This window comes from Vicia villosa, unplaced genomic scaffold (assembly GCF_029867415.1).
Source record: "Vicia villosa cultivar HV-30 ecotype Madison, WI unplaced genomic scaffold, Vvil1.0 ctg.000673F_1_1, whole genome shotgun sequence".
NCBI lineage: Eukaryota > Viridiplantae > Streptophyta > Magnoliopsida > Fabales > Fabaceae > Vicia > Vicia villosa.
In genome coordinates, this window is record NW_026705299.1 from 728839 (window position 1) to 800927 (window position 72089).

Sequence of the window (72089 nt, forward strand, 5' to 3'; positions counted from 1 at the left end):
ATGTTTTACTATGTCATTGAATAACATCAAAATTAACGTTATATGAAAGCTCATTTTGACGTTAATCTTTGGATATCTTGATGATATAGTAAATCATTATAGATTAAGCTCAAACTTTATAGGTATGATCTATATGATATTATGTTTCAATCCAACGGTTGAATTTAAAAAATATTATTTCGAAATGTAATTATTGAACGAGTGTAACTCGTGGTGTAACTCTTCGGGTGTAATTTGATCCCTCCTCATATATATATATATATATATATATATATATATATATATATATATATATATATATATATATATATATATATATATATATATATATATATATATATATATATATATATATATATATATATATATATATATATATATATATATATATATATATATATATATATATATATATATATATATATATATATATATATATATATATATATATATATATATATATATATATATATATATATGAGGAATATTCTTACTCCAAGAGTAAGTTTAAAAGAGTTACTCCAAATTTTAACCATTAATTTTCATTAATCTAACTGTTTTAATTGAATTTTTTTATAATATTAATTAATATAAAAAAGAGTTAAAAGATAGTGCACTGACAGTGTAAAACTATTTTACACTGTCATCCCATAGGGAGTCATGAATGTGGCATGTCATTAAAGTTTTTTTTAAATAAAATAATGTTTTAATTGGATGCATGGTGATGATTGATTGACAGTGTAAAAATATTTTACACTGTGCATAACCGCTTTTCTCTATAAAAAATAAAATTTAATCTATTTAACGTTTCAATTTTTTTAACTTTCTCAATACAACTACATAACACCATCTTAGACCTTAGTCGACATAAAAAAAGTTATCAATATTATTATAACAAGTAGAAAATTGATGAAAATATTGCATTGGACTTGTATTTTAAAAGTCATTGAGAAATTTTTAGACTTATTATTTTCACTATTTTCTTATGTAAAATAATTTTAACTAAATTTTAAAATCATAAATTAAATTTTTACTGCTGAACTAACACTTTAATATACCAAATTAATTAATCTGATCTTAAATTCAAAATTCTTATAAAATTAAACATGAATTTTAACTTTCTCAAATCTCAACACGACTAATTAATAACACCATCTTAATCAACATAAATAAAGTTATTAATTCACACAAAAAATAGTGTTATTAATATTCTTATAACAGTCAAAACAGTTTAGTGAAAATATTGCATTAGACATTTAGAGAATTTCTTCACCCACCTCCTAACCTTCTTGCTCACCCCTGTGAATTTACAACAGTACTCCTTGTTTTGGAAGTTCATTTACGAAAAGGTACTTTTTTTTAGAAAAAAAGGTGTTTTCGGAAATGAACTTCCGAAAACATGTTTTTTTTAATATAAAATATTGATTTCGGAGATGCATCTCCGAAATAAAGTTACATTTTCAGAAAATGTGGTGTTTCGGAAGTTCATCTCCGAACTCACCCCCCTTGGAGGAATTCGGAAATGCACTTCCGAAAAAAGGTCTGGACAGAAGAAAAATAACAAACAAGAACGATTCGCTTTATTTAATCGGATGAAGACGATGGAGGAGACGCTGCAACAGGTTAGAAAATCCTGATCCTCTAGAAATCCATACCACATTGTAACTTACCAACATAATAAACAACAACAAAAAACTTATGAGCAAACTATACTTACATCATAGTGGTGTAGATCCTTATCAGCCACTCGCAACTGAAAATGATTAGCACGAACTTGAATTTTCCTTCCCAATTTTCATTCTGAGACGACGGAGCCGACTCTAGAGTAGCCTTCTGTTTAACTTCGGCAGTCAGGCTCTCGATGGAGATCAGAGCCGAACTCAAGGAAGCAACCGGCGCTGCGACAGATGGAACAAACGGCGCTGAAACAGATGGACGAACAACCGGAGCTGCAACAACAGACGGAGGAGAGGTAACCGGGGCCGGAGCATATGACGAAGGAGGTGGATGTCCGGAGGAAGAAGGATTGGAGGTACGTCCACCGCGAGAGCCACGGCCACCACCACCACGGCCTGATCCTGCAGCATTGATGGATGATTGTTGAGAATGTGCAGGAGATGGTTAACTCCGGCGATTTTCGGGATGATTTCCTCCACCGCGGCGAGACATTGTGATGAAAGCAGTAACAAGAGATAGAAAACGTTAAAGCAAAGAAGAAGACTTAGGATCGAAAATGATTTGGGATATTTTGAAAGAAAAATGGGTGAGAAGCTTTTAAATAGGAAAGTGTTTTAGAAGTTAACCGTCTGAGAGTGGTGGGGAGAAGGAAAAGGGAACTTCGAAATTTCAAAAGGTTTTTTATTCTTTTAAATAGGGCGTGGCTGTGGAGCTTCCCAATTTTTGTTACGTAGGCTTTTAAGTAGGAAAGTGTTACCACATTTCTTAGAAGGTAACCGTCTTAGAAGGCTTACGTAGGCACATGTGTCCACATTTCTTACCTGATTGTAAAAAATAAATGAATTTTGATGCATTTCGGAAATGCATTTCCGAAACATAAAAAAATTTAAAAAAAAAAAACTTCGGAGATGAATCTCCGAAGCAGGGGTAAGTTGGGAATTTCGCTGGGGGTGACCCCCATAGGGAGGTGGGTAAAGAAATTTTCGACATTTATTATAAAAGTCATTAAGGAAATTTTGGACGTCTCCTGTTTCACTACTTTTTTTATGAAAAAAAATTATAGTAATATTCGATTTACAACCGTCATGAAGAAATTTTAATTTTATAGCTTAATGTAAAAAATTTAAGCTTTTATCCATAAGCTAATCCCTTATAATTAATAATGCTACTTTCATTATTTAATTAATATTTACTTCTCATAAAAATACTAAATTAATTTTTTTTAATAAGCAAAGGTTATATAATAAGTTAGAGTATTAGAGGTACTCTAAACATAAATAAAAAAAATCCAACACAAATTTTACAACGCCTATTACAATGCTTTTAAACACTTTATATGAACCAATCATAAAAATTACATAATTTTTTTAATTGGAATCTATTAAGAGCCAACATCAAGATATTGTTTTAATATTGAACAAAATTTCCTCCACATTTGGCATCTCTTCCTTAATTACTATTTCGTTTATTTTGATCTAAACAGTCCAGTTGTCGCGGCGGGAAAAATACTCAAGCGTATCGTACGATCGAAATACAGACAGAATGTCCACTAAATTTTATTTATCCTAAAAGAAAGAAAAAATATCAATAAAACTCAAGGGAAAGAAATAAAGGTACGGGATTCGGTTATACAAAGGAAAAATATTAGCAGTATCTCTCGCATCCATTGTACTCAAAGGAAATCATATTAGTTATATGTGTGCTAAGGTGTTGTAAAAGGGCTATTGTTTTAAAAGGGCTATTGATTTATTGCTTATAACTAAAATGATTTTTTAAATTAGTGTGTTCACCTCGGTTTTGAAACCTCGTGCCTACATATCTCCATAGTGCAAGAAGTCAAAGCTCCGTAGTTCGTCTAAAAAATTGTTTTTGTTTGTTTTTTTAGGGAACGATGTTATAATCATATCATAGAAGTGTTTAGACATGAGCTGTTTTATCCTAGTTCAGATGCTCGAAGCTATTAGTCATACTGCTAAGGAACAGACTATAACAGTTCTTTTGTGAAAATAGTTTGTTTTTGATATTATTAATGAAAAAATAGTTTAATGTGTTGTTGTGATTGATTCTTATGGGCCGCATAGCTAAATGGTCCCCTATGTAGGATGCACATAGCTATACAGGGAACCGGGAAGAATGCACCACAAATTTTCGCCCACCTTTATCTTTGAAATTGTTTGTGAGTTGAATCGTACTAAAGTCTATGAGTGGGAGCAAATACTTTGCACGACTGGGTCAAGCATTCCGCACACAAAAGTATTCAAAGCAAGTGTCCTTGCTGGAACTTCAATGAAATATCCTTGCCGCCTTTGCAATCTATCTCATAGAATGGTGTTGATGTTGTATTTTTAGAACAACTCCCTATTAAAGAATTGTTAAAGAGTGTTGGAAAAGTTTCCTATGATAAATTGCAAGTGCAGAAAATCATTTCTGCTTCCAGGTTAAACAAAGAAGGTTGTTCAACATTTAAAAAGATATATGCAACAAAATTTGGAATTGTAACGATGGTGATGAATTTGAATTTTTTTAATATTCTGTGTAAACAATATAATGCTTAAAAAAAATAGATATCATTCACCTCGGTTATATTCTAAAACCGAGGGGCTTACTTATTTTATTTTAATTGAAAATAGAAAATATGTTTTCCCTCGATTTTTTTTAAAAGGGAATATGTGACACAACTACAACAACGAATCTCTACCCTACATTCTGAAAGGAACAACGCTCAAGATATTGCTAAGACATTAATCCACAACAAACTATCTACATCCACCACTATATATTTTTCTTGTAAAAGCATTTGCCTTCATAATATTTGCTCAAGATAATGAAATTTTGGAACTTAAAAAAGCCTTTGAAAAACTCTCAATGATGGATTGCAAGTGCAGAAAAAATATTTTCAATGTTTGGAACTGATATTTTCTAACTTGGGGAAGATAGCTCGTTAAAAGTTAATTGTATGCAGTCCATATAACTTTAATATAATGAGCACAAAATATATCCAACATGATCTGGATTAGAGCAAAGATGTGTTTTTCTCCAAGAACAACAACTACTATGATAACATTGCATTTGTTGTAATAATGTAATTTAATATTATGTGTAAACAATGTAATGTTAAAAAAAAACTTATACATCTTTTACCTCGGTTTTTGTCAGAAACCGAGGGTATTATTTTGGCGTGATAATTGGGAATATTGATCACCGTCCTTAAACAAATATGTGTCGTCCATTTCATGAGTATCAATGCTGGAGACACTCCCATTAATGATCCGAGTGAAACCTAACGAACATCTATTATAAAAGCATTCTAAATATCAATAATTGTTAATGAAACATATAACATGAAAACTTTGAAGCATAAAAAACTCGGTAAAATTCTCTACGATGGATTGCAAGAGCAGAAAATAAATTGTGTTTAAGGTTTGTGTTATTCAATAATCAATTTTTTTACGGTGTTCATCAATAATCATATATTCATTAATTTAACTAACCCTTTTCTTGTTTTACATCAGAAACAAATTAATACAAAAGGGACCTGGAATATATTGCATCAAACTTTTTATCTTCCACGACATTTCAATGAAACGAGGATCCAACATTTGATCTTCACCAACAGTGATGACGATGAATCAGATTCAAAAAATTTTATATATATTTACAAAAATATTATCCGTAAACAATGTAATATTATGGGTAAACAATTAATTTATAAATATTATGTAGTTTGTAACGAATTTAAAAAAATATAGCAATCTTACCCCTAAGTGTAATTAATAAATCGAGAGATTTGATGCGTTAGTTTTAAAAATATTACAAGTGCAGAAGTTGGGGTTCGAACTCATGTGCATAAGCATTTTCACCTTGCTTCTTTAGCCGAGGTTAAATGCATTTCGCGTCCGAGGTGAAATGTATTTTTTGTAGTTAGACCTACGAGGTGATAATACGTTAGACCTTCATTGAAGGATCCTTGCCTTCCTATGAGACGATAATACACTAGACCTACATTGAAAGATCCTTGTCGTTCGACGAGGCAATAATACGTTGGACCTTCACAATAGGATCCTTGTCGCCCTTATGGGTAATACAAATATTGGATCTCTAATAAAAGATCGTCACACTTTATCAAGTAACTCACTATTGGCCTTCTTGCTAAAGTATACTAAACTTGCCTACACAAGGCTTTGGGGACTTTCCCCATGAGGGAAATCAAGGAAACATAAGGAAATACACCTCAAAATTAATTGAATTCACAAAAAAAGAAATCCGAATGAAATCAGGGAAATTCGCATATGATCCGAACAATTTTATTAATAAAGATCGAGAAGGGGACTCATATTTACGAGTCTTGCTTAAGGGACTTAACTTTGAATCTCACGTGAGGGACTCAACTTAAAGTCCCTGCATTAGGAACTCAACTTATAGTCTTGCCTAACTCAATTTAGAGTCTCCTGAGGGACTTAACTTAAAGTCTCGCCTGAGGGACTCAACTTAAAGTTTCGCATGACAGACTCGACTTAAAGTATCGCCTGAGGAACTCAACTTAAAGTCTCGTCCAAGGGATTCAAAAGTATCGCCCGAGGGACTTAACTTAAAGTCCCGTATGAGAGACTTAACTTAATGTTTCGTCTAAGGGACTGACATTTACAAGTATTGCTTGAGAGACTCGCCCCGAATTTAATCTGAAAGCTATTTTGGGTTAATCCAAATATAATTTTTGTCTTCTCCATGATCTAAGGAAGAATAACTCTCTTCCTCTCCACGTTTTTGATGGAGGAGTTGAGGCAACCACTTTATAGCCCAAGTTTAAGGAGCCTCTATAAATACCTCAGCCTTAGGGTTGAGAAGGATCTTCAATTTACCCAAAAAACACATATACAAAGTTTCTCACCACTCTGCACGAGGTGACCCTAAATACTTCCAAATACCCTATAACATCATATACAATGATATAAAAGGGCTACACTCATTGTACTTTTTTAGCGATTACAAATGGCTAAACAACAATTAAAAAATCATACCATCAAAATAATTAAGGTGTGTGAAACTTCAATAAACATATGATATTACAAATTATTTAATTAAAAGAACTAACTTACTATCATGGAAGGCGATAAATGATTGATGATCAAATGAAAAGAATATAATTAAATGAAGGGAAAAAATGTAAAGAAAAAATGAGGTGATTGAAGATTATTTCGAGATAAATAGAATTATCTCTTCTTCATGGTGACAAATAGACTTTTATAGCAGGTTGAAAAGCATGGTTGAGCATAAGAAAAGAGAAAAATTACTAAGAGAAAATTTTATTTTATAATATTGATTCGAATGATAAGATGATTGTTACAATAAGTACATGATACACCTTATATAGTGATCATAATCTACTAACAAATTTTAACTAACTTTAACAAAACTAACTAATTCATAACTACCTATAATCAAATATAACAACAAACACAACTTCTATAACAATTGTGATTCATTTGTTACAAATTTTAATTGATTTCTTAATTGTATCCCTTAAATAACACATAGAATAAGTAATAAGATTTGAAAGATAAAACTCATGTAAATACACTTTAAAATGATTAAGTTAAATTAAAGGAGATAGAATCATAGAATCATTATAATAAACTACCAATGAAAAAAAAAAATGGATCTCTTTTTGTTGAATCGTTGATAATTAACTTGCTAATCAGTAGAAGAAGTACAATAAACATTAACTATCTGCTCCTTTGTCGCTGTCACCATTATAAGCACATTTGCTTTCGTTTTCTACGTGTGGGACCACCTACACATGGCAATCAACAATTGGTCAGTTTTCTCATCCATGTATTTTATCTCCTCCAAAAATCACCAAAAATAAATATCTTTTTCAGGTAAACTGCATGGTCATGTTTAATGTTTATAATAACCAATAAATTTACATTGAAATTGATTTTTTTTAATAGACCAAAAGTTGAGTTTAATGAAAATATTGTATGATCAATTAATCATAAATTATTGTAAATATAAACCTTTAGAATATTATCACAATGAAAAAAATATTAAAATCGTAAAAATTTATAATTTATTTTATAAATTTAAAATTTTTAATTGAATTAGATAGGTGTATGTCGTGATTCATAGTTTAATAATAATTAGAGAAATTATATTTTTATAATGTACTATATTAATGCAAATAAATTATTGATGTTTAAAAATTAATAATTCTAAAAAATAATTTGAAGTTTTTTGTGTAAAAATATTATGAAAAAAATTAATTTTGTATCCAAAAGAAAAATTAAGTGGACAAGAAAAATAATAATGTGAAAAGATCAAAACATGGCAATACTTCGATACCTGATCTTGTGATGAATTGAACGGTTGAGATATTCTCCTCCGCGTTCTTCTCGTTGTTGAACCAATCAAATCTGTGGAAAGGAAAGGCTCAAAAATGGTCAATAAAGTGAACCTTCTCAAAATATAAAAGCATAGTCGGTCTAATAATATCATACGTTAGATATTTTTTCTTGCTAAAAAATATATTAAAAAACTGAGATATTTTCAAAATGCTACTTTTCAAAAAAAAAAACATTACTACCATCATTTAATCAGCCATAAATTAAAATATTTATTGAAATAACATTAAAAATATTAATTAAGAGGTTGAAACATAAAAAAAAGGTCAATATAATGGAGTAATATATTAAATAATATTTATATTAATTATTGATTAAAAAATGAAAATCAAACATTTTTAATGTAAACAATTGTGATTAACCATTGTAATTTGTTTTCACTTTATCAATTTATCAATGTATATGAATTAAGTTCTTGAACAAAACTATTTTTATATTGTTGAGTGCACATCAATCAAACTCTCTATATATTTAAATTATAGCATATAATTAAAAAATGCAAAAAATATTGTAACACACAAATATTTCTTTTATGAATTATAGAGTTAGATTCTCTCCATAAAACTTATAAAATTCTATAATTAACATATATATATATATATATATATATATATATATATATATATATATATATATATATATATATATATATATATATATATATATATATAATATATTTTTTATATTAAAAGATCGCCAATATAAAAAATTAAATATATTTTTTAATTAATATTATTATAATATACAAATATCTAACGCATAAGTTGTCCATTGTACGTGTTGTTTGGTTTAGGCACTAAAAAACAACGTCAGCCCACCGCCAGTCATAATTCCTTCCTTCAACACTTTGCAAAAAATAAAATAATGTGCAACCAAACGCTGCCTTAATAACAAAACCGATCATTGACAAGTGGTGGTTGCTAAAATGCGCGGGGTGAAGGATAAGGAGAATATATAGATGAAATATGAAACGATGCTATACCTGAGGAGGGTGCATGGTATTTTCTGGTGCGGCTTCGGTTGTGAGGTTTCAAATCAAGCGTTGATTCAGAACTATCTGGAAGGTGGCGATCGAGTCTGAGAATTGGACGGTTGTGATTTGAAGAAGAGGTTTTGTTCTGGAACATTGAACGGACGAAAGAAGCTTCCATTGTGTTGAGGTAGTTAACGTGTTTTTCGTCAGTCCAAAACGACGTCGTAGAAGAGTCCATAGCAGGATTTAGAAGAGAATTGGAGTAGAGAGTAGAAGATGAAGATGGTGTTAGAATTTAGAAGAGGCTGGGATTGGGAATTTAACGAGGGTTGTTAAAGGTTCGGTTTAATGTGTGATGTATGAAATAAATATCTTAGGGGGAAAAGTGAGAAATATCTAGGAGGCTTGAAGGAAAGTAAGGAAACTGCTGTACTCGCTTTATAGGTTCGACACTTGTGTGTCTTTTCTGCCTATATATAAATATCATACTATATTTTTATTATTTATATTTATTTATTAATAGAGTGATGTAATTTATTACCTAAGAAAAGGGTGATGTAATGTTATATGAAAATAAAATATCTCACCTACAAGTTTACTGATAAATTTGGTTTAACCAAAGTCAACAAACTATAGACAAATGTTTAAATGAGAGTTATTGTGGAGAGTTTGAATAAATATGTGAGTTGTCTTGTACATTTGATGATGAATTTTGAAAATATCTCGGAATTGGATTAGTGTTTTATGGTTGAAATTGAATAAAAAGTATTTGAAAAATATTTTGCTTATACTAGTTTATAACACCGTAGCTTATTTACACGGTACATTATTTTAAAAATGACTCCGATTTAAATTTTATTGCATAGATAATAATAAAATATATATATATATATATATATATATATATATATATATATATATATATATATTAATGAGACTATTAATTTCTCTCTCTTGATGAATCCAATGGTTGATATTTTTTCCTCTCATCTCTCATTAAAAAAATGCTCTCACTTGATATGCTCCATATATATATATATATATATATATATATATATATATATATATATATATATATATATATATATATATATATATATATATATATATATATGTTCCATATTTATATACAATGCACTCCCTTCGGTTATTATTATCAAGGAAAAAAAATTAGGTTCATTGAGTAATGAATATATCTAGTCTACATAAAAGATTAGATATATTTATTATTCAATAAATTTAAAAATAATATTTATTTATAATAATAATTAGAGGGAGTATATGTTAAAAGTAGGTGAATATTTTGTGATCTGATTTGCATAGAAAATAAATAAGAGTAACAAAATGACAATTGAATTTAAAGATGGTTAGAAAAAAAAGTTGTGATATAAAAACAGAAATGAAAATGATTGGGATGGTAAATGACTTAATTAAGATGTAAAGTTCATATAAAGTAAATTAATTTTAAAAATGATGATTTGAAAGATAATATTTTAAAAAATTTAAAGGAATTCAAAAGAATGTGGAAGATGTGGTTAAAATTTTAGAAAGCTTGAGTCATGTTTTTTTTTCTTCTGAAATTGACATGAATTTAAGTATCCGTCAATTTTTTTCCGTAACAACTCTTATTTATATGAAAAGGGAATTATGTAGTTGTCACTTCACTGACAGACCACTATTTTGACAGTCATTTTGCTTAGTTATTCTTATCATATTTGTATTGGAAATCGCATGTGCTCTAATTCATTGCTTGATATTCAACTTAATTTGCGTTTGTTGCTTGACATTATTTTGAATTTAAGTATAGATGTATCATGTGCTAGAAATATCCATTCTTTTACCTACTCATACTAATAGGATGTACGGTGAAGTTCATTGTTTCTTATAATTATGTCTCATAAGCCATCTTCTATACCAGTTTCATTATTGATGTTGAATTCTTCTGTGTTTTCTTTATGAATCTGTTGACTTACAGCCCTTGTTAGCAAGACTGGAAGTTTACCAATTGTTAGCTGGGATTTTGATAGAGGCAAAATCAAGCTAAGTAGCACAGGGGATATGCAAATGAGGTCGACTGCTTGTGATCATGTTGACCGAAAGATGAGACATGTTGACAGAAAGGACGAAGCAATGAAAGCAGCGTGTACGAAGTGGGAAGTTACTACGAAACAAATGTGGAATGGCGACTGTTTGTAGCTAAGTCCAGGAACGTAGGAACATGGAGAAGCAGTTGGAAAGTTAACACATACGTGGCACACATAGAGAACGAGTCTGCCACAGAACGGTTACTTATTTGTATTATAAATAAAGCTTTGTAATTAGATTTTAGGGTGTTCAAACTTCCTCAAAACTCAGAGTACCCAAGCGAAGAGCGAAATGAGTATGTAGAGTGTAATGTATGTTTGATCACCACGTCTTTTTCAATTAATGTCATGTCATTTACTTCTTTTACGTTGTCTTAATTTCATTTCTAGTTCTTTTTTCAATCAAAGTTTCGCTTTAAATAGTCTTGCAATTACTTTCCAAAAACGCAAAGGGATTTTGCACTGCGTCGAAATTATCCAGACATTGGTTATTTTTGTAAACACTTGAAGAATTTAAGCAATGTGTCCTGAGATTCACTTGTCGATTTTTAAATTATTCCCCCCCCCCTCAATTTTTTAAATTATTTCCACTTTGTTCTGTTCGAGAATTAGAATTGAGTAAAGAAGCGGATGATGGTGGATCATATTGGGGGTGGTGGTGCAAGGTTAGCACTCCAACGCTCAAGTCAGTATGTGAGGAAGAAGAGTGAAGTGAAGTTGAATTTGAAACTTACTACCTTGATTTGGCGCCATCTATATATAGATAGAGGAAAATAAAAAATTTGTCATTTGTTAGGAGTGAATTACTAAGCACCATTGGATGTATTTGCAGTTGAGATCCTTCGTGATCTCTAGGTTAATAATCCTCATGTACTGAGAAGGTCCGGGAAGGAATGTGGCTCCTCCGGGGTGGTCGGACGGGATCGATATGATTGGCCCATAATAGTTTCCCCAAAACCCCTTGGCCATGCGCAACAATGTGAGGGTTTTGTTATTTTAGCCTCAAATTTCAATCACTCCTTCAATTACCTTCGAAAGGACGACTGAGAAATATTTCAGTTTCTTTGGGATTTGTCCATTTATTGACCCATGCTCCAAAACATATTTTCGGAAGTATCATCATTACGATTCTTGGAACTAAAACTCTTTAGTAATTTATGCGAGTGATTTGACATGTTTAGCGGAGTCTTTTCGCATTTTAGATCATAACCTTTTGAGGGGATAGTGCTACTCCTTGAGTTATTCCTCAGTTTGGCAACAACCTTCTTCTTTGACATTTTACTTTCTTTGCATCTGAAAAATTAGTGCATCATGCGCAAGAATTCACAGAAAAGTACTCACAAGTCCCAGAAGAATATTCCATCTTCTTGAATGAACTATGTTTATTCTTTCATTGCTTCTTCTTTCACTAGAGTGGGCTGTCACATCCCGTAAATCTAGATTAATTATTTAATTAATTTAGCGTGAATATGTTAGTCCTTATGAAGTATTTGATGTTTTGATTATTTATGTGATGCTCAGGTGTGTTATGAGAATTATTGAGAATTAAGAGTATTTTAGAATACTCTTAGAATAATTAATTAGGATTATTTTAATTAGTAAAATAAAATAAATATTGTGTGAAGGAATAAGGGAGAGTAAAATAGAAAAACCATAGAAAGGGTCCAAGGGTTAAGTGAAATGAAAGAGAATTGAAATTGAAGAAGCACTCATTCTGTACGATTGCTTTTGGAAGAGAGGCAGAGCAAAACAGGGCTAGGGCACAAAGAGGCAAAGAGGAATTGTAGAACACAAAGATAATTTGATAGCAAGCTCTAAATTAAGGTAAGGGGAGTTTATCCTTATTATTATATTTGGCTTAAGTGTTAGATAATTGTAGGATTAATTTTGGGGTTTATGGGTTATGATGAATATATGATGTGATGAATATTAATGAAATAGAAGTATTGATTTTGTAATAGAATGATGCCATGAGTTAGAATATGTTGGATTGTGCTTATATGATGAAATTTTGGGTTTTAAATGATGTTTTAGGACTTGTAATGTGCCGGAATTGCAACATTGAGGGTCTTAGTTATGTAGGAAATCGCAACAGGAAAACCCTGTTCACGCAGATTCGTCGGGCGAATATTCCCAGTCATCAGGAGAGTGGAGGAAGAGGCGACTGACATGGTTCGCTCGTGTGTTGGTCGGGCGAGCCTCAGGCGAACGCGTGTTCGTCGGGCGAAAGAACTCGATGTGCGAGAGGCTTAGATAAAATTGAGATGTTGGCTACTAAATTGATTCACCGGGGGAATGAGGATGGTTGCGGGGGTGAATGTTGCCTGAATCAGAAAATTTTGTAAAATTCATAACTTGAGTTTTAGGATTTCGATCGACGTGTCGTTTGAAGCGTTGCGAAGCTAGGGTAATATTCTATAACTTAGTAAAATTAAATGAACCATAGGACTTAGGGCTGGACAAAATATTTGGAACCGGCCCAAACTGTCCAACCCCTCTGGCCCGCACGTTTCCGGTTCGGGTGAACCGGTTTTTTGGGTTGCCGGATTAGTAAATGCTGGTTTTACATGGGTTTATGTGGGTCGGTTCGGATGGTTGGTTTAGGCCCTTAGAAAGCCGAATCCGACCGGCCCAATAATTTTAATATGCGTTATTATTTGATTACTGGGCTGGACTTGTGGCAAAACGATTAACCTGAGAATGAAACAAATGGAGTTTTCTACGGTTTCATATAAAAAAATTCAAGAACACAAAATGCGGTGCCGTTCATCTTCAAGCTCTTGTCGCCGCTGCATCACCACCACAACTCCATCGATTCAGATCATGGCTTCTCCCACGTCGTTGCTCTCTTTTTCTTTCTTCTATTTTTTCTTTCTCTCTCTATCTAACAACTTAAATGGTGAATCTTTGTTCTAGAATGAAGATGTATTTATTCTAAAAGAATATTCTTCAATTGTTGCGTTTTTATTTGAAGTATGAAACTCTAGAATCTTTTGTTGGTTTGGAACATGAAGAAAGATTCATTGTTTAGCTTCAGAGGTGAAAAGACACACATTTGTTTTACCTACATTGTTGTTTTTCAGAGGCAACTATATCTTAAAATATTTTTAATTATTTACCTTGTCATGGTTTGGCTGGTTTTTCAAAAAATGTTGGACATTGTTGTTAATAAAACAATGATATTCTATTCTGATTTGTATATAAGAATCTTAATTTTGTTGTTTTTTTTTTTCAGAACAACTTCAAGCTTCACCATGTTGAATTAATCGATTGAACCCACCCGATTATCCGTTACAACCGATTAAACCGAAACCGACTAAACCGAGAGAGAATTCAGTCGAAAATGGGCTTATGGATTCCAACCGTGGGCTTGTTTGGATTGAGGTTTTGGGCCTGATTTCCGACCCAAACCGACCGATGTCCAGCCCTAATAGGACTCAAATTTTAAGGAGTTATATTGTGATTATACTTAGTGAGTATACACTAAAAAGCGTGGTTTCTATCGTGAATTGAGTTAACTATGATTTGTTGTGAATTGATGTATGTTTTTATGATGATCTTGATGATATGATGTGCGTATTATGAAGCATATGATGAGGTATAATTAATATGATGAATGATGATGTGTTTTAACTAGTAGTGGTCGTATTATTATGTGTTGATTACGCCATCATGCATTCATAGCATCTGTCAGACAAGTAGTCTAGTGAAGTTTTGTAGGATGATGATCCAAGGAATTGCGTAGGACGGTCTGGTCCAGTGATGGCCTCAATCCCACAATGTAGATTGAGTGCAAATTGTGACGTGTTCCGGTTCCAAGCGGGAATCGATCTTATTGGTGGGGATCTTTGGAGAATAATGATGATTAAGTACTCACTAATGTTTTAGTACCACATGTATGGGTTTATTGATGTTGCATCTCATTGTTTGTGGCATTGCCTAATATTTGAACTAAGTGATGTGTTTGAATTGATCCGTGATTTGTGGTGATTTGATGTGGAATACTAGTAATTGTTGTTATGCTGTAGTGGTAGTAGATGATGTTATGTTATTGTTGTTTCCATGCCATAACTACTATATCTATTACTTATGCTTTTTATAATGATTGTGATTTAATCACCTTTTCTACTTGAAAATGCTGCCTCAAAACATGGGTAACTTGTAGGTGATAAAGATTAATGCAGGAAGCTTAGGAGGTAGCTTCGGAGTGCACTTATTTAGTTTCCGTTGAATCTAGTGGATCTTGCTCTGATATGTAACGTCGGGGTTGGGATCGTTTGATTGCAAAACTTGAGTACTTTTGTTATTTCGAGGAATTTTGTATTTCTTTCATGAATTTCGTTTTAGACCATGATGTTATAACACATGAAGTATGATGAACCTATTGATGTTGAACTACCTTTCATGGTATTGGAATTATTTTTATAGATATGTTTTGAGACTTTTGTTTTCCACTGTGAAGTTTAAAATGTCTTGATTTATAATGTCAAAGGTGTTATGAATATCCTTAGGTGTTTTGCAACCCGTGTTACGGAGCAGGGCTATTTGTTAAATGGAGTTTATTATGAAGATGTGACACCCTTGTGGTTATTTGTTTTGTTTTTTGTTGTAAAAATACACATGAAAATATATGTGGGTTAGAAGGGTGTTACATGGGCGGTCTAGATGACGCCTTTACTGATGTTGGCCCACCTTCCTACTAAGGAAATATTGAGTCTCGGTGATGTTGAAATAATATGTGATAAGTTTAGAGATTGTGCCATTCCTTTTATGAATGCACTTTCTCTATCATGGGCCTTAGTCTTCCCTTTACTTCTTTTGAGATAGAGGTTTTGAAGCACCTAGAGATGGCTCATTCGTAACTTCATCCTACAAGTTGGGAACACGTGAAGGTATAACAGTAATGGTGTGGTTATTTGAATGTAAATTCTTCAACGGACCTTTTCTTTCATCTCTTTTAGTTTCGTCAGGGTTCGCCTGCTTGAACCCAAGGAACATGATTGATCTATTTGAAGTCGACCATACGCGGCTTCAGACTTATTCCTAAGCTTTAAAATTTTGAAGACCGGTTCTTCATGGTACCTCTTCTGAAGCGGAGTGGAGGGTAAGTCTGTTGAGTTGTTCCCTAAGTATTGAACTCAGGGTCACGTTTTGACAGGGAACAACATTTACGCATACAAGGAATAAGAACTTTCCAATGAGGGCTAGTACCAGAAAAACATTTAATGAATTTCATCAGCAGCCTAGGATACCTCGGAGGAGGTTGACAAGAAACGCTTGCAATGCCTTATCGACGTCTGGTTGTTAATAGAGGCCCGCTCTCAACAAGATAGAAGAGTTATTTTTGGTAAATTTCGTGAATTTGGGCTCTATTATTTTACTTTGCATGATCATAAAGTATTTTCTTTGACAATAATGGTATGCCGAAGATGATGACATGCAGGTTGAGTACCATCGGACTTGCATATTTAAGTGTTATCTATTGTTCTTGGTTGACACGTTCGTTTTTGTGGACAAAAGTGCTACCTATGTCGACGTGGTCTACCTTAAGTACTTAACTGACTTGACAATGATTCACAAATACAACTGGGGGGCTACCTGTTTGGTTTACATGCACTCTAAGTTGAGCGAGAGTTATCTATGGAAGACAAAGCAAATGATAGGAAGTTGCATGTTGCTTACGATAATTTATTGTTACTAATATTTTCATAATTCATTTTTTACACTTATTATTAATAATGTATCTGGAAAAAAATTTAGGGATGGACCATCTCTCACTTCTCTCGCATCACCGAGTTTGAGATTGTGTTTACTTACATAAAGGATTGGCCGCATGTTGTTGCATTTCTTCCGTAGAAGGAGAATAATGCAGTCGAGCCATTCAAAGTAATTCTTGATCGTCTTGTAACAGATGACATCTGCTTCTACCCATATAGTGGTCACCGAGAGACGCATCCATTTGACGTCATATCCTTATACTTCAGATGGCCAACATGTGGGTCAAGTATGATGTATCCTTATCTCCCCGAGCGAGTGATATAGCAAATTTCCTAACTACAGATTATTCTGAGACACCCCCTATGAGTCCGCTCCTCTCACCGTCTGTCGCAGAGATCTTGATTCGATACCTAACGATTTTGAGAGTCACCTGGTACTAAAGGAGTATCGTAGGGTACTAGCTCCTGTACAGTGGTTCTATGCATATGACTATATGATATGGTTCTATATTGTGTCATATCGTATCATGTCATAAGAGTCTTAGAAGACTGCCAAAATCATCTAATTATGAGGTACTTGAGGCTCAGGATGACCACACTAAGGATGTGATAACTCTTTGTCGGTGTGTTTGGGAGATGGGTAGAGCATCGATAAAGGAAGGACTCTTTGAGGATGGAAGTTCCCAGTTGGCACTCATGGCAAACATGGGTGCCAAGTTACGAAATATCACGCAGGGAGAAGGAGGAGAAGGCAGGGGGTTCGACAAACCCAGTAGTTTATGTTTGGATATGTTTTTTTTTTGTATTTTTGGACAAATATTATTTATGATGTTGAATTTTTGAATTAACGCATGACTGTTTACTTTCATTTAAATTTTGTGAAACTTGATTTTATTTTGATTTAACTTCAATATAAGCTGGCCTAAAAAAATTACAATGTTGGGACAATATGCTCTACTGAAATGATTCAAGAAGATTTCTGGATATGCATCTCCGAAAAACTCCCCTTACAATTAACACGCTTCTAATAACTTTCAAGGGACTTTTCGGAGATGCATCTCTGAAAACCCCTAACTGGCATATAGAGATGCATCTCCAAGCCATGTTTTCTTCATGATAGGATGAATCTCAGAAGAACGCATTTTAGTCTGATTTTGGGTGCGTACGAAGATGCATCTCCAGACGTTTGAAGGACATTTCTGAATTTTCAAAAGTGTGGGATGCACAGAGCAACCCCTTGTTCGTTTTCATTTATTATTTTGCGCGTTAATATATTTCAGAGTATTTGAAATATTAAATATTTTATGTTTGATTATCTATGTTGTTTATGAATGAAAAAAAAAAAAAAAATTTTGTGTGAATATCACTTTGTTTTATTTTATTTAACATTATTGTTATAATAGTTTAAAGATTAAAAAATAAATTAGTTTTAAAATTTATCTTCTCTCCTTATGAACCAAATATATATTTGATTAAAAATTGACCCTTCCCTTCTCTTCTCCTCTTTTAAATCAAACATACTGTATATTTAATTAAAATACATTCACTCACCTTCCCTCCATTTATCTCCTCTCTCTTCCCTTTTTGTAGAATCAAATGGACCCTTATATCTATATTTCTAATTTAAATTCATTAGTTTTAGTCTAAATCAATAATGCCACACCAGTTGTTATTGTGTATGATAAGATACATCATAAAAAATAGTCCTCAAGTTGAGTTTTAGGAAAAAAAAATCTTCAAACTTGAGAAAGAAAAAAAATCATAAATAGAGAGTAGAACAGCCCAACTAGTAATTCTTACTTGAATTAGATTAGTGTGAGATATTGGTCCAGGTTTCAATTATTGATACTTACTGATAGCATCATTTCTTTGTATTTCTTTCTTATAAATGTATTACTGTGAACAAATAATTAGGGGTGTTCATTCATTTGAATAGATCCGAACTAAACCGGAATTCAAACCAAACCATTGTGTTTGGGTCAGATATTTTTTTTAGTTCGGGCAAAAATTAAACTAAATCAATAAAACTCGATGTTAATTGATTTGGACAAAGAATTTAAAAATCCTATGCGCGAATCCGTCTACCCGAATCAATCATATAATTTATATCGTCATTATCATTTAAACTAATATAAAATATTTAATTTTAAAGAAGAAAAAAATGAAAGGCCCTTTGTGACATTCATAACTTAAACGAAGAAATGAAAAAATTAAAAAATTGTATATTATTATGAAAAATTAGTTGATGTAAATTAAATTAAAAAAAAATTGCACATTTATTTCTAATATATCCGATCAATCCAACCCAAACAAAACCGGTTTGAATTTTATCAAAAAAAATAAAAAATTAATCCAAACCAATCCATATATTTTTGATCGGTTTGAGCATCGGATTCTCTTAAACCCGAACAAAACCGGTCCGCGAACACCCCTACAAATAATTGGTACTTATATTCAACCACTTTTTTTATTAAAATATTTTTTTAAAAATGGGAGACTAAAATCGAATATCAATTAACTATACAATTAAAAATACATTTAAGTAAAAAAGAAATATTACAAAAACATCCATTCATTTTTAAATCCTGAGACATTTGTTTTTTCTTTTATTTTATTTTTTATCCAAAGCAAGAACATCCACCAAATCAACCAACCATTCACATGTTCATCAACAATTTCATCCAAAAACTCATCAAACACCTTAACCACTCTTTTAGTTCTACTATATGATACAAACCATTAACTCTTCCCAACCAACCAAGAGTATGTACATAATCTCCATTAAAATACAGTGTTTGATCTCAATCCTTCAGCTAATTTGTTTCACAAAACAAATTAGTTATATTCATTGGTACTACTTACTTATCTTCAATCATCATCACAACTTCATCTTCTCTCAATAAACTACAATACTGAACCCTTTTGCCACTAAGACTATCCAAATCACATATAATCCTTATTTGACTCCAACAATGGCCATAAGGAGCTGGTAACATCTTTCTACGTGGCCTATTGCAACAAAAAAAAAAGTCATCAAGTATTTTGAGAACTTCAAATGCAGCTTTATTTAGTATTTGAGACAGCAAGTATTGGAACATTTCCAATTTGAAGTAACATTAAGGGGCCATAGATATGAGAGTCACTTTGCCAGAATATAAGAGTGAAATCAGATTATGCTAGTGTTTGCATGAACAGATATAGTCGAGTAAGAAATGAAAATATTTACGCACTAATGATACAAAAATACAGGGAATCAATTGTTGTTTTCCAACCCACAAAATAAAACAAAATATGAAGATGAGTTTTATTTGTTGTGATCAATGTCTAAGAACCGTTAGCTGAAGGTGTAGAAGACTTTCCCCCCTCAATGTCAATCTCTTCTACATTATCACTTAGTGAACATGATTCACATTTCTTCTCCCCCTTGCCATGTTCAGTATTATCATCCTCGTCACTTTCGTCTTCAACATGAGAACTCTTCTTTCGATGCTCTTTCGCTTTAAGAAATTCATCATAATGGGCCTTTCTGAGCTTTCTAAAGCTTCTGCTCCTATCTGTTTCAGATCCTCAACCCAATCAAAGAAAGTTCAGGTAAGATAAGTAGGAGAACAAGTACTTAATCAATGAAACAGCTAATAAACTCAATCCTGAAATTGTGTTTTGTAATATTAACTTTCAATCTAACAATGTGTTTTGTAACATACGTATCTGGTAAAAAAATTATTGGGCGGTGTAATAATACTCAGAATTAGCCGCATATATTTGTTTGTGTCTTGCTATGTCTTGTGGAATCCATGATTCCATAGTTACATATGCAGAAATGCCATATTATATGTCAGATCAAAACTAAATAGCCTGACTCAAGCTAGTCAAAATATTGATATGAATCGTGAAATTGCACGACTGTACAATTGTATTTGCCCTCCACAATTAAGAGTACACATGGAACCGGGTTTTTATGGAATCGCCCGAATCAGAGAGAACCACACATGTTAATCGAGAACGTGTGATCTACGATTTTCTAGTCATTTCTGTGTTTCTGGTTCCAGTGGTGCAACAGCAGAAGACAGCACGGCGCTCGCGCCTGGGTTGGGGGAAGAAGACAATCAAATGCACGGGGTCAGCATAAAACTCATTTCAGGGGTCGGGTGTTAAGAGACAACCTGTTACCAGTCTGTGGGTCAAACGAAGTTCATTTATAAAATAGGGTTTTTACTTGAAAATAGGCAATTTATACTGAAAAATATGCATATTAAGTGCACAATAACTCCATTTCAAAAATAAACAAAAACTGCACAGTAACTTCTACCCTGTTAAAATAAAATCGTGCTATTATCATAAAATATTGAGAGGCAGTACAAATCTTTCTGTCTAACCTATGCTATTTTATATGCATATAGATGACTTTATATTCATATATTTGAGATTTATAAATTTTGTATAATCTTATGATTAGTAAAATCAGAAAGGATTGACATTAATAAGTAATGTAACTTATTAATGTCAACTACATTAAATAAGGTAACATTATAGACTTATTATTCAGATACTTGGATCACAGTAAAAGTTAATAAAATAAAAATTATCATGAAGGGGAAGCAGTAATGGTCATAACAAAATATTAAACAATAATGATCTTTGTTCAAATAATAGTATCATACCATCTTCTTGTTCCATCGCTTCTAGCTCATCCTCAGATGATGTCCAACCAAATGATTGTCCGGAGCCTCTTTTGCTACTAGAGCCTGCATCAGTCAGAGCAGTCCATATTGCTTCAACTTGTGTTGTGCGATTTTCATCATCAATACGTGCATCAAAACTTCCTCTTACAGGGGATAGAGAACCTAAAAATGTAGGGTGTGTCAGAAGAAATTTGTTTGTACATACAATGTCAAGAAACTACAGCAAACATTCAAACATGTTCTCACATTTATAATTCAAACATTTTGAGAACTAACTAATTTTTAGAATTTATCCATGAAACTAAATTTGAAAATTAATAAATCCTAGCGCAAGAATAAAAGGACTATTATGGTTATTTATAATTAAAACTGAAAATTAAAATACCTCTTTCCTATTTAAGTAATACCAGATAACCAGACTATTATTTGTATATACACATAACCATACTCGTGCATGCATATAAAGTAATGGAAACATGACGTTTACGTTATCTTTACATACAATCGTCATCAACCATAGGATGATATGGAGTCTTAGGTTCAGTAATTTTCTGCCTCACAGGCTTGTTTGCCTCAATATCTCCAATGTTAGCTTCATCCCACCTTACACGTCCCCTACAATGTGATAGCAAATGTGAGATTCATATTATTAAAAACAACTGATGAGTTAAAGGCGGGATAGTAAAAAAATAAAAGGGTCACCCTAATGCTTCTAAAACACATAATCAGTTAGGAACACAAGAATCGAGTTGAAAAGAGTAAACAAATTTACTGAAATATTGAGAAGCATTAGGGTTTCCCCTTCACATTAGTGTCACTACTCTATGAACAAATATTTACAATACTTAATAATCCCCTCTCTATCATTGCATTCCCTATTTATACAAATACTTCTCTAACTAAACAAATAACTAACTAACTCCGTATCTCAAACCCTAACAAACTCCCCGTTTATCCTATATTTTAATTAACTCCTTATCTCAAATCCCAACAAACTTCTCCTTACCCTGTATCCTAATATATTCAAATATGCATAATTAATGAAAACATTAAGTTTAATTTAAGCTATCCATTTTTACATGCTGTCACCATTAATTATAGAATGATATGGATTATGGAGTATCATGCTCAACAAATCTCTCTGCACCCCAAGTTTGGTTGCCTAAATTTCCCAGATTTCTCAAACAAAAATATCATCAGAATGCTTCTATAATATATGTCCTACATAGAAAAAGAGCAGAAGTTTCATTGATCATTTTCCATTTTCATCTTTCAATCGTTACAAACTTTTATTCAACAGGCACTGCGATATTCATATTAAATTTTAATAAGTTAACCAGAGGACTAAGTTTTGAGACATTGAAACAAAAGTACTAAACTGAACACACACGAATACTAATCCCTTTTTTCTTTAATTTTGATCTCAGTTCAATACAAAATGCTATCTACCATTTCCTTTACGTATTGCCATCATAAAGGCTTCCTGTTAAGCAAGTAATAAACCTTGAAGTAGTTATCTAGGATTTTACATTGGACTGAAATATCAGCTATGACCTATTTTGTAGCTTATATGATAATAAGATGCCCTATCTTATCTTCCATTGCATTTCCTTCCCTTCAGAGACTGAAAATATTTGTTCAAGCTTTTGGTACAAATTTCTACTCTTAGATATTAAAACCAAATATAACCTCCAACTAATAGCCTACGTCTTGGTAGAGTTAGTCCTTGACATAATATCGTAGCCTCTATAATCAATGGGTTGAGAATTTTTTTCTCATTGCTATTTTCTTTATAATAATGAAGATAAATTAAGGACAAAGTGATGTGGGGTAGGTTTTAGACTTTCACTTACTTCCTAAATAAATTGAATCCACTTACACTTCCTTGTATTTTGAATGAAGATTTAAACTTTGAAATGTCCTGAATTCTTGTCTAAACCTCTTTGTTAGTCCATTATCCAGTTTCTACAAAGAACCCTATTACGAATCCAATACGAGAACCAAAATTTCTCAAAGTATTTGTGCTTAAACAGTTAAACTCAAAAAGAAATGAAACATAATGGATTTGTCACAAAACCGAAAATGGCATCCAGCATCAGGTTTTGTGTTTGGGAATTAATACATGACTGTGTTGTGTCATAGAGGTTCAAGAACTAACACCCTTTATTTCTGTAGTTGGCTATCTTGAAATAAACAGAAAGTAATATTGGGCTATGGGAAAGTTTAACTGCCGAGGTCTAGTAGAGGTTTGCTATGTTTGGAATATTATCGTGTACAGGGTTGGTGATAAAGTTTGAGTTGTTACTTCATCTCTGTTCCTACTGATTTGTTTCTTATGTAAACCCTACAGATTCCTTAGTTTCTATCGTTACAATACACAGTTTATAATGAGCAGGCCACTCAACTTTCAGTCTAGCAATAACATAAGTAAACAAATAAAAAGAAGGATTTTTCTTCCATTACTTCATTTTGCAAGACAGATTAGCTCTTCAAACACCAAAGGTATGCAACGAAATCCTCAAGTGGCTTGATCAACCTAGGAAAAACATGAGAAGTTTTTCAGTAATTTCTTAGGATTCCATAACACAGAATTCAAGAGAAAAATAAAAACAATCGAGAAACAGAGAAAAACTGTAAAAAAAAATCTCGGCAGAAATACCATTCTAGACAAGTTAGAGAATGCTAAAGCAACAAGAAACATATAAGAAAATAGAGAGAACAAAATGAAACAGAAGAATTTAATGAAAGAGGCAACGGGAAAACACTAGCAAAATACAAATCTAAACAAAAAAGAACGTTTTCTTAACTATTATTCATACTTCTAATTGTTTTTATAGTCTTGCATTCATACCATCAAAAGTAAAGGAATATGCTTCACAGACAATAGAAAATCCAAGACATTTTATAAGCATAAAATAAATCTACTGAATCCACAAGAACTAGAAACTCAAGATTATCACCACAACAAAATATTCTGCCACTTCAGATATTGGTAGTTCAAAATACCGCTCTGTAACATATGTTTCTACTCTCTAACTATTTTCCTTTATCTAAGATCCAGTGTAGCCTAAAGATTTCAACCAAAGACCAATTATTGTAATGACAGTTTGTGGCTGCAAACTAGCATCGAACCTCCAAAAATCCAAATTGATTGACTCCAACTAAAAATCTAACTACTGAGGAATTTACTTCTCATTTATTTTCTTAATATCTGCGTAGCACCAACGTCTCACCGACATCTCACGCCTCTGAAAAAAAGGTGTCTGTGTCGATGTCGGACACCTGCACCGACACTTGTGATTACGACTAATTTTTTTTATTTTTTCAAATTATTACCTATGTCGCCGTGTCAGTGTCGGGGTCTGTGATTCATAGGTTAATATCACTAAACGAAACAGAGAAAAACAAATACTATCATAAATAGATAATAAAGCAAGTTCGTCATGCTAATTCCAAAATTACAAAACCTAGAAGAGCCAATTCAAAACCATGAATATAACAAATAATCAACAAACTAAAATCGAAACACTTTACCACTATAAACATCACTAAATATTGATAAAATCCTCAATTGAAAACGAATCCGTAGAAACAAAACCCTAAAACACTAGTCTGAAAACTTTTTACAGTAGAAAACAGAATGAGAAGTGAGAAAACGAAAGAGAGATTGTTATACCTTGAAATTGAAACAGAAAATTGATTGTTGTGTTAAGTTGCTGCACAAGTCAAATAGTTGCGAATTGCAATAACAAAAAGGGGTTTTGTATCGATGGAAAATTTTCTTTGTTCAATGTTCCTGTTTACAATACTACCCCTCTTATTTATCCAAACTACGAAAGCTCTTTTTCATTTTCTTTTTTAAGTTGTGAATTGTGACTATGGGTGGCAAATGGCATCTCCGTTTCGATTAGGTCCATCTCGCAAAAGTCTTAAAAAAATAGAGCGAGACGGTCATACTTGAGATTGCGGATCTAAAATCTTATCCCGCTCCGCAATAAAGTGAAGGCGGAGCGGACTAAACTCGCGGACACTGTACTTTTTAAACTTAAAATATAAAATTTATGTTAATACACATGCTCGCAAGAGTCCGCATAAAAAACGGGGGCGGAACGACGCAATCACACTAGAGGATGAGAGCCTAAAATTTTTGTCTGCCCCTCACAAAAGTGCGGGCAAAATGGACATGTCCAATAGACCGGGTATGTTTTGCCACCTCTAATTATGATATAAGACTGAATAAGTAGGAGTGTTCGGGTATTGGCTGTTCGTCTACCTTTGTATTTGTAGATTCATAATTTAGGTTTTTGGTTATTTGTAGTTATATTTAACATAATAAAAATTAAGTTTTTTAAAAGTTCTTCAAAAAGTTATTTTAGAGAAGATACTGGAAAAAAAAACTTTTATTTATAAGTATATATTTTAATATTTTGAAAATATTCAAAAAAAATTGATATTAGATTTTATTTTAAAAGTAGAAAATTAATTTGATTTATTTTCGAAAATAAATCTACGAAAACAAAAAGACACGGTGTATAAGAGACTCATAGCGTGAGATAAGAGTTTCTCAAAAATATTAATCTCTTTGTTATCAATGTAAATTGTTTTAACATTTTCACATGTTTAAAAAATATGATTATTGTTTTATTGAAGAGAGAAATTATAATTTTTTATAAAAATATTATTTATTAATTAGGCTTAAATAGTGATTTCGTCCCTGTAAGTTAGCGTATTTTTTGTTTTAGTCCCTGAATTTTTTTCCGGTCCAAGTCCCCATATGTCCAATTCGCTTTGGCTTCAGTCCCTCATGTCAAATGAACATTAAAAAAAGGATTAGGTGGCAAACGGTGCTGACATGGATAACGTTGTTTTATTTTATTTTTCATTATACATGTGGACATCTTCTCTTTGCAATATATTAAATAGGCACCAAATGAAAAAAAAATAAGATTTGTTCTTCTTCTCATTCAAGGTCATCAACTCCAAAATCCGTCATCTTCTTCCCTGCACCTTTTCATTCCCTTCTGCCATGGCTTCCAATTCGTCTGCTAACTCTCATCACGTTGAAGCACCGGTTTGTGGTTGCAATAGAAGCATGAAAATGTTTATGTCAAACTCCATTGAAAACCCTAAAAGGAGGTTTTGGAAGTGTCAAAATGCAGGGTTAATGTTTGGTTGCAAGTTATTCCTTTGGGATGATGAGCTTGAACGAAATCCAATTAATGATGTTAGAAGTGCATGTGCGTGCAACTACTCTGAAATGTTGAAGGATTTAGGGTCCATTGTTACGGACATTGAGATTGACAAAAAGGCAAAGATGAAGATTAAGTTGGAGAAGGAGAAGAGGAAGGTGACTATGTTGAAGTTGTTGTTGGTTGGGTCATGGGGGTTCTTCGTTGCTTGTCACAAATGGTGTTGAACCCAGTTGTTTGCTTTTGTTTATTGTTTTTTTTTAGTTCAGTCCCTGTAACATAAATGTATTTTGGAAATGGTCCATGTACCATATGATGAATGAAAAAGATGTTTTGACTTTGGGTATCATATGTATCATATTATATTGGTCATTCTGTTTTGAATTATGCATAAACCAAACTTGATAATGTTCATCAAAGCTAAAACAATTGTAAAAGGTATACGCATCACAATTATGCATAGACCAAAGTTGATAATGTTCATCCTGTTTTGAATTTGTAAAAGGTAACATCAATTGTGCATAAAACAAACTTGATAATGTATCCAAAATATACTTCAATTGTGCATAAAACATTGTGTCATAAAGCTATAGGCTTGAGTCATATTACATGGTTGTGTCCAAAACATAACTGTTAAATCTCCAAGGCTTAGGCCATAATTCAAAATAAGAAACAACAAGTCTTAAACAAGTCATAATACATAATGGTTCACATCAAAATACATGATACAAGTCTTAAACACGTCTACAATTTCCATGGTTGTGCTGCACTGCTTCCTTCTCCCTTAAGTTTTTTGCACTTGAGTACCCTTGTTCTATCACTCCTCCTCAACTCCAACTTCCTTGCCACTTTTTGTTTGGGTTTTTTTTTCCTATAAAGACACAAATTAAAATAGATATAGTTAAGCAAATATCAATATAGCTGAGTACAACTGAAGCCAATTTTTCAGTAACAAACTTAACTGGTTTAGGAGGCGCGGGTACAGGTTCATTAGTTGTAGCCTCAACATCTCTAAGAGGTGCAGACAAAATGTAGTTTGGTTGTGAGTCACCAACTACTTGAGAAACCATTACAGGTGCATCCTCACGATCTGGAACATGGTCACAAGCAACTTGAGGTGGAACTTGAGCAGTGATATGATTAACATTGGGTTGAGGTTGTGTTGCTTCAAAAGTTGCACACAGATTTGCTGCAAGCATTTCAAACTCGTCATCAACATCACAATCAGCATTAGGTTGTTGCTGCTCAGTAGGAAGATCAACTTGAGATTGCTCTTATTCAGTAGGAGGATCCACTTGAGGTTGTTCTTGCTCAGTAGAAGGATCCAGTTGAGGTTGTTCCTAATGAGTATGAGGATCTAATGGAGGTTGTTGTTGCACAGTAGAAGGATCCACTTGAGGTTGTGTAGTATTTTTCTTTGGTTTTTTCTGCATACAAAGTGAAACTATCAATATCATATGCCAATAGAGTGATTGAATACATTTTTATAGAGATAGGATTGTACCTTTCTTTTCTGAGCTTCAGGGTCAGGAACCAATACTAAACAACTCCTTGCATTGTGTCCATGTACACCATAGTTGGTATAACAATTTGAGGTCTGTGTCCTTCCCTTGTTAGGGTCTTCATCAGGTTCCCTCCTCCTTAATTTCTTAGGCCTACCAGAGCCTCTTTTGTATGATGGAGGCAACATCTCCTCGGCATTAACCTCATGCCACATGTCTTGGCCATTAATAGGACTAACATTGAAATCATATCATGCCACATATGTTTCTTTAGAATAACAGTCATCTACATATTCTTCTTGGCATTGGTTCCTAAAGCCTGAGGCAGCCACTGCATGTCTACATGGTATGCTTACCAACTCCCAAAAGTTACAGGTACAAGTTCTCTTAGAAGTGTCAACTATGAAGCTATGTTTCTATGGATATGTTCAACTTGCCAAATAGTATCACCAGACCAGTTTGGAACCCAATTACCAGCAAGTTCTACCTCTTTATCTAACCTAATTCTAGGTCTTGGCATTATCATATGTTCGCACCTATCAACCTTTTCTCTTAGGGTAGCATTTCTATTCATTAGGTAGTTTCTTATCCATTCACACATGGTTAAGATTGGTTTATCCCTAGCCACAAGTATTGTGCTATTAAAAGCTTCTGAAACATTATTCATTAGCGCATCACATTTGAGAAAGAATGAGAAAGCATGCTTACACCATAATTTGGTAGGTACTTTCATCAACCACTCCCAAGCCTTATGATTAAGCACCTTCAACTCTTTCATCTTTGCTTCTCATGCTTGTATATATGTGGCCTTTGCTGCAACCATCATCAAATCTCTTATCTATGTGCCACCACCAAACTTCTTTTTGAAATTGGCATATAAATGCCTAAGACAGAGTCTATGCTCCACTCTCTCAAACATCTCTTCAAATACAGGAATCAGTCCCTTGTAATAAAAACAAAACATTAACATAAGGGACATAATTCAACACAACTAAACATATTCAGGGACCAAATCAAAACAGAATTGCATAACTTAGGGACATAATTAAAAAAAATTTAGATCTGAGAAATACCTTTTGCTGATCTGATATGAATACCCATCTTTTCTCTTGTTGAATGTCTTCTAAAAGCAAGGTCAAGAACCACCTCCAAGACTCCTTTGTCTTAGTCTCACACACACCAAAAGCCAATGGGTAATATTGGTCGTTAGGGTCCCTACCAACAGCCACAAGAAGGGTGCCTCCATATTTTGTATTTAGGTGACAACCATCAACACCAATGAATGGCCTGCAAGCATGTGTGAATTCTTTCTTGATTCCATCAAAGCAAAAATAAAAGCATCCAAATTTGGGTTGTATTGTTGGACCAACTCTTATGACATTAATTTTGCCGGTGTTCCCAGCATTAACCCTCCTTAATTCAGCAGAATACCTCCACAATTGTGTGTATTGCTTTGTGGCATCACCTTCAACTTGAGCTTTTGCAATTTGTTTAGCCTTCCATGCTCTACTCATGGACATACCCACAGAGTAAGTATTCCTAATATCAGAGACTATTTCACGAAGCTTGATTCCATCAGAAGAAGTCATCCTAGCAGCCACAGTCTTCGCAATCCACTTGGAGTAAGTAGTGGTGTTATTCAAAACCCTACCACATGTGTGAGGGCCCAACCATTTCTTCATTCTATAAATGTGTTTATTCCCCACTTTACTAACAAGAGCAAAAAAACCACAATTGCCCTTGCACACTACTCTCACTTTAACCTTGTCATTTTTTACAAACTTTATCTCTCTTCCATTTAATACTGACCATTGCACTATAGCCTCCTTAACTTCATGCAGAGATACAAACTCCAAACCATTTTTAAACCTGTAGTCTTTGTCTAGCTCCTCCATCTTAAACCTAGGATATTTAGGTCCTTTCTCTTGGTCTGATGCATCAGGATCATTGCTCCCAAGATCATCACTCACATAATTGGTTTCAAGGCCTTCATTACCAATATTAATCCCACTTGATGAACCTACATTGAAATCTCTAATCTTTGAAGGAGTATTCCTATGTTTCCTTGCTACCCTCTTGACCCTTTTAGTTGGTTTATCTACAACCTCAAATTCATCATCCATGCCAAAGGCCTTTTCATCCTCACTGTCCTCAAATGAAAAAGCCTTATAATCATTATCCTCACTATCTTCACTATCTTCACTATTATCACCATCATTTGTAGATTCGATATCAACATTATCAGCTTCAATATCAGCTTCAGCATCAACATTATCAACTTCAATATCAGCTTCAGCATCAACATTATTTGAAGGATAGAAAAACACTTAGAAAGGGGGGGGGGGGGTTGAATAAGTGTAGCTTTAAAACTTGTAAGATAAAAACAATTTGCACAATGATTTTTATCCTGGTTCGTTGTTAACTAAACTACTTCAGTCCACCCCCTTGGAGTGATTTACCTCACCTGAGGATTTAATCCACTAATCACACTTGATTACAATGGTTTTCCACTTAGACAACTGCTAAGTCTTCTAGAGTATCCTGATCACAACCTGATCACTCTAGGAACAAACTGCTTAGACAACTTCTAAGACTTGCTAGAGTATACTGATCAACAACCTGATCACTCTAGTTCTTACAACTTAATGTAAACAAATTCTTTTAAGAGTTACAATGCTTCTTATAAAGCTATTATCACAACTGTGATTTTCTCTTAAGTTTAAGCTTAAATCTCACTACGATATTACAACAGCAATGTAGTGAGCTTGATGATGAAGTTTGAGAGCTTTTGAATCTGACAGCGTTTCTGTATAATGCGCAAGTGTTGTAATTCGTAAGTTGTGTAACCTTGCTTCTCATCAGAACTTCATATTTATAGGCACTTGAGAAGATGACCGTTAGGAGCATTTAATGCTTTGCGTATTCCGTACAGCATTGCATTTAATGTTTCACTCTTTTGTCAACTACCTCGAGCCTTGTTTTCGCTGTGTCTACTGATGTTGCCTTTAATAGCTTCTAACGTTCCTTTTGTCAGTCAGAGTAGCCTGCCAGTCTAGTACTTGCTTCTGATCTGATGTTTGTGTAAACAACGTTTGAATATTATCAGAGTCAAACAACTTGGTGCAGGGCATCTTCTTGTCTTCTGACCTTGAAGTGCTTCTGAGCGTGATACCGTGAGAACTTCAGTGCTTCTGCTTCTGATCTCAAGTTCTTCTGATGCTTCCATAGACCCATGTTCTGATTCTGCTTGACCATCTTCTGATGTCTTGCCAGACCATGTTCTGATGTTGCATGCTGAACCTTCTGAGTCAGTGCTTCTTGCGCTGATTTTGTGAATACTCTTTATATAATTCCTAAAATGGAAATTGCATAGTATTAGAGTACCACATTATCTCATACAAAATTCATATGCTTGTTATCATCAAAACTAAGAATATTGATCAGAATAAATCTTGTTCTAACATTATCAACTTCAATATCATCCACATTATCACTTTCAGCATTAACATTAGCATCATCAATATCATTCACATTATCATCCACCTTGTGCTCAACATATAAATCCACACTACAGCTAGTTTGAACAACAACCTCATAGACCTCAGTAGCATCAACATCACAAACCATCCTTGAATGCTTACACGATAGAATGTTATACCACCATAGCCAATAATCATTTGACTCCAGTATCAAAAAGAAATGAAACATAATGGATTTGTCACAAACCCGAAAAATGGCATCCAGTATCAGGTTTTGTGTTTGGAAGTATTTATGCATGACTGTGTTGTGTCATAGAGGTTCAAGAACTAACACCCTTTACTTCTGTAGTTGGCTATCTTGAAATAAACAGAAAGTAATATTAGGCTATGGAAAAGTTTAACTGCTGTGGTCTAGTAGAGGTTTGCTATGTTTGGAATATTATGGTGTACAAGGTTGGTGATAAAGTTTGGGTTGTTACTTCATCTCTGTTCCTACTGATTTGTTTCTTATGCAAACCCTACAGATTCCTTAGTTTCTATCGTTACGATACACAGTTTATAATGAGCAGGCCACTCAACTTTCAATCTAGCAATAACATAAGTAAACAAATAAAAAGAAGGACTTTTCTTCCATTACTTCATTTTGCAAGACAGATTAGCTCTTCAAATACCAAAAGTATGCAACGAAATCCTCAAGTGGCTTGATCAACCTAGGAAAAACATGAAATTTTTTTCCAGTTAAGTTCTTAAGATTCAATAACACAGAATTCAAGAGAAAAATAAAAACAAATGAGAAACAGAGAAAAATTGTAAAAAAAATCTCGGCAGAAATACCATTCCACACAAGTTAGAGAATGCTAAAAGCAACAAGAAACATATAACAAAATAGAGAGAACAAAATGAAACAGAATAATTTGATGAAAGAGGCAACGGGAAAATACTAGCAAAATACAAATCTAAACAGAAAAGAACGTTTTCTTAACTCTTATTCATACTTCCAATTATTTTCTTGCATTCACACCCATCAAACATAAAGGAATATGCTTCACAGAAAATAGACAATCCAACACATTTTATAAGCATAAAATAAATCTACTGAATCCACAAGAACTAGAAACTCGAGATTATCATCAAGCCAAAATATTTCGCCCCTACAGATATTGGTAATTCAAAATATTGCACTATAACATATGTTTCTACTTTCTAAGAATTTTCCTTTATCCATGATCCAGTGCATCCTACACCTTTCAACCAAAGATCAACTATTGTAATGACAGTTTGTGGCTGCAACCTATCAAAGCATTTTTTTATACTGCCAAACCTCCGAATATCCAAATTGATTGACTCCAACCAAAAAAACTAGCAACTGAGGAATTTAACTGTCAATTATTTTGTAATATCTATGGAGCATCAACACCTCTGAAAATAGGGGTGTCCGTGTCTGGGTCGGACACATGCACCGACACTTGTGATTACTACATGGGTCTGTGATTCATAGCTTAACATCACTAAATTAAACAGAGAAAAACAAATACTATCATAAATAGATGATAAAGCAAGTTCGTTATTCTAATTACAATTACAAAACCTAGAAGAGCCAATTCAAAACCATGAATATAACAAATAATCAACAAACTAAAATCCAAACACTTTACAACTATTAACATCACTAAATATTGATAAAATCCTCAATTGAAAACGAATCTTTAGAAACAAAACCCTAAAACACTAGTCTGAAAACTTTTTACAGTAGAAAAAAGAATGAGAAGTGATAAAACGAAAGAGAGATTGTTATACCTTGAAACTGAAACAGAAAATTGATTGTTGTGTTAAGTTGCTGCACAAGTCAAATAGTTGCGAATTGCGATAACAAAAAGGCGTTTTGTATCAATGGAAAATTTTCTTTGTTCAATGTTCCTGTTTACAATACTACCCCTCTTATTTATCCAAACTACGAAAGCTCTTTTTCATTTGTTTTACGTATAATATCTATTCACTATTCACCCTCTGTCAATAAAGCGAGTTTTAGATTTGTCCTTTATTAGTGTTTCTTAAAGATTCCTCCCTCATCACTCTCAGATTTGATATTCACTCCCCCTAAACTCATGTTTTGCTGACTGGGCAAGTCTGAATCCTTGCTGGCAGAGTTTAAACAGGTGAGTTGGATTTAATTTATTGTCAAGTCATATTGAAATAAAAAATAAAGCAATTACCAGTATTACTACTTTAAACATTGTGTTTTCCCCCGTGAATGTTAGGGTTAGGATTTTGGACAAGAAGTTAGTGCGAAGACGATTCAGACGACGGTTGAGAACGGCGGAGATGATGGCGATGTCACTCAGGTTAGCTTCTATATCCGTTTATACTGGTTGTATCGCATGTAAATGTGAAAAATATGTATTAGTTTCGTATTTGATTTCAGCAACTGCAATCCTTCAATGTCGTCTTCCACCATGGAGGCGAGTTTGTAAGGATGGCTGAGGGTGAAATCGTATACAGGGGTGGTAGTTCAACAACTGTTTATAGGCAAGTAATAGATAACTAGACCATGAGTCACATTCGTAATCTGGCTAATGGGTGGGGTTATGTAGATGGGTCTTACAGACTATGGACGAAAATCACTGACATAAATGGTGATTTTTTTCAAATTAAAAGTGATGATGATGCTTGTGATTTTTCTGCTTATTCTACTGCTATCCAAACAGATGGGGACATGTATGTTGAACATATTGTAAGGTTTAGAATTAAGTGGTAGGACCCCTAGGTGTGTGAATGATTTTGCTGGGTTAGATGTAACTGATAAAGATGCAGTTGAACGCTTGAATGACATTGAGGATGAAAGGACCACTTCTATTGCATATGGATTATTGCATATGGATTTGAAGAAATTGATGTGACTATACCTATTAGGGAGGGTCTAGAAATAGCTGGTTTGTTACCTTGTCCAAGTAAGAGGAAATTGAAAAATGAGGATTATGTTAGTGAGGAGTTAGTCAACTCAAACCCAAATAAATCTGAAGATGAAAAAAGGCCTAAGTTTGAGAAGTTTGGGAAAGAGCAATTTAATAAGAATTATAAGTTTAAGTGGGGTATGCAATTCAATTCCCTAGATGACTTTAGGGAGGCAATTCGTGAGTGGACAGTTTTAAATAGGAGGGAGATAACTTTTGTGAAAAATGAGGGGTATAGAGTAAGGGTAGAGTGCAAGGCTAAATGTGGATTTTTCATGCTTTGCTCAAGGGTGGGACAGAAAGAAACTTTTGCCATTAAGACTATAAATGACACCCACACATGTGCTAGGGTTTTAGAAAATAGATCTGCAAATTTTAGATGGGTGGCCAAGTATGTTGTGAAAAAAATGCAAACAACTGACACAGTAAGGATCTCTGATATAATACAAGACATGAGACAAAATTATTCAGTTGGTATAACTGTGGGTCGGGCATGGAAAGTCAAATTGATTGCAAAGAAGATTATTGAGGGAGATGCAGACAATCAATATGCTATCTTGTGGAGATATGTTGCTGAGCTTCAAAGGGTTAATGGTGGGAACACAGTGAAGATCAGTGTTGAGAGACCAATCCCAACTATCCAGTCAAGGTTTGGATCATTCTATTTCTGCTTTGATGGATGTAAAAAAGGGTTTATAAATGGTTGCAAACCATTTATTGGGGTGGATGGTTGCCAGCTGAAGACCAAACCAAAGATGAAGAAGGGCAATGCAAAGGTAAAAGAAGAAAACAAACCAAAGAGAAAGAGGCAAAGTGAAAGAATAAAACTGAGATGGTTTCAAAAACCCATCATTGGACCAAGTGCAAACCCAGATCAACCTTTGTGTTTGAGTGAAGAGAAAGAAGGAATTCTGACCCAAGAATGCAGTGGATCTCAAAGTGGAAAGAAGGCTCCAAAGAAGGCCAAGAAGAAATTAATTTCCAAACTTTAGGATTTCACTTATTTGTTATTTTGTAATGCACTTAACTGATATTTTGTGATGTCATTTTGATACTATTTTGTGATGCACACTTTTGGTGTTATTCAATGTAATGACAATTGCACACTTTTGGTGTTTTTTTTGGTATGTCAGTTGCACACTATTGGTGATATGCTGTAATGACAATTGCACACTTTTGGTGCTTATGATTATGAATATTAAGACTATTTGTTACCTACAAACTGTTTGACATAAAATAGTATAATTTGATAGAAACCATTACATTATTTTCAACATTCAGAAAACATTACATTAAGAATAATAATACAAGAAACCAATTGTTTGGTATAAACCATTTCATTTACTTCAACATACATAAAACATTACCTTAAGGTGTACATCAATGCAAAAAAAAAACACCAAGACAGAACAAGTGCCAACTTCATCATAAAATTTGTCTTCCTCTCAACTTCAACCTTCACTTTTGCTTTCTCTAATTTCTTCAAAACACTTTGTAGCTGCATTTCTGTCTTGTCACACAACTTGCAAAATCCTTGAAAATTGTCCTGATTCTGATTTATTGAGTCACCATATTCATCATCCCATAGAAACAAGTCGCAGCTATTATCATTCTATAGAAACAAATTACAATCTTATTACCAAGAATTTATGGGAAGAAGGAAGAATATATGGGAAATCATCTGGATATTCAACAACAAACTTACCCCAACATTACGACATTTCCAAAACTTCCGATTACGATTTCGAGCTGCGTTCGATACCCACAGTTCGGGTTGTGGCTGTTGGTCGACCTCTGTATTTGTCGATTCATAATTTAGGTTTTTGGTTATTTGTAGTTATTTTTAAAATAATAAAAATTAAGTTTTTCTTTAAAAGTTCTTTAAAAAGTTATTTTAAAGAAGATACTAAAAAAATCTTTTATTTATAAGTATATATTTTAATATTTTGAAAATATCCAAAAAAAATTGATATTAGATTTTTTTTAAAGTAAAAAATTAATTTGATTTATTTATTGATGTTTCCGGAGATACATCTACAAGAATAAAAAAAAAAACATTCTAGACAACGCATACGGTGTATAAGAGACTCATGGCGTGAGATAAGAGTTTCTCAAAAATATTAATCTCTTTATTATCAATGTAAATATTTTTAACATTTTCACATGTTTAAAAAAAATATGATTACTGTTTTATTGAAGAGAGAAATTATAATTTTTATAAAAATATCATTTATTATTTTTATGAGAAAGCTAATTTTAAAAAATAGTAAGTAAATAAAATAATAAATATTTAAATAAAAAATAATTAATAACTTATTAATATTATAAAACAACTGATAATCTAGTGCAATTTTCTTTCCTAAAACTAATTATAATAAAAAAAAAATGGAGGGAATATAAGCACACACGTTTTTTATGTGCAAGCACCGCAAAAAGTTTCTGGTTGTTGAAGACAACAACACATATTGACTAAATCCTTTCTTTTAAATTCATAGTTTTCACAAAAAAAGCTTCAAAGATTGAGGTCAAAGCTTCATCTGCTTCAGTTAGTTTGAATTTCCAACAAACCCCACTAGGTAATTTCAACTCTTCATTTTTTGTTACTATGTTTGCTTCCTTTCTTTTTCCAATCAAACCCAAAACAAAACTTTCAATTTTGTAGCCAATGAAAAATAGAAAAAAAATCTTTTTTTGGATCTTACTTCTAAAAGGGTCTTCTTTTTCATAGCTATTCATGAAACACTGTGATTTCTCTATTTTGTTTTACTGTTTTTTCTGTACATGTGTAAAGATCAAGTTTGTGATATGTATATGTTTGTCTAAATTTGTTAGGTTTTGTGTTAGTGATGGAAATGGAAGTTGGAGAAGAGAATAAGGACAGGTTCAGTGATTTGCCTGACTGTGTTTTACTCCGAATATTGAAATTTATGAACACAAAACATGCTGTCCAAACTTGTGTCTTGTCTACCAGATGGACCGACCTTTGGAAATCTCTCACTAATCTTGATTTCAATTCCCATGACTTCATTAGCCTTTACTATTTCAACAACTTTGTGTATCAGATCCTATCTCACCGAGACGACTCCATTTCGTTACGGGGTCTTGATTTAAGGCGGCGAGGTTGTATTGAGCCTGAACTCCTTGATAGGGTCATGACATACGGTGTGTCGCATAATGTCCGGAAGTTTAGAGTTGAAGTTAATTTATATTTCAAACATGATTTCAAGTTGCACCCTTGTATCTTTTCTTGTCAAACTTTGACATATCTTAAGCTTTCTGTATGGGCCGTCCCGTCGATGACAGAACTACCAACTTCCCTTCAGTTGCCGGTGTTGAAAAGCTTGCATCTCGAGCACGTCACTTTTGTTGCAAATGGCGACGGTTGTGCTGAGCCCTTCTCGAATTGTCACATGTTGAAGAATTTGGTTCTTGACCGATGTAATCTACACTGCAATGCGAAGTTCCTCACGGTATCTAATTCTAGCATTTCGTGTTTGACAATAGGTAGTACTATTCAAGAAGTAGCTTACAAAATTGTGATTTCTACTCCAAACCTCAGTTCTCTCACTGTCATGCGTGATCTCATTCATGAAGTTTCCGCGTGCAATCTTTGTTTTCTTGAAGAAGTAAATATCGATGTTGAAGCCTATTTTCATACGAATCTCGAGAGGACTTATTCTGTGTTAGTAAGTTGGCTCCAAGTTTTCGCCAATTATGTACAAACAATGACACTCTCTTCAAGCACCCTTAACATACTAAATGTAAGTTACTTTCATATCTGTTATTTGTTTTGAGACTCAATCTCGACATTGAGATTATCTGTTAAAGTATGTATAATTCAATTTCATTGTGTAGGTTCTCTTAACTACTGATTCAATGATAAGTCAATTTCCTTGCTGTGCAAGATTGAAGTTGTTGAAATTGGAAATGAAATCTTCTTCAAGTATATCAGATGAGGTAGTAAGCAGGATAGTGAAGTTCTTGCTTAAAAAATCTCCGTTGGCCAAAGTTGATATGATAGATTGCGAGTGATATATATGCATGCATAACGCCTCAGGTAGATCTTTCTACAATTTCTTTTTTAGTTTTTGCTTCATTTTCTGTTTCCTTATCTCTCTAATGCTAAAAAATTTAGGTTTCTATATCAGGATTGTATGTCTATAATATAAATGTGGTAAATGACTGAAGCTTACAAATCTTTAATTGTTTTGAATTACTCAAATATATTTATTTTGATTGGCTTATACTGAAACTAAGATAAAGCAATCTCCGTAGCAGTGACACGACACTTCAGATTGAAGGCGTGTCTACTGTCTGATACAGGAACGACACAGACGCGTATGATTATGTTTGATCACTTCTATTTCTAAAATTACTCGTGTCTACGTGTCAGTGTCCTCTGATATATGTCAGTGTCGATGCTTCGTAGAAAACAACAGCTTATATAGTTTTATTCACGGGGATCTTATGGGTGGATGAGGAGAATGTAGGTCTTGCAGTTGGAATAGCCCGACTAGAATAATAAGATTCATTTGAATCGAGAGTATGATGTTTAGTGAAATCTTCCATTTGCAACTGAGTTGATTTGCATTGGAAAACAAAGTTCTTGTTTGGATGCCTTTTAAATTGTAATACATATATTATTTAGTGGCAATAAAATTGGACTTGAACTGTCTTTTTTTGTTATATTTAATGTATTTTAGATTAAGCTGTAAGGATAGAACTGCAGCAGAAAAAAAAGGCTACATAACAGGCTGAAGTATCTGAAGTGTCTATGTCAAGTTTTAATTCTTGAAATAGTATTGATCAAATAGTATTTCACGTGATTGTGTTGCACTCTTATATTAAATATTTGAAGCATTGTAATATTGGAGAGTCTGAATGGAATGGTTCACAAAAACTGAATGTTGTTTTTTCAAACTGTTCAACAGGTTCGTTGTTTAGCTTGGCAGTTCTCTGCATTTTGGTTTTGGTATGGTGATGTAACTAAAAACTTACTTTGTAAGGTTCATCAAAGTTTCAAGCTATGAGTCTCTCTCTTTCTATATATACTTATGAGTGGAAGTCTTACAGTGCGTTTGTTTTGGCCGTAGAAACATTAATGTGCATCCACTCAAAATCTCGAGTTTGTAGCTTCTCTGTTTTGACCTTGAAACAACGCGGTTGCAGTGCGCTTTTTACTCTTTCAGATAGATGATCAAAGATTATTAATCTATTTAGATGTTTGATTGTAGGTAATATTAACTTTTTTTATTGAGGGTTGTATGGTAGAACTACTAGTCAATTGTAACTTTCTTTTGTATACCATTGATGTTGAAATTTGGATGCAACTGAATTATAGCACTATTTTACCATCACCTATTTATAGTGGTGTGCATGGTTACCTAATTACAAGAATCAATCCATTTTATTGGTTTAAGTTTTAAAAATTAAACTATTTATTTTGATTGGGGTATGACAGTCTCAAATATATTTATTTTGATTGGCTTATGCTGAGACTAAGAAAACACAATATGAGTAGCACCAACCGACACAACACTTCAGATTAAAGGCGTATTTGGTGTCTGATACGGGGACAATATCGACACGTATGATTACGTTTGATCACTTCTATTTCTGAAATTACTATTGTGTCTATGTTTCACTGTCTGGTGTTTGATGCTTCATAGAAAGCAATGGCGTATATTGTTTTATTCATGGAGATCAGGAAAATGTAGGTCTTGCAGTTGGAATTGCCCGAGTAGAATAATAAGAACCATTTGAATTGAGATAATGATGTTTGGTGAAATCTTCCATTTGCAACTGAGTGGATTCTGCATTAGAAAACAAAGTTCTTATTTGGATGGCTTTTAAATTGTAATAGATATTATTTTGTGGCAATCAAGTTTGATTGGAAGTAGGAACCGTCTTTTTTGTTATATTTAATATATCTTAGATTAAGCTGTAACTGTAAGGACCGAACTGCTGCAGAAAAAGAAGGCCACATAACAGACTGAAATATCTGAAGTGTCTGTGAAGTTTTAATTCCTGCAAATGGATCAAATAGTATTTCATGTGATTGTGTTGTACTCTTGTATGAAATATTTGAAGCATTTTTATATCGGAGAGTGCTGAATTGAATGGTTCAGAAAAACTGAATTTTGTTTTTTCAAACTGTTCATCGGGTTCGTAATTTAGCTTGACAGTTCTCTGCATTTTGGTTCTGGTATGGTGGAACTAAAAACTTACCTTGTAAGGTTCATCAAAGTTTCAAGCTATGAGTCTCTCTCTTTCTAGACAACTGTATGGTAGAACTACTAGACAATTGTAACTTTCCTTTGTATACCATGGCTCTTTTAAGTTTAAATTTGGATGCAACTAAATTACTATTTTACCATCACCTATTTACAGTGGTGTCATGGTGTGCATCGTTACCAAATTACAAGAATCAATCCATTTTATTGATTTAAGTTTGAAAATCAAACTATTCTTTTTATAAGAACCAATATAAAAATTCAAAATGGTTTTCAATCTGGTTCAAAACCAGTCCAAAATAAATGAGGTTCCAACACAACCTCAACTTAATAATTATTGACTTGAGTTGTTGGGATAAATTCGTCTATTTTGGAGAAGACAATTTCTTTACATACTTCTCTATCTTCTTAGTAATTTGCGACGAAATTTCATAAATGCCTCTATATTTCGAAAGTGTATCTCCAAAGGGATATTTATCTAGAAAAAAAAGTGATTTCGGATGTGCATTTCCGAAAAAACCATTTTTTAGAAAAAAAAAAAGTTGCAATCGGAGATGCACTTCCGAAATCACCCATTAAAATATTTCGAAAATGCACTTCTGAAATATTTAGAATATGTCAATTCGTGTCGTCTCTGCTGTCTGCTGGGTGTTTTCTTGTTGTATTGTAGAAGAGAAATCTGGCACTGAAATCTCATTTGCTGATGGAATTTAGCAATGAACTCATCAGCACGTATCTATTCCTTGTACACCACTTTCTTGCACTTCTTCTCTAAAACCCATTTCTATACATTCTTCAACCCCATAATCAAGTTCTTGCAACGATACTACCAACGTCTACTTCAGCTTTCACCGCAATAATCTAAGCGACGCCACAACAAATTCGCCCATCACCATCAACAAGGTCAATAAATTCTGGAGAGGAAGCTTTTGTGGAAGCCATGACAGGGGGTTTTGTTTTTGGAGATGTATTTTCGAAAACACCAAAAAAATGAGTGTTTTCGAAAATACATCTATGAGATATTTGAAAATGTGAAAATGAGTGATTTCGAAGATGAATCTCCGAAATAAAGGGGTATTTTGGATTAGGGTCTATAAATTTTTTTTGAAGAATTGATAATTGTTTTAGACTAGTCATAGGTCCAGAGAGACCCAGTCATAGGTCCAGAGAGGCCCAGTCATAGAAGGATTGATAACTATTTATTGCGAGATATTTAAGTGTTTAAAACTTGAGTTATTTTGTAAAATTATGCTTAATTAAAATTATTTACTTGTGTTTTTATATGTTCAGTTTAATTAGTGATGAGTATACAATGTGTTTTTTTAGTTTTTTTTAGTTTTTATGTGTTTATTGTTTTGCAAGAGTTGTTTTGGTGACAAATTATGTTATCTAAGGCTAATATTAGGGAGGTTGGAGTGTGCATCATTGGTTATTTTCAAAAACTAAATTATAATTATTTTAAAATCATTTAAATGGTCTGGATTTATAACCATAACCACATTTTAATCAAAATTGGTTATATAATCAGTTATAAATTTGGTTATGATTATATAACCGGTTTTTTAAAAAAATCCACTTTGAAAATTATTTTTTCTTAATTTAAAAAATAAAATAAATTATTTTGACAATTAAAATTTCTGAATTTGGATACTAACCGAATTATAACCGACTCCAAAATAATTTAACCGGTTAATAACCATTTAATTATATCCAGATTATAAGAATGGATGACCAAACCATTAATAGTTAAATCGGTTAATAACGATTCAATTATATCTAGATATTAAAAAATAATTTAGATTTGATTATAAATTTAGGCATCACAACCAGATATTTTGCACACCCCTATCTGAAGGCAATTTTGGTGACATGTTATGTCACGCTAAAGATCTAAGACTAATAATATGGAGGCTTAGAGCCAGAAGAGGCTAGTAGAAAGTTTGAATAACGATGTTAGGATTTACGTGGAAGAATTGAAAGCAACGCCAACACAGTTAGGACTAGGGATGTTCAAAAATGTAGTTAACTGAATTGTATATTTGAACTAAATTGCATTGTACCATAAAAAAATAGAACCACTTAAATGATTAATGAACTGAACTATTTAATTTAAATAATTCAAATTCAGTTTAAAATCGGTTCAAAACCAGTTTTATTTTATAAACAGATTTAATTATGAAAATTAATTAAAAAAATTCTGAAAATAAAAAATAATATTTTTAAAAAAAATAAAAAAATTCCAAAAATAAAAATAAAACATAGTTTTTAAAAAACATAATTCTTGCAAATAAATTTTGCATCTATTTATGCGTCTAAGGGGGCAGATGACCCGCACAAAGTTTCTTAAATATTTATATGCATGCATATCTAATAGTACCTACACTTAAAATATTTATATGCATGCATATGTAATAGAATCTACATCTATGTAAAATTAAAAAATTACACCAATAACATATCCTCCCTGCCAAAAAAATATATATATTGTGAATTAGTTTTTAAACTAATAATAATAATTAATAAGGGAAACAACTAAGTGGTAGCCTAATTGGCCAATGCACTAGTTTAATGTGTATTTGATGTAGAACGATTGTGCGTATTAAAGAAGAAACCGCATGTCGGAAAGCATTTTAATATTTAAGTAATTTTGTTTTAATATTTAAGCAATTTTTATTTTATTTGTTTTATTTAATTTTGTTTTGGATTAACGGCCCATAAGGCTCAATAGGGTTTATTTGTTTTCTGTATTTAAAGACCTTTGGCATGGCCATAAGGATTATCTCTTTTATTATAATAGAATCCAAAGTTTTCTTTATTCCTGGTGGACTCCAGAGCTTATCTATAGCCCTGTTTTCATTCAAGGTTTAGCGCTTGCTATTCTTCTGGGCGGCTTCTGACTGCGTCAGTTGGCATCAGAGCAAGTTTTCTCTTGTTCTTTTCGTAGCTTGACAACTATGGCGGATCAACTAATGACCAAAGCAGATCTTGAGGGAAGCAAGTTTTCTCCTGTTCTTTTCGTAGCTTGACAACTATGGCGGATCAACTAGTGACCAAAGCAGATCTTGAGGGAATTACCACGGCTTTTACCGCGACTCTAACTGCTTTGACTGAATAGATGGTGAATTTAGCAAATCAGGCGAACAACGCCAACAACAATGGGAATTGGCGAAGAGACAGGAGAGAGGAACCGATTAGGGTTCTACGGGGTGGAAACTTGTCATACCCCAAATTTGTCCTACCCTTTATTTTTATCTGGCTTATAGCTTTTGAATAATACGCATACTTCCATTAGGTCATTTAACATAACATACATCATTAATCAATAAATTTGGCAGGGGATCGAGGTCATAGATGGAACCAGGGTTTCATATGGATTCAGGTGGACTTGTTCAATTGAAGTTTTCTTTGGCCATGAATTAGGGTTTATTTCCCTGATCTCTAAAATCAAGAAACAAAGTTGGTGTTCTAAAGCATTTGGTGGACAGCCATTGTCAGGGTTATCTCCTCAATAAAGGTTCCATGAAAATCAAAGTTTCTCCTTCTATGAGGGTTTGTTTTCAAACAGAGGGCCCATGAACCATAGATTGAGGTTCACTTCTTTATGCTAATGTTCATCAGCTGATTCTACGGTCCATATTCTTTGTATTATCATCATGATGGTTCGTGCCTTGGGTTGTTCACCTAATTACTTGTGTGGCAAATATTTGTTTTGAGCCTCAAGCATGGATGTTAAAATGAGACATGGTGTTTTCAAGCCTTGAGAAGCTATTTGCAAAGACTTTGACTTTTGGTCAAAAGTCAACAGTGAGATTGAGTTTTGAATCGTTCCAATTGGGTTTCTCCATTTGAGTTGCAATTGAAGAAAGATCCGAAATTCAAATAATGCATATGGAGGGAAAATGAGAATTCAAACATTATTTGGAACCTATCACAAATATGGTCAAGGATATCACAAAGCCTATACTACATCCATTCAATTGTGTTACTGGAAAAATTACAAAAAGGGGCTATCTTTGATATTCTCCACACGGCCAAAAGGTGAACAACCCTCACCATTTTCAACAGGCTCCACATTATCATTTTATTCCAGTTTCATAAAACCCCACCTGCATAACTCATAAACAGCCATAGAATAAACCATTCAAAACCAAGTACATACATTCCTTCATCATATCCAAGTTCATATCAAAATCTCATACAAATTTCATTACCAAAACCATTAAACATTTCATGTTCCAAATCCAATCCATTACAAAGTTCATATACTACATGAAAGAAAAATACCAAAGAAAACATGTTTCAAGACCTAAACCTATGCTGCCAAAACCTATAAGTTCTATGGTTTGTCACTTTGACTCAGTACGTCCAATTATCATGCTTCAGAGCCGGCCAATGAGACGTGTAATGGCATTCTTTCTCGACCTTCTACTGTAGAACCAAGTCCGAACCTGCACCTGTTCAGAACAGAAAATTAGAACAAAAAACCGGTTCCTACGCGAACTGCAACAGCATTACACCAGAAAAATTGAGAAGAAAGCAGCCACAAATAAATCAGAACAGACCCACACAAGTTCTAAACCAAAACTACCAAGCATTGTCGTACCTGCCACCGATACATCAAAACTGCCAGCACTCGGTAAACTGCAGCATTCTATAACCCGCGCCCTGCATACAAAGAAACCAAGGCAGCCATAAACCATGTGTTCAAAACACCTGCTCAATGTTCAGAAAAAAATCCCTACAGCATCACTACCAAAGTTCTCACAAGATCATACAAAACTAAAGCAAATTTCATACATGTAAGGCCACATCAGTTTCAAACCATACATACATCATACAATGCAAACCTACATGAAGCATACCCCACACACATATTGAACATAAATCAGTCTCTTCACCTTGAAGCCATATCATTCAATAAAATTTCAAACCTACAGCAGCCGTGTCAAAACCATCACCATATAAACTGTTTCCAAACTACATTACCTACAAGCTTCTCTACACCACAAAGCACAGAACTAACGTCTAACAGTTGACATTAACTCAGCCCATAGCTAACTACCCCTAACAACCTTCTTCCTATTTCCAACTCCCTCCAACAGAATTTTCAAATCAAAAACTAACTTCTAACAGAATTTCAACCATTCCCTAACCAATTCCTAAACATTTCCCTAACTAACTTCTATAACAGTTTGTAACCAACTGTATAACTAATTTTGACAGTTAACTAACTCAGTTTCAATCATAACTAACCTTCAATAGCTCAAACTAATTCCTAACAGCATTCCACAAACAAACTAACTAACCATAACAGAATTTCAAACCCTTCCCATTTGTCAATTCCTAACCAACATAACTACTGCCAGCTCATCCTAACCGACTTATAACAGAATGTAACCACCCATAACCAACTTCAAAAAATCAGTTACTACAACCAGACTCAGCAAACAGAATCAGTAAGAGAAAATCAAAGAGAAAACTGACCTGAGAAGATCTATATAACAGATGCTTCACCATTGCTCAGGGGTTCGATCATCATCTTCACTTCCTCACCACTTTATCACCTTCACTCTCCCATTTTTTCTCACCTTGAATCCTCCATCAATCTTCTCTCTTTTCCTTCATTCTTCATCTCCTTCAACAATCACCAGAACTCTACACACATCCCCTCCATCTTCTCCCTCGCTCTCTTTGCATCTTGAATCTTCATCCACCTCTCTTCACGATTTCTCCAGAAAAATTCACAAAAAGCTTCTCACCAATCTTCACCTCATCCTCTTAAAACCTTCAGAGCTTCAATCATCACCATAGCTTCTTCAACCTTCTTCTATGTTCTTCAACCAACAATCGCACTCTCTTCAGTTGAACAAATCTGAGAAAATCTTCATACTCTCTTCAACAAGCGTACCTGAACCTTGAACTTCATCTCTACACCTGTGCTTCGGAAATCATCATTACAATCAATAAGGTGTCGCGAATGTTAACAAAGGAAAAAACCAAAGAGAAGAAGGTTTGAATCAGAGACAATGAATCAATGAATGTAGAGAAGTACCTGAGGCGTGCGGCGGCGTTAGCCGCGAGAGGAGAGCGAGATTGAGATCGGAGGAGCGAAGAGAGATCGTGAGATGAGAGACGAGAAATGAGAGTGTTGTGGTCGTATTGGTTGATTCACGACGAAGGGAAGAGGCTTTCATCGGAGAGATCTCGCCGGAGAAGAAGAGCCTCCGCGCCGCAGTACGTTGTTCGCAAAGGAGAAGAGATGAGAGATGAACGCAAAGGATTCCAATAGCCACTCTCGGTAACCCTAACCCCTCTTTTAATTTTCTGATTAATTAATTTGAATTAGTACGTTAATTATGGGTCATTAGTTCGAGTTAATGCTAGGATAATGGAAATTAAATGGAATAATGGCATGATTAGTATTACAATAGGATTAAATTTCTGAAACTAATAAAAACAAACTTTTGGGCCACGAATTGCTTGCTCATACCCCCACTCTGGCCCAGCTCACACGTTTTTGTGTGTGTTTGAATAACAAAAAACTCTGCTCGGGCCTCCTTCCTTTGGGCCCTGCGCCAGTTACTAAACATACCACCAGTTTCAATTGACACCCCCTAACTCACATTTTTTTTTTCTTCTTATTAGAATTTAAGGTTTTGACTTAGTTTTATTCAACTCTTTTTAGGTAATAATCAATAAATTTTGTTAGATTTTTAGGTAATAGTGGACATATAAAAAGAAATGCAATAAAAATATTAGCTTCTTAATTAGGTTTTAGGCTAGTTTAATTTTGACTTTTAATTGATTTCCCACCAATAAAACTCATAAAAATAGTAGTTTTTTTTAGTTTAATTTTGCATTAATGCTTGAATCGTTTTGTACAATTTCATGGTCATTTTTGTACGATGCTTATGCGATTTTATTGCTCTTATTTTTGGCCTTATTTTAGGCCTATTTTGTTAATACCATTTTTAGATTCCTTTTGTACATAAATAGGAATTAGACAACTTACATTAGAATTTAGGATTAGTTCCCTATTGCATTCTTTTTCTTTTCAACTCTTTAAAACATTAATAAAAGGAAGATGCGAATCACATTAAGCAAGTGATAGAGAAATGAGTGGGATTCATTCCCTAATCTATTTCTCAATCACTTAGTGGCATAGAAACGAGTGGGATTCATTCCCTAATCTGTTTCTCGGTCACTACTTAATGGGAGAGAAACGAGTGGGATTCATTCCCTAATCTGTTTCTCAAACATTAATCAATGGGAGAGAAATGAGTGAGATTCATTCTCTAATCTGTTTCTCAAACATTACATAATGGGATGGAAGCGAGTGGGATTCATTCCCTAATCTGCCTCTCGATCATTATACATTTTATGTGATTCGAATCGTGAAGTAAACTCCCTTAAAAAATACACAAACAAAAACACTTTAAAACATCTAACAATGGTTCAGACTAAAGCAAAGTAGAGAAAGTGGTGAGTGGCCCGGTATTGGGTACTGTTCATCACTCATCTACCCTAAAAGACACAAACCAATCTCTTTCTTCTTCTTAAGGGCATCGTTATCTCCGTTCCATTGCATCCTAGGCTGTCCCCTTGTGCAAGAACGCGAGCGTTGACTCCGCCCAACTAAAAAACACAAAACAAACAGAAAATCTTTAGCCGAGCTACGGTAACTCTGATTCCTGAAAAGGATACGTAGGCAGCGGGGTAGGGCCCGTGCGAGTACAATTCTTTATTTTCCCTACATTCTGCATTCATTCGCATTTAGACATAGACATAGATACACACCCTTTAGATAGAAACAAACATAGGTGGATACCATCGAGTACGATGGGCGTGAGGGGTGCTAATACCTTCCCCTCGCGTAACCGACTCCCGTACCTAGATTCTCTGGTCGCAAGACCCTGTTCCTTCCTTTTCCAGGTTGTCTGATATTCCTTTCCCTTATGGGATAAATATATTGGTGGCGACTCTGTTCATTTTTCGCGAGCGTGCGACAGCTGGCGACTCTGCTGGGGATGTTGCTAGACCTGTTGCTGGTCCATCCTTAGTGAGTCGATCCTAGCCTGCGTTTGTTTGTTTATTTACTGGGTGTTTATTTGTTTTTATGTCTATACCTTGTATATATGTTTGCATGTTTACTTTTCTGCTTGCATATCATGTTTATTTCTGTTTGCACATCATGCATATGGATTATATTCTGTGTTCCTTGGGGTCTTCTGTTCTGTTTTGCAGGTTGGGTGGGATGTTTTATGAGGTAAAAGGCCCAATACCCAGGCCAGAGTGACACATAGGATACCTAGGATAGAGTGGATAGTCATGACGCCAACAGAATGTCAGGTTCTGTTGATTGCGATCATGAGACCCACGACCAGTCGAGGTTCAAATGAGATACCGTTGTTGGCATGTATTTGCGACAATGATGGTGTTTCAGGAGAACTGATAACGCTGGAAGCCATTGACCTACCTTGACCTAGATTCACCTGTGAGTGGGGTGGGATATACATGACAGGTACCGTTGGTGACTATTCTGTTCCGTTGGTGACTATTGGTTTTCCTGGTATTCAAAAAGGTGTCGGACCTTTGATCCTGTGACATTTGACCTGTATCAGTTATTCAGAGGATTGTACAGTGGTTACTAAGATTATATGGACCGTGGATCCCATGCTTTTGCATTGCGTAACATCATTGCTTTGTCCACTCCATTTATGAGAGATCCTAAAGTCTATTTCCAAAGCAAAAAGAGAAAAGAAAAGAAAAGAAAAGATATGTAAAAGAAAAGGAAATAGAAAAGCAAAAAAGAAAGAAAAGATATTCTATACAAAAAAGGAAGCTTTAATTCCAAAAAAGAAGAATGAAAGTGTGTGAAAAGACTTTAGGATCTCTCATAAATGAAACATGCATTCATACTATCATGCATTTCATGGTTCTTTCAAAGACTTATGGGACCATTTCTATCCAGATTTCAAGATCAACAACAGATTTGACTTCTCACTGCCACAACTCCAAGATCAACTATGGAACAACTCCGTGAGGAAATGGATGAGATGAGGGAACAAATGGGTCATCTTATGTTGGAAATGCAAGAATTGGTCCATAATCAGGGTGCACTAAAAGAGGAAAACAGTCAGTTGAAGACTCAAGTGAGTTTGGTCATGGAAGTTCTGAAAAAGGTACTAAGAAAGGAAGGGGATGTTGTCCCTACTGCTGCAACAGAAGTTGTTGATCCCTTCTCTTCAGTAGGATCCTTTCCCACTCATGGAATACCTCAGGAAGTTCCTCCTCAACTCCATGTGCCATTACCTCCATGCCAATCTGTTCTTCAAGGAGGCCAAATGTGTGGGAAAAAGCCCAAGATACCTCAGAGGCTTATCAATCCGGTCCCGATGCCTTATGCTCAGTTACTCCCTCGCCTGCTAGAACTTCAGTTGATTGAGCTACGAGAATTGGCTACGCCTGAAAAGCTTCCCCCCAACTTTGATGCCAACGCTCGATGTGAGTTCCATTCTAGGGCACCTGGTCATGATATTGAGAATTGTAGGGCGCTGAAGCAGCAAATTCAAGATCTCATTGATTCAAAAGTGATTTTGCTCACCCCCGAGGGTATGTTTGTTCGAGGAAATGGGGTTCCAACTGCTGTGGAAGAAAAGGATGATTCATACTTCTATGTCAGATCTACTTCAAATCAAAAGCATAATGCACCATCTTGGGTTCCAGGTTTCCCACCTCATCAGTCTCCATTTGTTTCACAGCCAAATCAAAAGAGGAAGACACCTGAACAGAATGGGTACTGGAATCATTGCCATCAGCAGGGTCCACAAATGCCAAGGAGACCACCAAGAAGGATTGACCCAATTCCTACGACCTATAGTCAGCTGCTTTCTCATTTGCTCAAGGATTCTTTGGTCCAACTAAGGGAGTTTAAGCCCCCTCCAATACCAATTCCTCAAGGATATGACTTAAATGCAAGGTGTGAGTACCATTCTGGGACATCGGGACATTCAACTGAGGATTGTAATATTTTGAAACACAAAGTCCAAGATCTCATTGATTCCAAAGTAATGTCATTCACTCCGAATGGCCTGCGCATAAAACAAAGAGTTCATGCATAAGTGAATGCCCGTATTCCAGAAAGTATCACAAAAAAAAAAGAAGAATAAGCCCAAATGGAGTCAAGGCTCCTCAACATTGGCAATCATCATTTCATTTCCGTATTCTCACTTCAATATTCCCTATTTTGTTGAAGACTACTTCCTTGTCTGAGTTGGTTGGTATGATAATAATAAAAGCACCACAAATTCTCGAGCAACTTCGTCATAATCTTTTCCAAAAAAGAAATCAAGAATATTTTGTAGAAGCATCTCTCATTCTCAAGGTTCTTATGCTCAGTTGTATCCGTGGAGGTTGGTGTTTCAGTTGGTGTTTGAGTTCTCTTTGCAACAAATAGCTTCTCTAAGTTTGGTGACTACGCAAGGTTCCTCCATGTTTGATGGCAAATACCTCTTCAATGAATATGCTTGGGGCTCCCGCACGAGGGATAAGCAAGACGTACTCTTATCTTGAGCATTGCATCATTCGCATTGCTCGAATCCCTAAAAGCATTACAAATTCCTATGTGACTTCGTCAGAATCTTCTTCCGTGTGGTAATCAAGGGTGTTCTTCATAATGCTTCTCATTCTCAAGGTTCTACTTCATATATCAGTTGCCTTTTCTCAGGATCTCCTCCTCAGTGGCCTTGCTAGTTAACAGAGACGAGAAGAACATGAGAAACAAATTGATGTGATTCTATTGCCTTGTACTCATTCGTTTCCTCGTTTGTCAGAATTTCAATTGGTTAAGATTCGTGTTTTGGGTCTTCTTCACCACAAGTAGCTCTCTTGAGTTTGATGACCATACCAGATTCTTTCCATTTATGAAGGCGAATACTTCTTCAACATCTATGCTTGGGGCTCCCGCACGAGGGATAAGCAAGACGTACTCTTATCTTGAGCATTGCGTCATTCGCATTACTCGAATCCCTAAAGCAAGGCAAAAGTTTACAACTCTTGGGTGACTTTGTTGGAGTTCTCTTTTGAAGTAATCTGAAGTGTTTGGAAGGAACTGCAGAAAGTATTCAAGCTCAACAAGTCCAGACGGAGTCAAGTCTCCTCAACAACGACACCCATTTAGTTTCTTACTGCATTCTCATTGTAATTTTTCATTTGTGTGTTTAAGCATCAATACATGTAAAAACTTGTTAATTTCTGAATGAAAATCATAATACATTGTTTATGTTTGTCTTGAAGCAATCCATTCGTTTTCGCTCATAAAAATGTTTTTGGCATTACGATACCAACTTTACTAATCTCTTGCTTAGGCAAAAAGCGGAGGGAGAATGATGAAAAATAAAAATGCAAAACCTCTAATCATGTGTTTTTGAATAAAAACCCTACTGAGGATGTACAGGCATTATTTCAAATCCCCAAACACCGGAGATATAAGGGAGATAGACCCTCGTTAACCCCTTTGAGCCTTGAAGAAGGAGTTTCTTTTCTAATCATAAAAAACCCTTATTTTAACCTTGGGGCAGGGTAGTGTTCATTTAACTTGATCGAGTGTTCAGAACTCACCAGAAAGGTATGCATCTAAGGATACAACAATGGATATCCTTCAAAAGGTTGAGGAATGTCAAAACCTCAATGGTTATCCTTATCCTATCAAGGGGTCAAGAGATGACGACACAACGATGGTTATCCCTCATTAATCAAAGAACGAGGCAGTCACAATCACCTCCCGCAAATCAAAGATTCAAGATCACATGACTTGTTCAAAAAAAAAAAAAAAGGTGAATAAAAAAAAAAAGAGCCCGCTAAGTCAACAACATGAAAACAAGGGACTTAGGCAAAAAGGTTAGGGCATCCCGCTGGACTCCAAAATAAAATTCAAAAGAATTTGTCCAGGCAAAAGTTAGGGAAATAAAAGAGGAAAAAGCAAAGCAGAAGCGAAAAAACAAGGATTACAAAATAAAGATCCTCGTCAAAGGAACAAAGTCGTGTGATCAGACACCAAAAACAAGAAAGTGAGTGACTGCCATGTCCAAAGAACCTCCTTGATTCTTCAACCATCTCCAAATTCCTTGTGAGGGATGAACACTCGTGTCAAGCTAACTGAACATAGGATCGGAGAACATCACGAAGGGGGCGGGTACAAATAATTTTGAGCCTAAAATCCTTTGTTTTCTGAAAACCGTGAACCTGGCCAAGTTACAACCCTTAAAAGTCCTAATTGAAGTAGGGTTTATTTCGAAAGCACACTCCGATGAGATAGCGTTTAACTGACTCCCAATGAGGCGTGACACATATCCATGTTGGTATCGTGCTTGCTTTATCTTCCGTATGCAAAAAATCGAGGTTGTGTCAACTAGTGATTCAGTCACAAGAGGTCGCAACCTCATTTCAATAAAAAAGTTTTAAAACTTCAAGACTAACATAGGCTTTGCATTAGAATTATCATTCTTAGAATTAACATTCTTTTGCATACAAAACATCTGCTTAAACATCAAGGAAATTACCATGATGAGAATCAGTAAGTAACTCGATCGTGTCAAAGTACAAGAGACTCGAGAACTCCAAGGAGGAAAAGCTAATCATATCAAATGTTGACCATCAAGGGGCAGTTCCTCTAAAAGAACTCCGTTGGGCATGAACACTTAATGCTTTCTTTGATTACCTTGAGGGGAAGAGTTTGAAGACTCCATTGAGTGTGGTAAAGTTGTTCCCATGTTTGTTTGGCATCAAAACAAGAAAGATTAAGGATTCTAGTAAGATATACCTAATCAGGGGCAATCAAGTCGAGGAATCTCTCTCAAATTCAACTAATCAGGGGCAATTGAATCGAGGTTTAACCTCTCTCAAATTCTACCAATCTGGGGAAGTTACGTCGAGATTCGACAAATCTCTCCAAGGATCCTTTGGGGCAAATCCCTCCATAAGTCACGAAGCCTGGGGGTGAGTTTTTTGTCGCTCCATGACCATAGGAGTTTATTTCTCCTAGAAATTTGGTCTCTCCTCAAGCATAAGGGTTTATCCCTCCTAGGAGTCGTTCTACTTCCCTAATCAAAGCTCCTTATCTGGATTTCTCATCCCCAACATGGTGAATCGAGGGAATCTCCTCAAACTGAAAATCCTCCAACCAGTGGCACATGGTGAGAAGTCAGAAATCATTCTTCAAGTCAAAGAAGAGTGCATCTTACAAATCAAAGTCCAATATCTATCGGCACCTCCACATGGTCCTTAACACTAAGGGGATTTTCCCTGGTGTTTACCTCACTAATGCCTTTATTTGGCACTCTGCATATAGCGTTCACTACATATAACATTGCATCCTCAAAAGCGTAGCATATCCATCAAAATGGAGCATTACGCCACAGAAAAATTCAAACATGCATACAAAGCATAAGCCAGATAATACAAATCCGCACCCAGTCAAGACAATAATACATCCCCACATAAAAGGTTGTCCTTACAAACTTCGATTGGTATCTACTGCCACACCACAAACATTCCCAAACCACGGCGCCGATACGAGGTTCCCCCAGTTTTCTGATGAACGTCTGACACAATGTATTCTTTTGTCCCCTGATGTCGAGTCGATGTTGAGTCATAGATCGCTACGAGATCTTATCCCTTCCAAAGTGTAGAGGATCGCACGAGATCTTCTTTCGATGTCGAGTCTTAGATCGTACGAGGTCTATTCTGTCCTGAAGATCATGCTTAGGTCTTCTCCTGATGTTGAGTCATAGATCGTAAAAGATCTTATTCTTTCAGTCCTGAAGATCGTACGAGATCCTTTCCTGATGTCGAGTCGATGTTGAGTCATAGATCGTAAAAGATCTTTCAGTCCTGAAGATCGTACGAGATCCTTTCCTGATGTCGAGTCGATGTTGAGTCATAGATCGTAAAAGATCTTATTCTTTCAGTCCTGAAGATCGTACGAGATCCTTTCCTGATGTCGAGTCGATGTTGAGTCATAGATCGTAAAAGATCTTATTCTTTCAGTCCTGAAGATCGTACGAGATCCTTTCCTGATGTCGAGTCGATGTTGAGTCATAGATCGTAAAAGATCTTATTCTTTCAGTCCTGAAGATCGTACGAGATCCTTTCCTGATGTCGAGTCGATGTTGAGTCATAGATCGTAAAAGATCTTATTCTTTCAGTCCTGAAGATCGTACGAGATCCTTTCCTGATGTCGAGTCGATGTTGAGTCATAGATCGTAAAAGATCTTATTCTTTCAGTCCTGAAGATCGTACGAGATCCTTTCCTGATGTCGAGTCGATGTTGAGTCATAGATCGTAAAAGATCTTATTCTTTCAGTCCTGAAGATCGTACGAGATCCTTTCCTGATGTCGAGTCGATGTTGAGTCATAGATCGTAAAAGATCTTATTCTTTCAGTCCTGAAGATCGTACGAGATCCTTTCCTGTTGTCGAGTCGATGTTGAGTCGTGGATCGCACGAGGTCTATTTCCTTTCAGTCATTGTTTCATGAAACATTTCCTTTGAAAACCCCGTGTCGGCACCGTTACCACGTTATAAGCTATCTCCATTCAAACCCATTACCCACCATAAATTCTTCCACCAGAAAAAACAAAATTCTCTTTCCCCAGCAGATATCAAAACAAAAATAAAGATAACATTTACACCACCTTCTCTTCAGGACAAATTTCCGGCACTTGGATATTTAATCTTCTTCTACCTCGAATGTTCGAAAGGCTAGCGCCAATCTCACCTTCAGGTTTAAGACGATTAAATAGGGGCAGCTGTCATACCCCAAATTTGTCCTACCCTTTATTTTTATCTGGCTTATAGCTTTTGAATCATACGCATACTTCCATTAGGTCATTTAACATAACATACATCATTAATCAATAAATTTGGCAGGGGATCGAGGTCATAGATGGAACCAGGGTTTCATATGGATTCAGGTGGACTTGTTCAATTGAAGTTTTCTTTGGCCATGAATTAGGGTTTATTTCCCTGATCTCTAAAATCAAGAAACAAAGTTGGTGTTCTAAAGCATTTGGTGGACAGCCATTGTCAGGGTTATCTCCTCAATAAAGGTTCCATGAAAATCAAAGTTTCTCCTTCTATGAGGGTTTGTTTTCAAACAGAGGGCCCATGAACCATAGATTGAGGTTCACTTCTTTATGCTAATGTTCATCAGCTGATTCTACGGTCCATATTCTTTGTATTATCATCATGATGGTTCGTGCCTTGGGTTGTTCACCTAATTACTTGTGTGGCAAATATTTGTTTTGAGCCTCAAGCATGGATGTTAAAATGAGACATGGTGTTTTCAAGCCTTGAGAAGCTATTTGCAAAGACTTTGACTTTTGGTCAAAAGTCAACAGTGAGATTGAGTTTTGAATCGTTCCAATTGGGTTTCTCCATTTGAGTTGCAATTGAAGAAAGATCCGAAATTCAAATAATGCATATGGAGGGAAAATGAGAATTCAAACATTATTTGGAACCTATCACAAATATGGTCAAGGATATCACAAAGCCTATACTACATCCATTCAATTGTGTTACTGGAAAAATTACAAAAAGGGGCTATCTTTGATATTCTCCACACGGCCAAAAGGTGAACAACCCTCACCATTTTCAACAGGCTCCACATTATCATTTTATTCCAGTTTCATAAAACCCCACCTGCATAACTCATAAACAGCCATAGAATAAACCATTCAAAACCAAGTACATACATTCCTTCATCATATCCAAGTTCATATCAAAATCTCATACAAATTTCATTACCAAAACCATTAAACATTTCATGTTCCAAATCCAATCCATTACAAAGTTCATATACTACATGAAAGAAAAATACCAAAGAAAACATGTTTCAAGACCTAAACCTATGCTGCCAAAACCTATAAGTTCTATGGTTTGTCACTTTGACTCAGTACGTCCAATTATCATGCTTCAGAGCCGGCCAATGAGACGTGTAATGGCATTCTTTCTCGACCTTCTACTGTAGAACCAAGTCCGAACCTGCACCTGTTCAGAACAGAAAATTAGAACAAAAAACCGGTTCCTACGCGAACTGCAACAGCATTACACCAGAAAAATTGAGAAGAAAGCAGCCACAAATAAATCAGAACAGACCCACACAAGTTCTAAACCAAAACTACCAAGCATTGTCGTACCTGCCACCGATACATCAAAACTGCCAGCACTCGGTAAACTGCAGCATTCTATAACCCGCGCCCTGCATACAAAGAAACCAAGGCAGCCATAAACCATGTGTTCAAAACACCTGCTCAATGTTCAGAAAAAAATCCCTACAGCATCACTACCAAAGTTCTCACAAGATCATACAAAACTAAAGCAAATTTCATACATGTAAGGCCACATCAGTTTCAAACCATACATACATCATACAATGCAAACCTACATGAAGCATACCCCACACACATATTGAACATAAATCAGTCTCTTCACCTTGAAGCCATATCATTCAATAAAATTTCAAACCTACAGCAGCCGTGTCAAAACCATCACCATATAAACTGTTTCCAAACTACATTACCTACAAGCTTCTCTACACCACAAAGCACAGAACTAACGTCTAACAGTTGACATTAACTCAGCCCATAGCTAACTACCCCTAACAACCTTCTTCCTATTTCCAACTCCCTCCAACAGAATTTTCAAATCAAAAACTAACTTCTAACAGAATTTCAACCATTCCCTAACCAATTCCTAAACATTTCCCTAACTAACTTCTATAACAGTTTGTAACCAACTGTATAACTAATTTTGACAGTTAACTAACTCAGTTTCAATCATAACTAACCTTCAATAGCTCAAACTAATTCCTAACAGCATTCCACAAACAAACTAACTAACCATAACAGAATTTCAAACCCTTCCCATTTGTCAATTCCTAACCAACATAACTACTGCCAGCTCATCCTAACCGACTTATAACAGAATGTAACCACCCATAACCAACTTCAAAAAATCAGTTACTACAACCAGACTCAGCAAACAGAATCAGTAAGAGAAAATCAAAGAGAAAACTGACCTGAGAAGATCTATATAACAGATGCTTCACCATTGCTCAGGGGTTCGATCATCATCTTCACTGTCGCACGCTCGCGAAAATCAGACAGAGTCGCCACCAATATATTTATCCCATAAGGGAAAGGAATACCAGGAAACCTAACAAAGGAAGGAACAAGGTCTTGCGACCAGAGAATCAAGGTACGGAAGTCGGTTACGCAAGGGGAAGGTATTAGCACCCCTCGCGCCCATCGTACTCGATGGTATCCACCTATGTTTGTTGCTATCTAAAGGGTGTATAAATCTATAGTTAATTACTAAGGGAATGCATGCAAATGAAAGAAAAAGAAACACGGGGAAAATAAGGTTTATAAATAGTTGTGCTCGTTCAAGCCCCGCGACTTGATGCCTACGTATCCCTTTCGGGAATCAGAGCGTCGTAGTTCGGCTCTTTAGTTTTTGTTTGTTTTTGTGTTTTTTAGTGGACGAAGTTACATTCGCACTCCGCTGCTCGACCTCTGGAGTCTTAAGCTGGGAATGGAGCGGAAATAACGTGTCCGATTAGAAGAAAGAGTGCCCTGAAGGCAGGAGAAAGAATGCCTCTGAGGCAAGAGATGAAGAAGAGATTTTGAGCGTTTCGAGGAAATCCCTTAAGCAAGGGAAACTCGAGTTACTCTTTGGTTTGTGTTTTTTAGAGTGGGAACTTACGCCTGAATGGGACCCTTAAGCAAGGGAGCTCCAAGCACTCGAACATCCCTTAAGCAAGGGAAGTTACAAGCTTCCATTCCCTTTTTATTAGTCAAAGTATTTATTAGTCATTTTTTTATGAGTTTTCTTGGTATTTTTTTATGGGAAATTCATTCAAGTATTTGTTAAGTGTTTTAAGGTTGAAAAGGAAAAAGAACTAGCCTAGAAACTAGCCTAAGTATGAAAGGGATTTCTACCTAATGTTGTCATGGTTTCTACCTATGGTTAGGAGAAAGAGATACATGAAAATTAAGGCAAAAATTAGAAGTCATACGCAAGAATATCAAACTAAAAATATAGTACAAAAATGGACTAAAGATACTATTACTTTTGTTGGTTTTATGAAGAAAATTTGATTAGAAATTAAAAGAAAATTAGTCCTAAACTAACGTCTTTTTTATGTCAATTTTTATGAAGGAAATTTGAATTAAAAGTCTAAGGAGAATATAGGAGAAAAATTAGTTTGAATTACTAAAAAGAAATTGGTAGAAATCTATTAGAACAAGGATTTAATTAATTAAAGAATGGAACTAGGGGGTGCAAACTGAATATAGGGCTGTGAATAGCACCAGGGCGCTGAGCCCACTAGAAGAGATCCAGAAGCTTGTTTTTGTTCAACATTCTGTGCCAAAAAAGTGGCGCATCATGGGCCAAATGGGGGTGATTAGAAGCAACTCTGTGCAGGCCCAATCCAAGCCTATGCTCAGGTTTTTGTATCAAACAAGAAAAAGATGAATGGGCCATTGAGGGATGTGAACAACGAATTCGGCCCAGACATGTTTATGGAATCAGATCCAAGTTGTATTTTCAGAATTCCTATTATGGCTTTAATAAAAATAAAACAGAATTAATAAAAAATAATAAAAAAAGGAATTTGGGAATTAGGGTAAAATTCGTTACGACCCTTCATCTTTCTCGAACTCTCACTCTTGTTCCGTTTTCAAGCACAACCAAACGGCGCCGGGAAATTCTTCCTCTTCGGCGGGGCGTCACCGGCACCACCACCTCTCTCGTAACCAATTCAACCTCTCATCTCTCCGCTCTTTCACTCTCGCGATCTCCGGCGAATGTCACTGCTACCGCCGTTACCTATCTCCTTCAACCAATCTAGACTAAACACGAACCTAACCTAAAATCACACTCTGAAACCAATTCCCTCATCGATTTCTCACCAGGGGAACGCAAACAAACGAATCGGAGGATTCAGACATTGAACCCTAAATCTTAATGTTCATGCATCCGAATGGAACTTGAGCAAATCAAGGATTACATTACAACACCGTTCTTGGCAATCAAGCACATACAAATTTGCAAAGGAAGCAGTCAAAAGAACCTGAATTGAAGGCCAACGGTGGAAGAACGAAAAACCAGAGGAGAATTCTTTTATGAGCTTCTGGAGATGCGAAACAAACGCAAACGGCAGAAGATTTCTTCAGGTAACAATTTCTGATTTTTGGTGCTTTTGCTCTTAGCCGATTCTTCTTCTTCTTCTCGTATTCCTTTCTTCTGTGGCGATGTTGTCTTTATTGATTGATTTTTCCGTCGAACCGTGTTATTGCGTGTGAGCTCTGATTGAGATGAGAGCAGAGGATGACCTGTAAGTAGAAGGATGGAGGCCGAGCTCAAGCTTAATCGGAGCTCCGATTGTGGAACTCCAATGGCTTCTGAAAACCGAGCGTATAGTGAGGGTAATTGAAGGGAGAGGTTGGAGAGAGAGAATTTGCAGAGATATGAGTATGAATTGAGAGAAGATGATTGTAAATGGTGGAGCAGTCGAGGATGGAGAACGGTGATGATGTGAAGAGTTTGAACTGAGGCTTAGCTCTTCTTCTGTCAAAGTTTGCAAGCGAAACAATGACGAAGAGTAGTGATTGTGCTTTTTTTTGGTCTCGATTGTAGGTGGGTGAAGCTGATTATTTATAGGAGCAATCATTGGGTGATCATTAGGAATCCTTAGATGTGGGACTCAGCATTATAGCTTGCAAGGTATTTTTTCAATTTCTTGAATGTGGGACTCTGTTTTAAATTTGATTTTTTTGTATTGTGCAGGAGGAATATGGCAAGGTCTTGAAGAATGGATAGGAAGCAAAGCAAGAACATCGTTTTGGATCAGTTTGGTAAGTGATTGTTTGGTTAGATTGTAATTAATAGGAAAGGTTATGTCAGTTATTTCGGTTATATGTTAGGGATTTAAGAGTTGAAATGGGACTGTTTTCTTTTGAAAGTTATGGAATGTTTTTGTTGGTTTGGCTGAAAGTTAGAAATAAATTAGAACTGGTTGGAAAATTCTGTCATGAGGGAAAGTTGAGTTTGGTTAGTTATGATGGCAACAGTCGAACTATTGGAATATACTGGCTTTGCATGGATGTTTGTTTCTGCTCTTGTATGTATACCCATGATGCACTATGTATTGTTTGCAATGTGATGTTGAATTGATGCCGGTTTGGAACTGTTGTTATAAAATGTAAAGGCTGTCATGTTGTTTGTTGAATGCTGCAGGGCCTTGAGTAACTTCTGTGTGTACGCCTGACTGGTTTTGCAGGTTTTATTTGTGTTTGGTGTGGGTTCGAAGCTGTTAGCTTTTTTCTGGATGTGTCATTGTTGAACTGAGTTATGCTCCTTTTCCCTTTTTGTATGACTATTTTATGGTATATGCAGGGGCTGATTGCGAATATCGAATACGGATGCTGAATTTGGCGTATGATTGAATATGTTAGGGATGAGATAGGTGAAGGCATGAGGTCGAAGAATAAAGAAGCATGGCTTAAAGATGTAGCTGCAGAATTGAAGTGTTAAGATAATGAAGGAATAGATTTTAGGAATAGGATATAAATACTTCTTGAACTTGTAATGGCCAATGTTAGAATTAAGTGGCGAATCAATTTATAATTGTGATCGGGTTTTGTATCTTCTTTTTGTAATGAGCATGTATTGGATGAAAATGATGAGGATATTTGTAGATGGATGGATTTTGTAAATAATGTGTATGGTTTTTTTTTGAACTTGAAACTTGCACTTGTCATGGATGAACAATGGTGTATGCTTTTGTAATCTTACACTGTGAACAAACCCCACACATCACCTTTCTGAACTTAGTTTATGAAAGCTTAAATCAACATGGTAATTGCCACCTAATTGAGAGCCATATAATCTGGACCGCAAAAGGGATTCACAAATTCAATCATCTTGTATTATAGCTGAAACATTTCCACCCTAATCGAAAGTCTCTGACCGCCATTCCAAGAGATAACCCTAACACGCTAGCCATTAACAATGCTTTGAAATCTTGAGAGACGAGACGACTATAGCATGAGGTATAGTAATAGATAAATTCACGAGGGTCTTCTTGGACAAAATCATTTGCAATCAAGTTGGTTTTGATATCGGGATAAGTTGCAACACCATAACTCCTCTCTTTTCTCTTTTCAAATCAACATCATAATAGATAAATTCACGAGGGTCTTCTTGGACAAAATCATTTGCAATCAAGTTGGTTTTGATATCGGGATAAGTTGCAACACCATAACTCCTCTCTTTTCTCTTTTCAAATCAACATCATAATAGTCACCATCTCACAAGATTTGTCGTAGGTTAACATCTCTGTGCAGGTGAATTCACCAAGCATTGCACCCATAATTTATGCTCCAAACAGTGTAGGAAATAATTATGACCAAATTTCATAAGAAAGACCCTTTTGATTGCCGATTAAATGAGGAAACCATATTCGATCCAACTGATCCCAACAAAAATATTTGATGGATGCAATCATAGGGAAATACACCCTTGGTTCTTGATCCTTTAATTATGTGTACAATGAAATGCATGGTTCTATTAATGACCTAAGATGCAAATGCAGTCGAAGCGATAAACCAGTTTGAGGTATAATTAGATGGGCAAATTTTGGGGTGCAACAGCTGCCCCTATTTAATCATCTTGAACCTGAATGGGAGATTGGCGCTAGCTTTTCGAGCAATCAAGGTAAAAGACGATTAAATACCAAGTGAACCTGAAAATTTGCCTTATGAGAGATAAGATCCAATGGGGAAGAAATGGTGTCAACTCTACTGAGGAAAAATGGTATCAAATCTGGATTGAACTAGGTAACTCTGGGTTAGAAATGAAATAAAACTCAACTCTGGGTTGAAGAAGAAAAGTGGGTCAACTCTGGGTCGAAGAATAAAGGGAAGTCAACTCTGGGTTGGACAAGATGTAAACATCAATTCTAGATTGAGAAATGAAACAAGAACATCAACTCTGGGTTGAAGATAAGATAAGGGTATCAACTCTGGGTTGAGAAAAGGAAAGAAGAACAATTAGGAATGATCGTCAACTCAATAAAGAAAGAAAACCGTCAACTCTGGGTTGAGAAGAAAATAAAAAACTGTCAACTCTGGGTTGAGAAAAAAAATCAGGAAAGAAGACCGTCAACTCTGGGTTGAGTAGAAGAGGTAAAAGATAACTATCAACTCTGGGTTGAAAGGGAAAAGAAACAAGACAACCATCAACTCTGGGTTGAGTGGGAAAAAAGATAAGGGATCAACTCTGGGTTGAATAAAAGATAACTGTCAACTCTGGGTTGAGTGGGAAAGAGATAAACATCAACTCTGGGTTGAATAAAAGGTGACCGTCAACTCTGGGTGAGTGGGAAAAGGATCAATTCTGGATTGAATAAAAGTCAAACATCAACTCTGGGTTGAATGGAAAAAGATAAGAATCAACTCTGGGTTGAACAAAAGATAAGCATCAACTCTGGGTTGAGTAGAAGGTGACCGTCAACTCTGGGTGAGTGGGAAAGAAACAAGACAACCATCAACTCTGGGTTGAGTGGGAAAAAGATAAGCATCAACTCTGGGTTGAATAAAAGACAAACATCAACTCTGGGTTGAATAAAAGGTGACCGTCAACTCTGGGTGAGTGGGAAAGAAACAAGACAACCATCAACTCTGGGTTGAGTGGGAAAAAGATAAGCATCAACTCTGGGTTGAATAAAAGACAAACATCAACTCTGGGTTGAATAAAAGGTGACCGTCAACTCTGGGTGAGTGGGAAAGAAACAAGGATCAACTCTGAGTTGAATAAAAGACAACCGTCAACTCTGGGTGAGTGGGAAAAAGGTAATTAACTCGGGGTTAAAAGATGAAAGAAAGGTCAATTCTGGATTGAATAAAAGAACATCAACTCTGGGTTGAAGCAAGATGAACATGATTGACTTGAGGAGATGACACCACGATGGTAACTCTGAGTGATCTAGCGGGCTATCAATTGAGTGCTCGTAGGGACTTCATCTGATGAGTAACTCGGCTTATGCTTCACATGCGGTGTTTGATTTATTCATGCACTTCTGGAGATGCAATGCAATGATTTCTATATGCAATGTATTGATTGATTGTTCAGGGTTTTTGCCTTGTGGAGTAGATCAGGCGGAGTTTTGAAACTTTGTTTGAGAAACAAGGTGGGGTGGATGCCCCTGTTTTATTGATGATTGGATCATGTGGGAGAAAAGATAATGAGAATGCAATGATATGCATGATGATTATATGATTATGAATGGAATGATTGTTTCCAAGATACCAGGAATGGATGGAGGATTCCTTGCAGGGAGGTTGTTGCTTGAAGGATAGAACTTGTGAAGGTGAGGTGTTTATTTTGACTCCTCGACACTTGTCCTGATATCTGACACTTGCTTGGGGGTGAAAAGGGTCACTAGCTTGCCCCAGCTTGTATGATCTCTTGAGATAAAACTTTGATAATGCTTGAATCATGGAGATTTGTAATGGTTTGCCCCAGTGTAGATCATGGGATGAATGCCCCAAATTGAAAGGAACTCTTCCACCAGATGGATGCTTCAGGTATTTGCTTTGTGGATGACCAACCTTTGCCTTTGTAAGATTACTTGACTGACTTTCGATGTTAAGCTTTCCTTGGTATCAAGTACTCACTTTCTGATTAGAGACAATTCTGTTTTGAAAAGATAATGAGAATGCAATGCACATGTTAATCTCAGAGAAAAAGATTTATTTGTCAAAATGTTGTACTGATACTAACACAAGTGACACAGCAACATTAGGAGTCAGTTTGACATGATTTTACGGTTTGTATGCTTTTGGAACGAACCCTACTTCAATTAGGACTTTTGAGGGTTGTAACGTGGCCGGGTTCACAGTTTGAGAAACAAAGGATAAAGGCTCAAGTTCTACTTAACCCACCCCTCTTCGTGATGTTCTCCAGTCCTACGTTCAGATAGTTTGACACGAGTGTTCGCCTTTCAGGAGGGATTGCGATGGATGAGGATCCTTTGTAGCTTTGATTGAAGTGGAAGTCACCCTTTGATGTTTTCGTTGATGATCACAACAACTTGTTCCTCGGAGGATTTTTGTCCTTTTGCTCTTGTCTTTTGCTTTCCCTAACTTTTGCCTGGACAAAAAGTTTCTTTTGATCGTGGTTTTCGTTGTCCAGCGGGATATGCCCTAATTTTTGCCTAAGTCATTTGCTTCAAAGCTTTTCTTTTTTTCTTTTGACTTAGCGGGCTATTGCTTCTTTCTTTTTTGATCATGATTCAATACTTTTTTCTTCATTCTCTTTTGCCTCGTTCGGGAACAAGTTGTATGACTTTTGTGATTGACTTGATGAAAAGGTTGTGACTGCCCTCTTCTTAGTGAATGGGAGACATCGATTGTGGATTATGCTCTTTTTGTTGTGAGATCGAGACATGATTGATCCTCTGATGGAATACCTGAAAGTTGAGCGCTCGGTCGCACTAACTGAAGACTACCCTGCCCCTGGTTAAGATTGAGGGTTTTGTATTTTTGAAAGAAACTACTACTCCTTAGGCTCAAAGGGGTTTACGAAGGTTTCACTCCCTTATAACTCCGGTGTTTAGGAATTGAAACAATGCCTGTACATCCTCAGCAGGATCTTGTTCCAAAAGCATACAATTAGTGGTTCATGTGTTTTTGATTTTCATCATTCTCCTTTTTTAGTTGCTTAAGACAAATGAGTGTAGTATCAATGAACATAATGACAAAGATGAAATGATTTGAGAAAAACATGTATATTGCATTATTTTTATTTATTCAAACAAAATGAGTTTCTTACAATGAGAAGTACTTGATAACAACAAAAGTAATACAATTGAAAGTGCTAAAGAAATCTATACAATGGCAAGCTTGGCCTTATTCTAATGCAAATGAAATGTTCTCTGACAGACATAAAGTCTTCATGGTCCATTGGTGGAAGCTCCGTTGTGAGGTGGCATGGGATTGTTGACCACATTAGGTGCCGCAGGTGTGAATGTAATCTCTTTTGCATCAAGCAGATCTTGAACTTTGTCCTTGAGAACTCTGCACTCTTCAGTAGTGTGACCAGATCCTCCAGAGTGGAATTCACACTTGGCATTAATCTTGTAATTTGGAGGGAGAGGATCAGGAGGAGGCCTCGTTTCAGCTAATTGAATCAGTTTTTGATCAAGCAAGGCGGCGAGAAGTTGGCTATAAGTCATTGGTACACGATCATACACCCTTTTAGGCCTATTCTGCCTCTGTTGACCTTGTCTCTGTTGATAACCTTGTTGTTGAACATATTGCTGATAGGGAACCCAAGGTTTTTGGCCAGCAGGTGCCACATAAGCTTGAGGAGCGGCGGCGGCCACTTGATAGCGAGGAGCTTGATCTTGAGCATAGGTGGCACTAGTCTCACCTTCCTTCTTTTTGACAAAGTTACCCTGAGGCTTCTTATACCCATATTGGTTTGCAGCAGCAGCATTGGCGGGATTCTGGATCTTACCAATCTTCAAACCATTCTCAATTCTTTCGCCAATCCTGACTAGATCGGAGAAACCAGAAGAAACACTTCCAACCATTCTCTCATAGTAATGTCCTTGAAGAGTGTTCATGAACATGTCAACCAGTTCGGATTCAGAAAGTGGTGGATTCACTTGAGCAGCCATTTCTCTCCACCTTTGAGCATACTCCTTGAATGTCTCATTGGTTCTTTGCACTTGATTCTGAAGTTGTAACCTAGTCGGTGCCATGTCAATGTTATACTGATATTGCTTGAGAAAGGCATCAGACAAATCCTTCCAAGATCGGATCCTATTACGCTCCAGGTTCATATACCAGTTCAAAGATGCCCCAGACAAACTATCTTGAAAGCAATGGATGAGTAATGAGTCATTGTGGATGTGAGAAGCCATCTTACGACAATACATGATGATATGGCTCTTCGGACAGCTCAAACCCTTGTACTTCTGGAAGTCGGGAGTCTTGAACTTAGGAGGGACAACCAGATTAGGAACTAGACACATATCCTCAGCATCCATCCCATATGCACTGAATCCTTCAATGGCTCGAATTCTTTCCTCAAGAATTTGATATTTATCAGCAGATCTCTCAATGGGTCGAGCTCTCTCAACAGTTGGTACTGTTTGCATTTCTGGATTAGCAGAACGAGTACCACAGAAAACAGGAATAGGAATCTCTGTATGAGGAGGTGGAGTAGGAAATGGGAAAACCGACCCAGTCATAGTTGGCACTCCAGAAGTCACGGGTATAGTCCCTCCTTGGTTCGGAGCTCCAAGGGTATCAGCGGTCATAAAGTTGAATGGCATCCCAAGAGTAGCATTAGTCCTTGCTTGGAACTCAAGTGGAGTAGAAGAAGGTGGAATGACATCAGGTTGACTAGCAGCAGCTTGATTAACAACAACAGGAATCTCTTGCGCAACAGGAACTCTTTCAGCCCTTAAGGTTTGGATAGCTTCCAAAATAGCATCAACTTTGCCTTTCATTTGGTCCATCTCTTCTCTAATGGCAGCTTGATCTTGTTCGTAATTCTCCATGATTCTTCTTCTATGAGCTCTTGTCAGATATCGGTGTGGAGGAATCGTCTTGACTGATCTGATGGAGAGGAAGGGTGGTAAGAGTCTTGGTAACCATGGATGCAAATGCATGAATGCAAAAATGTTAATGAAGATGCAAATGTATCAGGATCAAGGCTTCTTGGATAACAACTTCTCATGGTCAATAAGATATGGTCGAACCCTCCAGATTCAGAGGTTCGACGTTGCTTTCTGGATAAATAGCTTGTGCATAAGTCAAAGGTGGTCGAATCCTCCAGATTCAGAGGTTCGACGTTGATTCTGATAGATAACTGATGTAGAACTTCTGTATAAATCAAATGTCCCAGGATCAAAGGTTCGACGCCTTTTATTGAATAGCAGAAATCCGGGTATGATGAAGGTCAAGTTTCCTGTCCCACCCCAATCTCACAGGTATGTAGTCTAGACACGGACAAGTGGTCCCTAATGGTCACTAGGGTCTACAGTTCCCATGGGGTACAAAGTGTTTGAGGCAACAAGCGTGCCAGACACAGTGTTCCATGAAAGAACCTCGCCCAGCTGTGGTACCTCATATTGAACTCATCCATAGCAAGCGCTACGGTAGTCAACATGAGCATCCACGCTAATCCTATGTGTCACTTGGCCTGGGTAGTGGGCCTTTTACCTCATACAAACCCCCCACCTGCAAAACAGAACAGAAGACCCCAAGGAACACGGAATATAATCCATATGCATAATGTGCAAACAGAAATAAACATGATATGCAGGCAAAGAATAAGCATGCAAACATATATACAAGGTATAGACATAAAACAAGTAAACACCCAGTAAATAAACAAACAAACGCAGGCTAGGATCGGCTCACTAAGGATGGACCAGCAACAGGTCTAGCAACGTCCCCAGCAGAGTCGCCAGCTGTCGCACGCTCGCGAAAATCAGACAGAGTCGCCACCAATATATTTATCCCATAAGGGAAAGGAATACCAGGAAACCTAACAAAGGAAGGAACAAGGTCTTGCGACCAGAGAATCAAGGTACGGAAGTCGGTTACGCAAGGGGAAGGTATTAGCACCCCTCGCGCCCATCGTACTCGATGGTATCCACCTATGTTTGTTGCTATCTAAAGGGTGTATAAATCTATAGTTAATTACTAAGGGAATGCATGCAAATGAAAGAAAAAGAAACACGGGGAAAATAAGGTTTATAAATAGTTGTGCTCGTTCAAGCCCCGCGACTTGATGCCTACGTATCCCTTTCGGGAATCAGAGCGTCGTAGTTCGGCTCTTTAGTTTTTGTTTGTTTTTGTGTTTTTTAGTGGACGAAGTTACATTCGCACTCCGCTGCTCGACCTCTGGAGTCTTAAGCTGGGAATGGAGCGGAAATAACGTGTCCGATTAGAAGAAAGAGTGCCCTGAAGGCAGGAGAAAGAATGCCTCTGAGGCAAGAGATGAAGAAGAGATTTTGAGCGTTTCGAGGAAATCCCTTAAGCAAGGGAAACTCGAGTTACTCTTTGGTTTGTGTTTTTTAGAGTGGGAACTTACGCCTGAATGGGACCCTTAAGCAAGGGAGCTCCAAGCACTCGAACATCCCTTAAGCAAGGGAAGTTACAAGCTTCCATTCCCTTTTTATTAGTCAAAGTATTTATTAGTCATTTTTTTATGAGTTTTCTTGGTATTTTTTTATGGGAAATTCATTCAAGTATTTGTTAAGTGTTTTAAGGTTGAAAAGGAAAAAGAACTAGCCTAGAAACTAGCCTAAGTATGAAAGGGATTTCTACCTAATGTTGTCATGGTTTCTACCTATGGTTAGGAGAAAGAGATACATGAAAATTAAGGCAAAAATTAGAAGTCATACGCAAGAATATCAAACTAAAAATATAGTACAAAAATGGACTAAAGATACTATTACTTTTGTTGGTTTTATGAAGAAAATTTGATTAGAAATTAAAAGAAAATTAGTCCTAAACTAACGTCTTTTTTATGTCAATTTTTATGAAGGAAATTTGAATTAAAAGTCTAAGGAGAATATAGGAGAAAAATTAGTTTGAATTACTAAAAAGAAATTGGTAGAAATCTATTAGAACAAGGATTTAATTAATTAAAGAATGGAACTAGGGGGTGCAAACTGAATATAGGGCTGTGAATAGCACCAGGGCGCTGAGCCCACTAGAAGAGATCCAGAAGCTTGTTTTTGTTCAACATTCTGTGCCAAAAAAGTGGCGCATCATGGGCCAAATGGGGGTGATTAGAAGCAACTCTGTGCAGGCCCAATCCAAGCCTATGCTCAGGTTTTTGTATCAAACAAGAAAAAGATGAATGGGCCATTGAGGGATGTGAACAACGAATTCGGCCCAGACATGTTTATGGAATCAGATCCAAGTTGTATTTTCAGAATTCCTATTATGGCTTTAATAAAAATAAAACAGAATTAATAAAAAATAATAAAAAAAGGAATTTGGGAATTAGGGTAAAATTCGTTACGACCCTTCATCTTTCTCGAACTCTCACTCTTGTTCCGTTTTCAAGCACAACCAAACGGCGCCGGGAAATTCTTCCTCTTCGGCGGGGCGTCACCGGCACCACCACCTCTCTCGTAACCAATTCAACCTCTCATCTCTCCGCTCTTTCACTCTCGCGATCTCCGGCGAATGTCACTGCTACCGCCGTTACCTATCTCCTTCAACCAATCTAGACTAAACACGAACCTAACCTAAAATCACACTCTGAAACCAATTCCCTCATCGATTTCTCACCAGGGGAACGCAAACAAACGAATCGGAGGATTCAGACATTGAACCCTAAATCTTAATGTTCATGCATCCGAATGGAACTTGAGCAAATCAAGGATTACATTACAACACCGTTCTTGGCAATCAAGCACATACAAATTTGCAAAGGAAGCAGTCAAAAGAACCTGAATTGAAGGCCAACGGTGGAAGAACGAAAAACCAGAGGAGAATTCTTTTATGAGCTTCTGGAGATGCGAAACAAACGCAAACGGCAGAAGATTTCTTCAGGTAACAATTTCTGATTTTTGGTGCTTTTGCTCTTAGCCGATTCTTCTTCTTCTTCTCGTATTCCTTTCTTCTGTGGCGATGTTGTCTTTATTGATTGATTTTTCCGTCGAACCGTGTTATTGCGTGTGAGCTCTGATTGAGATGAGAGCAGAGGATGACCTGTAAGTAGAAGGATGGAGGCCGAGCTCAAGCTTAATCGGAGCTCCGATTGTGGAACTCCAATGGCTTCTGAAAACCGAGCGTATAGTGAGGGTAATTGAAGGGAGAGGTTGGAGAGAGAGAATTTGCAGAGATATGAGTATGAATTGAGAGAAGATGATTGTAAATGGTGGAGCAGTCGAGGATGGAGAACGGTGATGATGTGAAGAGTTTGAACTGAGGCTTAGCTCTTCTTCTGTCAAAGTTTGCAAGCGAAACAATGACGAAGAGTAGTGATTGTGCTTTTTTTTGGTCTCGATTGTAGGTGGGTGAAGCTGATTATTTATAGGAGCAATCATTGGGTGATCATTAGGAATCCTTAGATGTGGGACTCAGCATTATAGCTTGCAAGGTATTTTTTCAATTTCTTGAATGTGGGACTCTGTTTTAAATTTGATTTTTTTGTATTGTGCAGGAGGAATATGGCAAGGTCTTGAAGAATGGATAGGAAGCAAAGCAAGAACATCGTTTTGGATCAGTTTGGTAAGTGATTGTTTGGTTAGATTGTAATTGATAGGAAAGGTTATGTCAGTTATTTCGGTTATATGTTAGGGATTTAAGAGTTGAAATGGGACTGTTTTCTTTTGAAAGTTATGGAATGTTTTTGTTGGTTTGGCTGAAAGTTAGAAATAAATTAGAACTGGTTGGAAAATTCTGTCATGAGGGAAAGTTGAGTTTGGTTAGTTATGATGGCAACAGTCGAACTATTGGAATATACTGGCTTTGCATGGATGTTTGTTTCTGCTCTTGTATGTATACCCATGATGCACTATGTATTGTTTGCAATGTGATGTTGAATTGATGCCGGTTTGGAACTGTTGTTATAAAATGTAAAGGCTGTCATGTTGTTTGTTGAATGCTGCAGGGCCTTGAGTAACTTCTGTGTGTACGCCTGACTGGTTTTGCAGGTTTTATTTGTGTTTGGTGTGGGTTCGAAGCTGTTAGCTTTTTTCTGGATGTGTCATTGTTGAACTGAGTTATGCTCCTTTTCCCTTTTTGTATGACTATTTTATGGTATATGCAGGGGCTGATTGCGAATATCGAATACGGATGCTGAATTTGGCGTATGATTGAATATGTTAGGGATGAGATAGGTGAAGGCATGAGGTCGAAGAATAAAGAAGCATGGCTTAAAGATGTAGCTGCAGAATTGAAGTGTTAAGATAATGAAGGAATAGATTTTAGGAATAGGATATAAATACTTCTTGAACTTGTAATGGCCAATGTTAGAATTAAGTGGCGAATCAATTTATAATTGTGATCGGGTTTTGTATCTTCTTTTTGTAATGAGCATGTATTGGATGAAAATGATGAGGATATTTGTAGATGGATGGATTTTGTAAATAATGTGTA

General features: G+C 35.5%; 3 protein-coding genes across 5 annotated transcripts; 1 reads left to right on the top strand and 2 right to left on the bottom strand.

The window, feature by feature from the left end:
* Positions 1–7057: 7057 nt before the first annotated feature.
* On the bottom strand, positions 7058–9487 carry LOC131630373 (uncharacterized). The gene is made up of 3 exons (XM_058901161.1): positions 9061–9487; positions 8020–8090; positions 7058–7468 (listed from the first exon to the last, which is right to left on the bottom strand). The coding sequence occupies exons 1-3, from the start codon at positions 9287–9289 to the stop codon at positions 7397–7399; spliced, it is 372 nt and encodes a 123-aa protein (XP_058757144.1). The 5' UTR covers positions 9290–9487; the 3' UTR covers positions 7058–7396.
* Positions 9488–19995: 10508 nt separating this feature from the next.
* On the bottom strand, positions 19996–33645 carry LOC131630346 (protein phosphatase inhibitor 2-like). 3 transcript variants are annotated; one of them, XM_058901135.1, is made up of 5 exons: positions 33502–33645; positions 32342–32414; positions 22037–22149; positions 21514–21696; positions 19996–20418 (listed from the first exon to the last, which is right to left on the bottom strand). In XM_058901135.1, exons 2-5 carry the CDS (start codon positions 32344–32346, stop codon positions 20177–20179), a joined length of 543 nt encoding a protein of 180 aa, XP_058757118.1. In that variant the 5' UTR covers positions 32347–32414; positions 33502–33645; the 3' UTR covers positions 19996–20176. The 3 variants fall into 3 exon arrangements, with proteins under 3 accessions (XP_058757118.1, XP_058757116.1, XP_058757119.1); XM_058901133.1 differs by lacking the exons at positions 32342–32414; positions 33502–33645 and adding exons at positions 23998–24070; positions 25211–25362; XM_058901136.1 differs by lacking the exons at positions 32342–32414; positions 33502–33645 and adding exons at positions 23998–24070; positions 25211–25360 and having other exon boundaries at positions 19996–20406.
* A 3446-nt stretch (positions 33646–37091) lies between these two features.
* Positions 37092–39843, top strand: LOC131630347 (putative F-box protein At1g58310). The gene is made up of 4 exons (XM_058901137.1): positions 37092–37231; positions 37488–38416; positions 38511–38712; positions 39587–39843. The coding sequence occupies exons 2-3, from the start codon at positions 37502–37504 to the stop codon at positions 38685–38687; spliced, it is 1092 nt and encodes a 363-aa protein (XP_058757120.1). The 5' UTR covers positions 37092–37231; positions 37488–37501; the 3' UTR covers positions 38688–38712; positions 39587–39843.
* Positions 39844–72089: the final 32246 nt, after the last annotated feature.

Bases quoted from the DNA above. Each gene is read 5' to 3' on its own strand.
- LOC131630346 (XM_058901135.1), bottom strand. The intron at 21,697-22,036 runs GTATGTAAAGAT...CTACATTTTTAG, and splicing joins TCCTATGGTTGATGACGATT to GTTCTCTATCCCCTGTAAGA. The intron at 20,419-21,513 runs GTATGATACTAT...GATTGGGTTGAG, and splicing joins AGCGATGGAACAAGAAGATG to GATCTGAAACAGATAGGAGC.
- LOC131630347 (XM_058901137.1), top strand. From the start codon at position 37,502: ATGGAAATGGAAGTTGGAGAAGAGAATAAGGACAGGTTCAGTGATTTG. The intron at 38,417-38,510 runs GTAAGTTACTTT...TTCATTGTGTAG, and splicing joins GCACCCTTAACATACTAAAT to GTTCTCTTAACTACTGATTC.
- LOC131630373 (XM_058901161.1), bottom strand. From the start codon at position 9,289: ATGGACTCTTCTACGACGTCGTTTTGGACTGACGAAAAACACGTTAAC. The intron at 8,091-9,060 runs GTATAGCATCGT...TCCTTTCCACAG, and splicing joins ATACCATGCACCCTCCTCAG to ATTTGATTGGTTCAACAACG. The intron at 7,469-8,019 runs GTATCGAAGTAT...TGCCATGTGTAG, and splicing joins TCAATTCATCACAAGATCAG to GTGGTCCCACACGTAGAAAA.